We start from the raw sequence: 62675 nt of genomic DNA on the forward strand, positions 1-62675 counted from the left end.
TCTTCGCCTCTCCCTTTTTTTTTTGGCTCCGATTCTCTCGCCTCCTCTGCGCTTGACATTTGGCTGTGTGTGGGTGCCTTTGGTCCCTGTAGGGAGTCACGCTCTCCGGCTCCGCCGGGGCCCCAGATGCACACAACTGGAGGCCACGGCCAAAGATTTGCCCTTTTTGTCCCGTGTGGTTCCGAGGGAGCCTTCTTTGCTGAAAAGAAGCCATTCTGGATTGTTTCCCCATCTTTTGAAATCCTAAATGTCGCCAGTCGGAAACTGTTTCTGGCGATTCCGCTTTGGGGCAAAGAGGACACTTTAAAAGACTTCGCTGACTCCTTCGGAATCCTCTTCGCCTCGTTGATGCCACAAATCAAGCAAATTCTTTTAATAGATTTATTTTGATTTTACTACTTTGCAAGACAGAACTCTAGAACTTTAAGAATACAAAAGAAAGGGGGAAATAGAAAAAAATCAACAACCACAGCAAATATTAACACATTCGCATTCTTAACAAATCCCTCGACATTGTCATGGAGGGTGTGGAAGAGCCTTTATACCAATCGTCCGTAGAAGGGGTATCTTTAGAAATCCAGAATTTAAGAATGGTCTTTATACAGAAGTATTCCAATCAGTTTAGTATTTTGCTGCTACTCCTTGACCGCTCACTTTAGCTGCCTAAACACACGGAGGAGGTGAAAGCTCAGGTCATAGCCCATCAAAGGAACCACTTCGTCAAGCGGATTTTAAGAGATTCTTGAAATGCAGATTGGCCGCGTTCCCATCAACTGTTTTGGAGCGAATAAACGGCTAGTTAGAAGTTGGCGCTATAGGCTACGCATGGCTGTAGTCCGCCGTTTTTTTTGCTGTTTCCATACAGCTTTTCTAATATAATGTTTCTATGCTCTTTCCTTTACTAGTCGAGAGTTATTTTTCTGAATTTCAGACTCTGAATAGAGCCATTGACTCTTTGAACCGCACAAAATATCACTCTGCATGTTTGGTTTAATAACACACAACAAATAGAAGAGCTTGCGTAGTTAGAATAATTCGCCTATTTTCATGTTTGTGATGATTCAGTCTTGTGCGTGATGCGATGCCCCAGGACACGTGACGCAACATCTTACACAGTGCGCTCACACAACGGGCATCTCAGCCAAACGTCGTCAGAACAGCTGTGGAAAACCAACATCTGGGCGTCCGAGTTGAGTGTGTGACGTCATGTCCTTTTGCTCTCTCAGGAAGAGAAACCGTGCTCATGTTCCACATGGACGTGCAGATGTTCTCTCTCTTGATGCTTGTCAACCTCAACTGCTCATTGTTTTTTCTGCTTCCCACCCCAAACTTTCTGCTGAGTGCTGGTTTAGGAGGACCTGGTGGACTAGAGGGAGGTGGGGGATGAGAAGGAAGTGGAGGTAACCCCACCTCCATCTCATCAAGTCCTGGTTGGAGTTCCTGGTTTGGCTGCTGGTTTGTAGATGAGAAGGCGCGTGTGTGTGTGCGTGTGTGTGCGTGTGTGCGTGTGTGTGTGTGTGTGTGTGTGTGTGTGTGTGTGTGTGTGCAAGCTAAGAAAACAATGGAGGCTTTGTGAGAGGGTCCCGCCGTGACAGGAGGGTGCTGGGGGTGGGTGGGGAGTCCAGGGCTTAGCGGAGCGAAGCCACTTCATTAGTCAGGGCTCTCTGTTTGCACCTCCTCCTCTCCCATCCATCCTCCCTCCCTGTCATTCTCTCGCTGCCTCTCCTTCGCCGCTCAGAGGAGAGCGACTCTCTGGCAGGACAGCACTGAGCGCAGTTTTCTTTTTTGACTGCATCGACGAGGATGTGCTTTTGAGGCTGGTCGCAGTTGTTCGCCGCAGCTCGACAACCGTACAGCTTTTTCTTTTTTGTCCCGAGGTAAGTTGTCTTGCGTCGTCATCCCGGCCCGTCCTCGGCCGCTGACTTGCATCTTTCTCTGCCCAGAGCTGCAGCTTTGGTGTCGGATGACGGCACGCAGCACTCTCAGGCCGGATGAACGGAGGGGATCTTAACGGTTCTCAAGGTGTTTGTATGCAGGCGTTTAGTTTTTTAAATATCATCACTCTGCACGTGATGACATGAGTGGAAAACCCCATGTGGATAGAAGTTTCTCACACCCGTCTTGGTGGACATTGACGGGTTTATGTGAGGTGATGTTGGTGTGTCTGCAGAGAATGGGGGGGGGGTGTTGGGAGACTACTGCCTCAGCTGTGTTTGCCAAATTATCAGTGTTATTAGGATCTACTTGCATGTGATTGCTTTCTCCCCCACCCACCGCCTCTCTTTGTCAAACGCACCCCCTTGGGGATAGTTGAGCTCCGGGGTAATCCTTCATATCCTGTGTGGGGAAAGGGCAGAGACGAGCACTCGGACTAACCTCATCACTTCCTCGTGAGAAAGTCCGATCCTCTAAAGCTCACATTCATTAAAAAAACAACAACAACAACATCCCGGCTGGTTTTTACCCAGAGGGACATTCGCAGCATCCCGAGTGCTCGTTTGCAGCTTCTATCAACGTCCAACTGTCCGTTCTCATGTTCTTTATTACACTCCTCGGGCCATGACGGCTACATGGTATTACACTTCTCCATCAGATTCACCAGGACGGCTTGCAAATTTAAAATGTTCTGTCTCGTAAATTAGATGACACACTCATTATGACACAGTGAATACAGGAAGACTCTAATGTCTGGCTTCTTTTCCAATGCTGAGGCTTTTTGCAGAGGAATCACTACGACAGTGGAGGTGTACTGTGTGTCTGAAGAAAGATGGGATGATCAGAGTATGTCCCGTATGGAGCTTAAAGGTCATTGGGCCTCCTGCAAGAACCCCTTAAGCGGCTTGTACGAGTGATTTAGGATAACTTGCAGCATTTGCGAATTTTCACGTATTTTGAATTTTCCCTTGGGTACAAACACAAGTCACAAGACCTGTTGCCGGAGTCGTGTACAAGTTTCCCCCTGACTAGATTGTATATTTGATTACGTTGAAGCAGTTTTGAGATTGAAATTATAGGCCATTAAACTTTAAATGTATTTGTATAACGACATCACCATTCATTGATGCTGTTGTGAAACACTTTAATGTCACTATGTACATCTTAAATTATTATACAGTCACCGATGGTTGACGTTTTTCACAATGAGCCGTATATGGTAGTATTGAGGGGTTAATTATGCAAATTCTTCCTTCTAATGACCGCTTGCTCATTCATGCACAGGCGCCATTCGCCATGTTTATTGCTAGTCATTGACAGTTATCTGAATTTAGGAGCTCGAGGTTGCTGTTCACCAATAAATGGTTCCAGTATGTAGTAAATCCCTTGTTTCCCCCTGTGTTCAGCCTTCAGAATAAGATCAGCAGCTCCACTTGACACAGACACGATGGTGGTATCAGTCTTCTCATCGAACTCTCTAAGATGTTTCTAAAACCTACTGAACTGTTTCTGTGCGACCATCTGAACCTCCTCGTTCATTGATGGATGTACAGCATACCTTTTTTTTGATATGATCTCTTTTTGACCCAAGTTTCTGTCTTGTCTCTCCACAGAATGAAGAAGTGAATCATCCGTGATCGGTCATGGCTGTCCAGACTGGCATCCAGGTAGGCTCAGATTGGATTTGGTGCACTTTGATTGGCCAAGTGTGGACATGTAGTCCTTTTTAAGTCCCTTGTGGTCCAGGTTTGAGATGAGTAAAAGAATGTCACCTAGTTAAAGTTTCAAGTAAGTTAGTTTAAAATCTCTACTGCAGTAGGGCTGAACTCTTAGTGTCCAGGCAGTGAGTCACCAGTCTGTGGGCCACATTTGGGCAAAAGCTCTGTGCTGTAGTTATTCCGGTTAAATAAAGAAGTGCGGACATCTGTCTCCCACTCAACAACTGCGGCGAGCCCACCTGTGTCGCCGTCTTGCCGCTCCACTGCTCGGCCCCCGAGGAGTTTCTCCGCACATTTTTTTCGGGGGAGTGTGTGTGGAATGTTCAACCCTATTTTTATTTTTTATTTTCCCCACTTTCACTCCCAGCAACGAAATGTCAGCCATCCCAAAACCTCAAAACAACAAACGTATCGTGTTACAGAGTTGTCACATGACAAGCACCTCATTGAGAAAGACTTCTCGCTCTCTCTCTCTCGCTCTCTTTGTGTCTGTGTGTCTCTCTCTCGCTCGCTCGCTCTCTCTCTTTCTCTCTCTCTCTCTCTCTCTCTCTCTCTCTCTCTCTCTCTCTGTCATCTGGTTTGGAATAGTTCTGGCGCTCCCCGCCCGTCTTGGACCGTGGATCTGTAAAAATATGTATCCCAGTTGTGCGCACACATGTGGCAGGAAGCGTCTCAGCCGACGTGTTGACGAGGCTGTGAAGCCGTTGATGCTCGAGCTTCAGCAGCACCAAAATAGTTTTGGTGTTAGTTAGTTAGAGGCTTTGATTGGTCGTACGCTGCATTTCATTTCCCCAAAATGATTTTTAGTCTGTCGAAAACGTGGGTCAGAATAGTTTTAACATGCAAACGAATGAATCAAGGACAGTTCTTGGTGGTTTTTATGCCTTGGAGACATGCTATGTTTTCATGTCTTGACTCAAGGATGAGCTGATTTAAACGTCCAATAGGATACAGTTATGACATTTTGTACAGGCGTGGATGTAAACTGCAACTAGACATGTTACAGTGATTCCTATTCCATACCAAAGAGCAGAGGAAACGACAGTAGGTGGTTTATAATGCTCTATAAAAGCTACAGAGCAAAAACGATAAAATAGTCTCTTGATTGTCCGTCGTGGTGCCGACATGTTTCGTATATGCGTGCGTGGTTGCTGAAAACGGGAGACTGAATCTAGCACACAGTGGCCGGTATCGGGTGTAATGGAAGGCACCCTGTGAGGGTATCGATCATCCCCGGCTGCCTTTGGGTGACCGTGACTGGTCCCAAAGCTCAGCTCGCAGCTTCACTGCCCATGTAGAGCACCGTCACATCGGATAGCTGGTCACACTCTTGACTGCTCCGTCCAGCCGTGCTGAAAATGCACGCGCTCGTGGAAGTATAAGTAGCATACGCACTCATCTATTAATGCAACAGTACACCGTTACAAGCGATAATGTCTGCAGGTTTTGGTGTCGTGCCTCGGATGTCTGAACAAACATCAGAAATTATTTGTGACGTCTACAAATGCTCACTGAGCGGCTAAACACTTGCTTTTGAGTTTACTTGATGGGGTTTGGAATTTCTCAACATATACCCCTTTATTTTATATTATGAGCAGGGATAGGTGTCTCCTTGTAGCATCTTTGTCAGCTGGCTGTAGAAACTCTCACACACACTGGATCTGAATGACCAAACAGATCGCCTGAGGAGCTCCAAGTGTTTGAAAAGAGCAGCGTGACCCCGTTAGTTCAGCCGGCCAAACCAAACAGCCCTGGGTTTAGTTGTGATCCTGCGAGGTCAAAAGTCAACATCCAGGCCATGGGAAGTTTATGAAGTGAAAAAAGGATGGAGGAACGGCATTATTTGATTAAAGTGTAACCCCTAGTTCAAGTTGTCGCTGAACATCTGACAAAGCTACAGTGAGAAAAGAACTGAGGTTTTTCATTATCTCCCCGCTTGCTTACAGGCTTCCTATACATGGATCATTGATGCACAATGTGGAGGAAAGGTTTTTGTAATGATATGAACAGATGATGCATTCATGAGAGCAGCTTATGCAATGGGAAAGGATCTCTGGATAACCAGAGAAGATCATAATCTTGAGAAAAGATCATGAACATTTACATTTTTATCTTTCAATTCACATCCAGATTATTATTTTTGGAGTTCATAGTTACTTTTCCCTTTGACCTTGCTGCTATTGGCCATTATTTCGGCGAGCTCAGTCGTCCTTGGTGGCTCAGGTTAAGAGCATCAGATAAACCCCTCCCACGTAAATAGTAACAAACAGGCCTTTCTGTCCGCGGCGTTTCGTAGCAGGATTACAGATCCACATTCCAGAAGTGATGAAGGAGGCACAGCTTAACCTCCTCTGTACGGCGCGATGCCGACTGTAGTTCACAACTCTGGGCTGCTGTGAAAGCCCAACGCTCTCTGTGAACCGGCAGTCAGGTGACGCCGCGTATTACTTTCGCCTTTTACGTAACTCTAAACGCTACACTACCCTGCTTTATCTTCTAATTAGCGTAATATGGAGAAAGGCGCATATGTTGTTGTGAACCTCGAGTGCGCCGCAGGGGAGCTTGCCCTTCTGAACCGCGTGTGTGTGTGTGTGTGTGTGTGTGTGTGTAGGTGTGTAGGTGTGTGTGTGTGTGTGTGTGTGGGGGGGCTCATCCCTTTTTGAAGTCTGGAACATCAGGTATTTTTCTCGCCTTTTTTTTATCGGTGTTCGCCACAGTCTCCTCCCCCACCCACCCTTTTGGGTTCAAAGGTCACCCTAATGAGGACGAGAAAAAACTAAACAACCTTTCTCAGGGCAATGACGTCGCTTTTGACAAGCATTCGTTTGCATGTCCCCAATTGTAACAGTGACTAGAGGGCCTTGATGGCTAAATGTCTCTCCAGACAATCAAATTACTCATTGAATTGATCAAATTGGTGAACTGGGTCAAAGCTGGATGTTAAAGTGGCATGAAGTTCAGTTTACAAAGAGGACTATGTGTAGGAAAACAGTTGTCTTCTTTACAAAGTAAACAAACCCTGATGATGTCACCAGGGTTATGTCTGCATCATAAACAGGAATAATAATAATGGTTTGGAAGGAGCGGTCATTTAGGATTCGGAGGATGTAAGAAAGATGCCGTTGAGTTGCATCATGGGAATTGTAGGGGTGACCCACACTAGGGTGTAAAGGTCAGCATATCTTGACTTCTGCTGCCTGTACTTGAGATTTCCCCCAATTATACGGCAGTGTAATACTAAATCATGGTCCGTTGAGGTTAAAATGTTTTCACAGTTAATCTACATGAAAGATTTGAGTTTTCCTTTCTTTTAGAATAAAAGATCCCCTCATTAAAACCGCGGACAAGTTTAGGTTCAAAGTTGAGCGTTTTGGCCAAATCTTAACCCGTCCTGATGAATTGAGACTCATTGTTGCTCTAATTAGTCCTAATCTTTTCTACTTAGCATGTGAGATTTACATTGTTCCAGTAAGCAAAGGTTTTAAACGTTCTTTAACCTTTTAAAAACCGAGGTATTTTTTTAGGATTCTGCTCGAAATAACATACCCAAACTAAAAAGGGTGTATCTCTGCAACCACAAGGGCTATTTGAATAATGTTGGTGTTATAATAAAGGCAACCCTTGTGAGCTTTTGTTCAGATGTGTAAATATTAGTATATATATGTTACTGGTTAAGAGTAAATAAAGATTGAAACACAGCAAAAATAGAAGTTTCAGGTTGGCCTCCTCCTATATAGGGACCATGGTGCTTAAACCTTTGCTTACGGGAACTATGTAAAGGGGGAAAGCTGGGCCAACGCTTCATTTAAAGCTACATCACACTCAGTCAGAGTATCCCAAGCAGTGCTCTCGGGGCATCAGCAGCACATCCCTGTATAATAGCCTCTCTGTTTGACTTGCCAGAAGGTTTCCGGTTTCTAAGCCGAACAAAACACGATGAACTCAAGGCCTCTTCAACGTCAGGGCCTCGCTTTAATCAGAACAACCCGCTCACTGCTGCTCGTTATTGCTCGACGACATGTGACGGACATGAAGATTACAGGCTGTATCTCAAACAGATGTCAACAGAATGGAGGGCGTGGTCCAGCAGTGAGTTATGTAATGTCTGCACAAGTCGTCATCTGCACATCTGCCGCTGGTTTCTAGATTGCCTGGGAACACTTAAAAGGTTGAGAGAAAACAACGTAGATGTTTTTGTTGATGTCAATAACGTCATGCTGTTTCTGAGGGAAAGAAGCTTTGTCGTTCTTTATCTCTTTAAGTCATTTCAACAATTTGGTTTCCAAATTGTGCACAATATGTCCTCTGCATATTTCCCCTAAAAATAAGTCTAATTCATAACCGGGTTCTTATGCTCATGGAAAACCTGGAAAAATCATGGAACTTTAAAATGGTTATTTCCAGGCCTGGAAAAGTCCTTGAAAAAAATAAAATCCCAAAAGTTCAGTAAAAGTCATGTAAATGTGTTATATTCATGTGTTCATGACGTTCATTTACGCTGAGTTTGAAATAATTAATATGCTTTTAAAAGAAAGACGCTCAAAATATAAGCAGGCATACATACAGGCATCTATATAAATGTTTATTCTTTTAATCAAACTATTGTCTCATTCATTTGAGTCATGTAAGGTTTACTGTATGCTTTGTATTCTCATTGTTAGTTTAAATACTACATTTACTCACTTTGTCATGTTTACACCCAGATTTCACTAAATGTTTGGTCATGGACATTTGGTTTAAAGTCTTGGAAACCCATTGGTCAAAATGTGTTTGAACCCTGATATTAATTATTTTCGCTAAACAACCCAGTGCCACAGAGGCTTGTTTTCCGTCTCCCCTTCACATCGAAGACGTCGTGAAGTCTTGTCGTTGCAAAAGACGGAGCAGAGTGGAAGTACGAGAGAGAGAGAGAGAAGGAAACGTAACGGAGGGATGTGACGGTAGAGATGGATCTGATGGGACATCCGTGACCAGCGGCCCGGGACTGTGAACCAGTGGCAGACACCATTTAATCAGTCGAGTGCAACGGCGTTATATCCATCGTCTCTGTTCTGCAGCAAAATAAAAGAGCTGGGTTGATCGGGGCGCGATGAAGGACGTTTATACAAATATTAACGTGGTTGGAGCTGAGGTTGTAGTTTTTACTCTGAGCGTGCTGCAAACAAAAAGTGTTTGCTGCATCATGCCGCGTCCTCTCTGCACGGACGGGTCACTAGCGGTCCTCAGTGGCTGCGTGGTAACTAGAGTAGGATAATGCGTTGGCCGTGGAGAAACGGCTAACCTATATCCAGGGTTAAAACGGCATCCATGATGATGCGTTTCTGTTGTTGAGGACATGCCCAGACCATCTCTTTAAAATGTAAGATCACAAAACCAGAACTAACTGACTGGATCAGAAGAGTGAGACGTTATTCGGTTTGTGTTTTAATCCTTTAAGTCGTACAAGGAGGCGATGCGGATCGTATTAATTTGATCATTTCCAAGGTCTTCGTTGGCTGCTGCCTCTTTTCCAAGAACCCATAGATTGTTTTCTTCTTCTTTGCGTCCCTAAATGGTCGGTAACCCCCCGTCCTCTGCTCCCTCCTCTCGTCTCCAGGTTTGGTTCGGCGAGAAGTTCGACGCCCCGCTGCTGAGCCCCCGGAGCCCCCGGAGCCCTCGCAGCCCGTTGGCGCAGCGGCACGGCCCCGGCCTCACAGACGTCTTCCAGTATGACCAGTGGCTGGCGGTGCGACACGAAGCCACCCTGGTGCCCATGCAGGAGGACCTGGCCATCTGGCTCAGCGGCATGCTGGGTAAGAGCTGCGTGCCGACTCCAGCTTTGAGTGGGTTTATTTCTCTCGTTGTGTTTGACCCCCGGACCGTCTGGTATGTTGTTTTGACATCTTTCATGGGAAACAGATGTTCATTTCTTTGTGATTTAGACTTAACTACAGTGTAGTGTTATGGATACATACAGCTGAGTAGATTTGTCCAAACCTGTGCACATGCAGGACACTAACCTTTAGCAATGGTTGCCATTTCTTCTCACCTTTTTAATATTTTGAGTGATTAAGAGCCTGTACATGTCGTGTGTATGTTGTACAGCTCAAAGATGGCGTTCACCTTTTTTATTTTGTCAGTTTAGTACATTTTTACATTTGTTCCTGAGTCTTAACTTTTCACCCCTAGTCAAAGAACTTAATATGCTTTTCCATTGTCTCTAAACAGATGTGACATACAGCAATGTCTTGTTCCAATTCTTAAATATCACAGATGCAACAAATATTATGTATTTTTATTTTGGTGCACGTTTGGTCGTTCCCAATGTTTCATATTTTTTAAAAGTCAAAGCCGTGTTTTCTCCAAGTCAATCAGAATCAACACATGCTGACAGTTTCCCCCTCCTGGCTAGGAAAAGTACCGACGCACAGTCGACTCCCATGTAATTGGATTTAGACGCTGACGTGCGGGGAGGGGAACAAACTCCCTGATTTCATCCGTCGCTACTATTCTACTGACGTCTATTGTCCGCTACGACACAATGGAGCAGGGAGGAAACTGAAGCTGACTGGAAACTGACTCCATTGTTGACTGGTAGCTGTTGGTTCTCCTGAGGAATGTGGGCAGGTACCGAGTGATTTGGTACCGTGACCGCGAGGGCCTGCATCCCACATTTCTTTTTAGACTTTTTAAAACCCAATCTGACCGTGGATCCCGTGGGGCCGGATGCTGCGGGAGCAGGTGGCGTGCAGCGGATCTAGGGTTTCAGGCCTCGAGGCGGAGAAATACACTTTTGTTGAGCAATCTTTTGTCACTTAGCGTTTTTCTTTTTGGGGATTTTGTTCCCAATGCGAATTCAGTTCACACGGCCTTTTGTTGAGCTTCCTAGGGCGGTGATTTACAGGGAGGGGTCGTGGGAGCGCCATAAAAGGAGCCGACATTGTCTGTTTGTGACGTCGAAAACAAACGACACCGTAAAGGGGAGGGGGAAAAGAGTAAAGAAGATTTTTGTAATAAATCCAGGCTGTAATTATTTTGTACATCTTTTTTTTTTAAGTGCTCTTGCAGATGACAAAAGTGAAGATGTAACTTTTTTTTAATCGCCCCTTTCTCCACTTTTCCAGGCGAGGAGGTGCGAGCAGAGTTCTTCATGGACGAGCTGAACAACGGCGTGAAGCTGTGCCAGCTCATCGGCGTGCTGCAGGCAAAGATCGCCCAGAGCTGCCCCGCCGAGCTCTGCAAGGTGAGCGGGAAACCTCTCGATTAGTTAGCGGCGCAGTTAGCGGTGCAGTTAGCGGCGCACGTGAGAATCCTGATGTTGTTGAACCTAAACGTCTCATGGTGATCTCTTCCCCCCGCAGCTGTTCTCCACGAGGAAGATCGCGTGCAAGCGGGACGCCTCTCCAGGTTCCTTCTTCGCTCGCGACAACACCGCCAACTTCCTGGCCTGGTGCCGCCACGTCGGCGTGGAGGAGACCTACCTGTTTGAGTCGGAGGGCCTCGGTAAGAGCGGCAGCAGATCGACTTCCTTCGTTCCTTCTCCGTATTTCTGTTTCACCTCACATGCCTCCTTCTTTGTCATTAAACAAATGAAGCAGATGTTTTGGCTGAATAACATAACACAAAAACATCTATAGTTATGTAAAATTAGCCTGCCATCTGTTTTTTTTCTTCTTCAAATTAACTTTTTCTAGTGAAACTCCTTTGTTGTCCTCCTTCTTTCTCTCCTTCATGTACAGCAGGCTTCACTTTGTTAAAATCCAGCCAACTAAAATAAAGCCGCGTGTCAAAGGTCAATGTGAGCTTTCAGAAACAAGGACTTTGTTTGTTTGATACGGCCTGACGACTGTTCCTGGTTATGTAGATGCAAATCTCGCTCGTTGCAGGAACCCACAGTAACTTATGAAAGAGCTACTTCTGGTGCTCTGCCATTGATTATCACAACCCTACCTCTTGAATAAATAACCAGATTAAAAAAGAGTTAAGGGTTCAAAGTCCAAGCAACAGAAGAATCAGTCATGGACTGGTACATCTCCAAAACTCCAAAAAGACTCCATGTGCAGACGAGTTCTTTTAATGATTTACTCGGATGATGACTTGATCCGATCAATGAGAACACCAGCTAACGTGAATATAGTTAACTCCTATTAAGAGTTGACACGCTATCGTGGAGGATGTTATCAGCGTGAAACGGACTAGACTGCGGCTGTAAGCTCCTTTTGCAGAGCTCTGTTGTTTAAGCCTCACTTCTTAATGGTTTAATAGGATCTGTTGTGGAGACCAATCGCCTGAGGAATCTGCAGGGGGCATCGCTTCATTACAAGTAATGGCTCTCCAAAAAAAAAAAAAGGATCGGGGCGATTTTTAAGAAAGAAGGCCATACGTCTGCTGTGATTATACGAAAACTTTAGTTTAAAGACTTGTCCTTGTGCGACTTTTCCAGTTGCGGCCCCAAAGCTGTGTCCTCTTCCGCATGAATCACCCGACGGCCCTCAGGGAATAACTAACTTTATCTCAGTGTCACGTTATGTGGCACGTGAATCCTTTTCATCACCAACACCTCACCTCCCCCCGTTTTACATTTTTAAATTTGTTTGCGAGTGTATTACTGAAGAACAGCCGAGCCGGCAGCTGCTTCTTCACATCATCTGACCGTAAACTGTTCTTCTGCCTCAGTGCTGCACAAGGAGCCTCGCCAAGTCTGCCTCTGCCTCCTGGAGATCGGCCGCATCGTCTCCAAGTGAGTGTTTGAACGCAGGAGGAGGGAGAAGGAGCGCAGGTGCCGACGGCCGAGGCTGTGAACTCTGCTGTGTGTGTGTGTGTGTGTGTGTGTGTGTGTGTGTGTGTCTCAGGTACGGCGTGGAGCCTCCTGTGCTGGTGAAGCTGGAGAAAGAGATCGAGCTGGAGGAGACTCTGCTGATGACGCAGGAGCCGCCTGCGGCCGTCAAAACCTTCAGCGTGTGCTGCCAGCACGCCGGCCTCTACCAGCCCGGGGTGAGTCCTGACACGTGACCGGAAGCTAATCCCCGTACGGTTTTCTTTTTTCAAACTATAAATGTTTCCAACCGACTTCCTCGTCTCTCATTGCCACCAAACGCTTGCAATACTGGCGAGCCGTCTGTCTGCACGCCGGCGTTCACAGCCGGCCGAGCGCCGAACGGCCCCGCAGCTGATCCCGTTAGCGTGACGTCGGCGGCCCATGTGCGACCCATTTGAGGGCCGCCTCACTGGCGCCCCGCGGGGTATGACGCATCGCAGCTCGACCACGTGACGCTCAGACCGGCCAGCCGCCGTGACTCAGTCGCACGAGTACGCTTAAGGGAGGAAGTGTTCATGTGCCGCTCTCTCTCTCTCTCTGAGCGGAGCCTCCTCCATCAACACGTTCTAAAACAAAGCTGATGGAAGTTGTGATCGTCACACCGTCGTTGTTGCGTGTTTATTCCCCTCAGAGGCTCTAATGCCGTCAGTGTTTGGGGGGAGGTGGTTATTCAAGAGGAGACAGCTGGGATGAAAATAGTTGCAGTCATTCGAAGGCGGTTTGGATAAAAGTAATAAACTATTATCTTTGTTCCCAGATGCATATTTCATTTTACACATTCAAATATCAGTCTGTGAGCTGCAGCTTGGAGCAAATGCTGCCAGTTATTTTGGTCCAGTGTGTCTTCATGCTCCCGTTTTTACATTTATGTATTTTTTATTAGACGTGTCACTAATCGGTGTGTAACTGCATGGTTGCTAGCTGATGCATGCTGTAAAAAAACGGGAGAACCTGAAACGTTTGCTTTGTTTTCCAGCCATCCGTTGGGTTTAAACACATAATCCTATCATACGTTTACAAAGAGATATTAGTATCAGCCAACATGGCCGCCTTATGAGCCTCTTGTGTCCCTTGCAGGAGCACGGCATGGACGACCCACCCTGCAACTGTGCCAACCGAGTCTCCATCGAGTACCTGTCTGAGGGACGCTACAGACTGGGAGACAAGACCCTCTTCATCCGGGTGAGTGCATCCACTCTTCGGCACATTTAGTCAGTTCTTTTGAAATACATATGACGGTTTATTATTGTGTTCCTCTAAGATAGAAGTTATATTAATATCTATTTGAGTAGTACATTCAGAATCCAGTTCCATCCAGAAAATACAAGAAAGGGAGATAAACATTGCAGCCAAAAGTTGCAACGGTCAACTTGTGTAATACAAAAAGCAGAAGCACATGTGTATGTGTGTGTGATTGTGAGAGTGTGTGTGATTGTGAGTGTGTGTGTGTGCAGAGATGCAGGAGTCTTCACCACATCACTGGAGGCCGTGATTAGACACATGTAAACTCTTTAGTGACGCATTGCATTAGACGATTACATCATAATTACTCTATTTTGGGAAGGAATGCGTCACTGTAGATTGTTTTTGACAAAGATCAACAAAACGTGTTTACCAGCTGATTTATTTCCCTGTGCAGATGCTTCATGGGAAACACGTGATGGTGCGCGTCGGCGGCGGCTGGGACACCCTGCGGGGCTTCCTGATGAAGTACGACCCGCTGCGGGTGCTGCAGTTCACCACTCTGGAGCAGAAGATCCTGGCCTTCCAGAAAGGCCCCCCCGGCCTGGGCGGTCACCGCGGCAACGCGGCTCCACCCCCTCCTCCCGACATGGACCCCCTCGCCGCGGTCGACGACCTCATCTCCTCGTCCTCCTCTTCCTCCTCCTCCACCTCCTCGTCGTCTTCCTCCGCGGGTCAGGCGTGCCGCTCGTACGCCGCCTCCCCGGCCTGCACGCCCACACTGCCCAGGAGGGGCGTGGCCTCGGCGCCCAAGAAGAACCTGCAGGCGACGCCCTCATCTCCCAGGAAGCCCACCCAGCTGCCCCTGTCCACCACCACCACCAAAGCGTGCTCCTCTCTGCCCTCCACGCCGGTGGGAAGCTCCAAACAGACCCCCAGCCCGGGGGGTCAGGGCGCTCCGTTCCATCGCAGAGCTCTGACTCCGTCCTCGGCGCCGTCGCATGCCCGTGCAGATCCAAGCCCCGCCTCCAAGTTGAGGCTCCGACCGTCACCGCGTGGCCCCGCCTCTCATCCCAGGAGCCCCGTCTGCCCCGAGCCGTCTTCCAAATTCCCCAAGCCCTCCTCCAGCCCCTGCGCCTCTCCCGTCGCCGACTCTGCGCCTCGCCCCGTCACCGCACCGGCATGGGGCCCCGCCTCAAGGGATGCCCGGCCCCCGTCGGGCGCCAGCCAGCGCTCACGCCTCCTTGCTCAGCGGCGTCCAGGCTCCCCGGCCTCGCGCCTCCGTCTAGAGGCCGTCAGGCGGGTGCGGACGACCACAAGGGGTGCAGCGACGCCAGCGCCCCTAACACGGACCCCCACCCCCAGTTCACGGGCGGCCTCCCCGGTGCCGCCAAAGCCGACCCGCTCCCTGCCGAAGAGCAAAGAGGTCGCAGCCAAAGCCAAGGGGCCGGTCCAGAACAAGATGGCTGCTGTTCCTCTACGTAGCGCTCCGGCCCCTCTACGTAGCGCTCCGGCCCCTCTACGTAGCGCTCCGGCCCCTCTACGCGCCGCAGCTGCCCCTCCAAGCGGAGCCGCTGCTGTCCCCGGGCGGGTCCCAGGGGGCAACACGAGCCCGTCTCCCGCCAGCAAAGCCAATCAGAAAACAGCAGCCCCAGCACAGAGGGTGGGGCGAAAGCCAGCGGCCACCACCAACCCCACCAACGGGAGGTCCACGGTCACGCCCGACGCGGCTCCGGCCCCGAAGAAAACCATCCCCAACATCAAAGCTGCAAAGACCGAGCCCAGCGTCCTCAAGAAGATGCAGCAACACAAGGGCAAAAGCGAGGACGCCTATTTTGAAATGAACAGTCGGAGGAGGCCGAGGACGTGACTCCTCAAAGCCGCCAGCAGGCTTCTTGTCACAAACTCTGACTCATCATCAAAAAGCTTCTCATTTTTGACCATTTTGTTTTTGTCTTCAAATGTTTTTTTGTATGTTATTTAACAGCCTTTTATTTTTTTTATCTTTTATTTTTTAATCCAGGATCAAAGGTGTCATGCTCTGTATGTCTCGTCTCTGTGACTGAATGGTCTTTCTGGTTGAGCGGTCAGGTGACCTGGTCAACACTCAAACTTGCACAACGTTTACATTCTCATTGTTACACGTGAAGCCGTTACAAAGGATATCATTTGATAGAAAACATTCTACTATTAACCTCAAAGCTTATTTTTTTAGCTTATTACATCATCGCAGGATACAGCCATGGTTTAGTAAAAGGAACTTAGGTGAATATCTGCAGGTAAACGGATCAGTTTTTATTCATGGGAAAGCCAACAAGCTACCAAAGTTATGAACTGTCTGGAGTTCAGTGACAAAACTGGAACGCAAATCATGGTTTGTGGTGATTTATTTGTTTTGCTCCCCAGTGAGAACATGCTTTCCGCTGGTGGGTGTTACGTAATACTTGTGTCTGATGTTTGTATAAGTGATATCTAGGTGGGAGGTTCGTCTCCATGGCGCCGGACAAGGCGTCATCAGGGACGGCCCTTCCTGTCGTGTGCCTTCATCAGAAATGTCTCGTTTCTGAGCGGCATTAGAATGTATTACATGACGCGGGGGTTTAATGGTTTTTACTGATGAATATTGCACAGTGTGTACGAGCACTCATGACTTTGGTTTCTCAGAGAAAAGCCGGAGTCGCAGATGAACTACTGATCAAACGCCTCTTTTCTTTGTCACAGAAAACACTCCAGCAGCTGCTCGGCACAGTGTTTTTATATGGTTTCTAATGTTTGTGTGTACAGATCTAGTTTTCTATGTGGTGTTTGTTTATGCGAGTGTGTGTGTGTATATGTATTATCAGTGAGGCTTTTCTTTTTTCTTGTTTGGCACTTTACAGGAACCGCCATGTTTGTCAGAATTTGAATGTTGATTCTGTCGATCGTGTCTCTTGTTCCGGCTACCTTTCTGTCGTTTTGATTAATAAATGGACAAGTGTTTTAAAGACTATCTAAATATGTCACATGTGTCTTATTTAACACGTTATCGCGCCAAGTGTTTGTTTCCCCTCTAAAGCCTTAAAACGGTCTTAGCCTGGATAACAAAGTCCTGAGTATTCAGACTGTGGACTGTCTAAACGCCTGGACATATTGTAATTATCAGAGTAGTAAAAGAATTGAAGGAGCATCAATTAACTCAACCCTTTATTTCTGGTTCCACCGAACCAAGCGAGCGGCGGATAGACTAAAGCTACTCTTAAAATTAATCATGTTAAGAGTGATACTTAGTTGCTCATTTCGTTTATGAAACGTTTAAATAAAAGTTCTTATAAAACCAAAAGTTGTTATAAAATGTAAGTGGATGATGTACAGAGAAAGTTAACAGAAATATAAATATATATATATATATTTTTTTTTTTTTGTATTATATTTATTTTATATATATATATATAAAATAAAGAATATATATATATATAAATATTTATTTTTGTATTTATAAAAAATATATTAAAATAAAAAAATATATTATATATGTATATTATATATTTATTTTGTATTAGATTTTTTATTCTCTCTCTATATATATATATATAATGTATGTGGTCTGGTTTAAGTCACTTTGGATAAAAGCGTCAGCTAAATGTAATATAAAATAAATATAAATGAAAAAATATATAAACAAAAAATATTTGTATAAAAAAAAATATTTATGTATATATATATATATATAAAAACATTTTTTTGTTTATATTTTTTCATTTATATTTATTTTATATAATAAATATAACGCTTTTAAATATGACGCTTTTATCCAAAGCGACTTAAATAACCACTTAAAAAAACTTAGACCACTTAAAAAAAAAATCCCGCTGAGCCGCTCGCACGACTCAGCTCGTCTCTCCCCTGGAACCCGTCTGCCATGGTTGACCCTACCAGGAGCGTTGTAGGCGACGTCGCATCGCGTACAGCGGCTCCAGGCAGCGTGGCTCCCAGGATCGCTGAGCTTGCTTCCACACCCGGTTGGAGGTATTCTTCTAACCAGGTGCTGCTTCGTAGCTTAGAGCTCCTAGCCGCTACAATCATATAACATAGCTACCTGCTTTTTAAAGCACTTCATTGGAACAACATGCACAGTCAAGGTTCAAGATTATTTTTATTTTTTTCTTCTTTCGGCCTGTTTCAAATCGAAACATGTTTGATATATTCTACAGCTCAAGGTGACTTCAGAGTGACTGTTGTCACATTTCAAAACGCTGTATTTTTAAACCTATTGCCTTTAATATGGCTGAGGCAGGTGCCCCAGGGAATTGTGGGAAATATTAATGACCAATCAGGTTAGGGCTTTGTAAATATGGACGTATGAAGAATTATCATAACATATTCATAAACAAGTAACTTCAATCCAGAGATTCATGAGATGGGCCACACACTAAATCAACCACAGCTGCCACTACAGTGCTGTTCTAGCTTAGCGTTTAGCGCTAAATGAATGGAGATGGATTACTTCTGGGTTAGCGTTAGCTAACTTCCGCTAGCTTAGCGGTTAGGAGTGAGTATCTTGGGTTGTTGTCTTGGCCAAAGCTGTAAGGGCTGCTGTTAATATTTGAGTTGTGAAAAGTGTGTTACGAAATAAAATGCATTATTATTAGAGGTGATTTATTGTAATTATTTTCATATGGACTATTTTCACTGAACATGACATTACATTTCATTTAGCAGACACTTTTTATCCAAAGCCAGACCACTTATATAACTAGGGTTGGGTACCGAGAACTGCGGTCAAGTGAGCCCACATCCGCCGAGTGAGCCGCAGTTGCAATTCTAAATGCACCTCTATTCAAGGTGTTACGGTACTGGGGCCAGCTCAATGTCACAATATTCAAACAGCTATAAAAACAGTTCCATAGACTTCTACATAAATATTCCACTGCAGTCTTGTTCAAGGGGACCTCTGCTATGCCCATGTGCATGGCCTCAAAATATTACTGTATAGTTTTGGAGAAAATTGAATTCAAAGTCTGCTTGAATTTCATAATAATATTCACAATTTCACAATATCGCAATATTCAAACAGCTATAAAAACAGATCCATAGACTTGTATATACATATTCCACTGCAGGCTTGTTCAGGATGACCTATGCTATGTCCATGTACATGGCCTCAAAATATTACTGTATAGTTTTTGAGAAAATTGCATTCAAAGTCAGCTTAAATTTCATAATGATATTCACAATTTCACAATATTCGAACAGCTATAAAAACAGATCCATAGACTTGTACATACATATTCCACTGCAGTCTTGTTCCGGATGACCTAAGCTATGCCCATGTGCATGGCCTCAAAATATTACTGTACAGTTTTTGAGAAAATTGAATTCAAAGTCTGCTTGAATTTCATAATGATATTCATAATTTCACAATATTCAAACAGCTATAAAATCAGATCCATAGACTTGTACATAAATATTCCACTGCAGGCTTGTTCAGGATGACCTCTGCTATGCCCATGTGCATGGCCTCAAAATGTTACTGTACAGTTTTTGAGAAAATTGAATTCAAAGTCAGCTTAAATTTCATAATGATATTCATAATTTCACAATATCGCAATATTCAAACAGCTATAAAAACAGATCCATGTACTTGTACATCAAAATTCCACTGCAGTCTTGTTCAGGGTGACCTTTGCTATCCCCATGTGCATGGCCTCCAAATATTACTGTGCAGTTTTTGAGAAAAGTGAATTCAAAGTCTGCCTAAATTTCATAATGATATTCATAATTTCACAATATTCAAACAGCTATAAAAACAGATCCTAAGGTTTGTATATCGATATTCCACTACAGTCTTGTTCAGAGGGACCTCTGCTATGTCCATGTGCATGGCCTTTAGATATTACTGTACAGTTTTGGAGAAAGGTGAATTCAAAGTCTGCTTAAATTCCATAATGATATTCAAAATTTCACAATATTCAAACAGCGAGAGAAACAGATCCTTGGCTTTGTATATTGAAATTCTACTGCAGTCTTGTTCAGAGGGACCTCTGCTATGTCCATGTGCATGGCCTTTGGGACACAATTGGACAACATTGTTGAGGAACGACAAAACATGGCACTTGAATTACTCCGCGCATCAGGTGTGTGACAGCTTTTCTTCATATTAATTTATATTGTGATATTGTACTACAAAAGATGCAACATTTCTATAATTATTTTCATTAGTTTTTGACATGGAAACACAGTGTGCCATGTGTTCGGCAAAAAAGCCACCCACTCCGAGGCCTCCAGTCACTGAATGGGTAATGTGTTGTTTTAATTCATTTGATTTGTGGACCTAAGTTTTAGTTTTGGCATTTTGAAGATTTAATTGACAGTGGACAGGAAATGAGGGGGTAGAGAGAGAATTGGAACGTTATGTAACAAAAGTCACCATCCAGAGCCATATCAAAAATCGCGGTTCACCCCTCCGCCATTGGGACACCCCTTGTTTTAATCTTGGAAATGCAAACAAAATGGTTTATTTTGTTAAAAAATTCGAGGAATGTGTGTATTAAAAAAATTAAAAAAAACATTGGACAAATAGACTTTATTGTCCATCCGAGCCACTCGGATATGTCCATGTACTCTGCCTTGCTATTTTATTTGCATTTGTACCATGGCAGCTGTAAAATTAAAATAGTACCTGTGCTATAGTTGATTGTCAGTCAATCAAAATAACATTTTACAAGCAATGAACATGACAATAAAATTAAATATTTGTTTAGAAAATGAAAAATTGCAAATAGATGCTATTTGCGTTTGGGGTGAATTCATGTTTTAATGAAATTCTCAAATTCAATTGTTTCATTTTTTCTTTTTCAGATTCAGTGTGATGCATGTAACAGGTGGTTTCATGCCGACTGCCTGCAGATAAACAAAACAAAACTGAACTGATCAACAAATGTTATTGGAAATGCATTTTGTGCAAATAAATCAACAAACATTGTTTCTTGTGGTTTTGGGGCTCTTTTTAGATATAGTCCGGTCCTTTTTTTTTTTTTTTTATGTGTCTCGTGTCTCCTGTTGGTCTCTGTTACGTGTGTGTGTTTGTGCGTGCCGTGGGCGTGGCTTACAGCACCTGGGCTCATCTCCACACCTGCACATCATCTTCAGCACCTGTCATCTCATCAAGTCCTTCCTGTTAAATACCCCTGGCTCCATCTCTCCAGTTGCCAGATTATTTCACCATTTCAATGAGTATGTTGACGCTGGGCCTCTTTTAGTCCTTGCAATGATTTAGACTACTCTTATGCTTTACATTGTTTTTGACTGTTACTAACTCCTGTTCCCTGTGCCCAGGATTCCTTGCCTGCATTCCTGCCCAGCCGCCCCGTCACTTCACCGCTCAACATGCATTCAACTCCTGCTATACCCAAATCACCTGTGTTTAGTAAATAAAGTCCATTCCGTCACCCTACCTTGACGTCCCTGTGTCTGCGCTTGGGCCCAGCCAAAGCCGAACCCTAACAATATAACTTAATATTAATGTATCTTTATACAAAATGACTAAAAAGACAAACGCTTCCATTAAGTGTCGATTCTCAAATATTTATATATATATATTTTCTGTTTATATATTTTTTCATTTATATTTATTTTATATATTTAGCTGACGCTTTTATCCAAAGCGACTTAAAAAAAAATCCCGCTGAGCCGCTCGCACGACTCAGCTCGTCTCTCCCCTGGAACCCGTCTGCCATGGTTGACCCTACCAGGAGCGTTGTAGGCGACGTCGCATCGCGTACAGCGGCTCCAGGCAGCGTGGCTCCCAGGATCGCTGAGCTTGCTTCCACACCCGGTTGGAGGTATTCTTCTAACCAGGCGCTGCTTCGTAGCTTAGAGCTCCTCGCCGCTACAATCATATAACATAGCTACCTGCTTTTTAAAGCACTACATTGGAACAACATGCACAGTCAGGGTTCCAGATTATTTTTATTTTTTTCTTCTTTCGGCCTGTTTCAAATCGAAACATGTTTGATATATTCTACAGCTCAAGGCGACTTCAGAGTGACTGTTGTCACATTTCAAAACGCTGTATTTTTAAACCTATTGCCTTTAATATGGCTGAGGCAGGTGCCCCAGGGAATTGTGGGAAAGATTAATGACCAATCAGGTTAGGGCTTTGTAAATATGGACGTATGAAGAATTATCATAACATATTCATAAACAAGTAACTTCAATCCAGAGATTCATGAGATGGGCCACACACTAAATCAACCACAGCTGCCACTACAGTGCTGTTCTAGCTTAGCGTTTAGCGCTAAATGAATGGAGATGGATTACTTCTGGGTTAGCGTTAGCTAACTTCCGCTAGCTTAGCGGTTAGGAGTGAGTATCTTGGGTTGTTGTCTTGGCCAAAGCTGTAAGGGCTGCTGTTAATATTTGAGTTGTGAAAAGTGTGTTACGAAATAAAATGCCTTATTATTAGAGGTGATTTATTGTAATTATTTTCATATGGACTATTTTCACTAAACAGAACATTACATTTCATTTAGCGGACGCTTTTTATCCAAAGCCAGACCACTTATTTAACCACACACTAAATCACCTTTCTTCCCACGACAGATGCCGCTGTTTTGGTGTTTTTTAGGGCCAATTTTGTCAGTTTGTTTATATTCGAGTAGCAAAGAGCACAAACAAATGAGATGCAGTACAGCGCTAGCTTAGCGGTTAGCGCTAATGAATGGCATGTTGTGGAGATGGATTACTGCTTGGTTAGTGTTGGCTAGCTCCCGCTAGCTTAGCGTTAGCATATCTGGTAAGTGAATGGGGGGGGCTGAATCCCATTTAGCTGCTTTGATTTCAGGGTCCTGGGCTCTGGTCGAATGCTGTTGAGTTTCTCTTCTAAATGGCCAGGAGAGGAAAGAACTATAGATCTTGTTTTTCATAAACATGTCCCCATATTGTTTTAGATTTTTATTTTAGAAACTCCACAGACAAAAAAAAAAAAAGAGACAAAAAGCTAAATATAAAACTTACAGGCTTGAAGACCGAGTCTGGTCTCGGTGCGTTGTGGTCTGAAAGCCGAGTGTGAAACCCTGAGACAAGTCACGGCACACAGTTTAAAGACACACAATCAGTCCGCACCGTCACAGCCAGTACATTAAGATCCAGTGTGCAAATAACAACAAGACTGACGGACCGCAGAGCTCCAGTCCAAAGACACGCATGAGAGCAAGAGGGTTAAAACTATGCTGACACCGTGAACGCAGATAATTATTATAATTTTTCTCTTATTCTGTGTAAAGGCAAAGGTGTAAAAAAACATTTTACATTCATTCACTTTGTCAGTTTTCTTTTGCGGCCTCAGTTTACTGACTTTCAGAGCTAGACGTCACATTTAGAGTTGAGTCCAAAACATCAAATCATCTCAAACACTTAAACGTAAAGTTTAAAATCAACTTTACGGTACACAGTATTCTTCATTAAAACGTGGCTTGTGGTTGTAGTTTAAAACCAAACTACAACAAAGTTCTGAATGGACATTTAGATGCTAGCTGAGCTACAAAAAGTTAATTAAATATTGTGTTGCATTGAGAAACAACATTGTTGTATCGATCCAACTGCCCACAGATAAAATGCCTCGCTTTGCTCATTGTTAGTCGTTTGTAACTTTAGTGCAGGAAGTCAGTAACAGACACCAAAAAGCATCTACAGCTACATTTTACACATTCAAAGACAATATTCATCTTTTCAGTTTCAGCGATTCGTTCAAATGTCATTTAATCGTTAAATAAAAATGGCGTTGAGGGACAAAAGGTCAGTCTTTGTACAAAAACCTTTTTGGGAGATTTAAAAAAGTGGTGCAACCCCTCTGCGTCATTTATGGTGCATTCCTACTGGGACCGTCCTCCAGTCAGCTGATCTGGGGTCCCAGCACCAGTTGTGAGGGACAATGTCTCTCCAGGGAAAAATGCAGCACAGGGATCTTTTCCCTCTCCGGTTCAGACCCCGACTGCCTTCGGGACGGCGAGGGCGTCCGAGGTTTACAGGAGCAGAGGCGTGTGCTCTCCGGCCGGCTCCATCCTCTTAGTGAGCTGCCGCACTCGGGCCAGGAGGCGGTTGGGCAGCGGGGGGAAGTGGTGGCTCGGGTCCAGGACGTTGGTCTTGCGCCGCTCGCGTTCCTGCAGCCACATGAGGTACGGGCTGGGCGGGAAGAACGGGCGGGTGCGCTCGCGGTACAGCTGCAGGACGATGCCGCTGACGCCGAGCACCACCCACACCGTGATCATGGAGTAGTCTGGGTCGACGGGAAGACAAAGATGGCGTCAAGACGAGACCGAGCCAGTTAGGATGGACTTTGACTCGAGGTGTGAACTCACCGATGGCTTGGAAGGGCACGTCGGTGAACACGGCACTGAAGTTGTTGTTGAGGAAGCGTTTGAGGATGTTCAGTGTGATGAAGGACAGGCTGGTGTAGACGTAGGCGTTGACGGCCAGAATCACGGCGTAAGCACCGACGGCGCCGCACGTGACGATGTTTCCCTGGCAACACAAAAACCCATCACTGGATCAAGATAAATGAGTAATATTGTTCTTTCATTCTTACTTTTTATATTTAGAATGAGGTATTTGGTTGGCTGTAAAAGCATCGGAACTGAAACACAATTACATTTTCTAAGTAATCGTGCGTAAGAGTGATCCTCTTATTTTAAATTACGTGTCTTTTTTCTCTTTAAAGTTACCATGTGTAGAATCTCTGATTTAATGAAGCGCTGCCTCCCACTGTGTAATCCTTCCATACTACCACTAGATGGCGCCAAAGCAAAGCGCTTAAATCCTACTAATACATAGGAAGTCCCAGAAATGTTTACATCCTGTTTGATTCCATCTGTTCGTCTGCCACTTATTTATATTTGTTTGAAATTATACACATACGTGTGAATCTGGCATTGTATTCTTTCCTTTGTTCTTTTCATGTCTGCCTCGTAAAACCCTGTGCTGCTTGTTTTGACGTGTGCGATATAAATAACATTATAAACCACACAAGATGTTTTTTAGATTAAACCTTTGCACAACACGAGACAAACAATGTAGCGTAAAATATTAAGGTCACACAGAAATGTGGTGTTTGTTGTCAAAACGGAGAGCCAATCAGCTCTCTGATCTGGCGACAAAGGCGTTTCCCATCATGCTCTGGGTCTTGCAGTTGGTGGAGAACAACTGCTGTCGCCTCGCTCTCGTGAGGTTATTGTTGCCCGCGTGTGGACAAATCTAACTCGCATGCATTGTGCAGCGATCTATTCTGCATAAAGGGGCGGGGCAAAGGTGAGGAAACCGACTTAGAGGGTCTCCTTTGTGAGCTGTTGGTAAATCTGTTACCTCTCTGGGCCAACGCACGAAGAACAGCGCAACGATGATCATGATGCTGCAGAAGGTCACCCAGAACACGGCGTCCGAGCGTCTGAGCACATCGAGGTCACCTGGACGAAGAACACACTCAGTATCTATGAGACATATGAAGTCATGGTGGGGGAGCAGGCAGACTCGTCTTCCTACCGAGAGGAGTGAAGAGGACCGTGGAGGCGACGAGGAAGCCGAGCATCAGTCCAATCACGATGATGCAGGCCATGACTGAACCCCAGCGCCACCAGCTCATCACCAGGAGGACGCCGCCCACCACGCCGATCACCGCCGACAGGGCCAGACAGACTGCAGAGAGACGGACACACACATGCGGTGGAGAGGACTCTTACTGTGGGATAGTCTCGCATCCATACAGTCTTGCGTGGTAGCTTTAAATCGTGTGAACCGGTGATCAAAAGTGCGGGTGAAAAAAAGGAAACTCACTGTCATAGTGCAGGTCTGTGGTCCTTGTGATCAGCACGAAGAAGAAAAAGGTTCCAAAGCTGAATCCCATGCAAAACAACTCTGCATGACGAAGAGGCAGAAACAGAGACAGAGGGTAAATAACACAAAGCGCCTTCACACGTCAGTGACTCAAACGGACAGACAGATCTCTGATCAGTCTTCAGACATCCTCCTGAGAATTCAGCTGAAGTGGATGAAAGCACACGCTACGGGATGAACCCTCCGTCTTTTACGCTCTGACTTCACATCACTCACAGCGGCAGACCATAGTCACGGGTTCACAGAACAAAATGCATTTCTGCATCACATGCGAGGGCGACCACATGAGCGGGACCAGCACCGAGTTCCTGATATTCATGCTATCTACACACCCAGCTAGACGGGATTAAATAAAGTATCCATGCCATAGCTTTGCTTCCGTTTGAGTCATTTATTTTTACGTCCCTCTGGGGAAGTTCAAGACTCTCAAACATGACATCTGACCCCCACTAATCTATTCCGTTGACCCTGAAGTGAACTGTGCCTGCAAAAAGCCAAGACATAACCGCTCCAGTCTGAGTAAAAAATAGGGAGCCCTGTTTTAAAGAACCGTGTGTTCTCAGACTTCAGACTGCAGTGTTTGATTCTGAGGTCTTGAATCACACAGACAATGCTTTGTGAGATGAAAACCTACAACTCATACAGTGAGTACAGCTAAAATCACCAAGATTTGAAGTCCCTATTGTCCGTCTGCGATGCCAACAATGCACCTGATCCACAAGCTTATATCTGGGCTATACAGGGCGGCGGTCCATGTAGATTTTTCGGGCAAAGGGTCTGTGAGTCGCTCTGTGAAACAGCCCCTCCTCCCCTGGGACCCCTCTGCCTTGGGAGACCCTACCACGAGCTTATTGCACCCGAAAATACCCGCCGCTGTGTTGGAGTTATCCCTGGGGAATGAGAGGGTCGCCTCTATGCGTCAATCTACATTCCCATCCCTCAGCTCTGGTCACGAGCTCTGGGTCGTGACCTAAAGAATGAGATCGAGGATACGAGCGGCCCAAATGAGCTTCCGGGTGAGAGGAAGAGGTGCTAAGCCCACAACCCGGATAATGGATGTATGAATGGCTATGAAGTCATAATAGATGTATAACATATGATAACTAATCCTATAAAGCAATACTACTCACCACATTTAAAGAAGCGATGCCCAAAGAAGCAGACAAACAGGCCCGCCAGGCCAACGATGGTGAAGAACATCTTTGTAGAGATCTTTCCTGAAAAGGAAATGATAATATTAATCATTAACTGTGTTCAAAGCAGAGTAGCTGAAGGTCAAACCTTCTCTGCCAGCATTCCTTAACCTCGAATAATAATCCAAAGGAAAAATCCCTTTGTTTTTTTGGGAAGCGATGATGCATTTTTTGCCTGACAAAAATGCATCATCCCTGCAGCACTATTGTTGTAACCCAAGAAAATGATCTGAAAATGCCAGATTACCATCTTTGGAACCATAAACCCGTGACGGGTCCAGACAGCAACGCATTCAGGAGACGCAGCAGCTCACCGAGTGTTTGGCAGCCGTCCAGCGTGGAAGCGAAGCTGCAGGCGTAGGTGTGGACGGGGACGTAGGAGGCCGAGCCGTTCGTCAGCGGGTCTCTGACGATGACCGAGTAGATGACGCCCTGACCGGGGATGGAGTTGAACAGCGCCACGCTCATGTCTGATGACAGCAGCGTCATGACCTGCGGCGAGACGGCGGGTGAAAAGTCAGCGGGCGGCACGTCGGCTGATGTACTTTGGTTATTTGTCATTATTTGTGTTACACGTGTTCTTATGAGAGCTGGTGTTGTTGGCGTCCCACCCGCTTGCCGTTCTTCATCATGCCCTGGATGTCCGCTACGGCCTGAACGCCACTGAACAGGCTGCGCTCCGATAGGTCGTTCTCAGGCAGGAAGTACTGGTAGACGTCATACTGCAGCCGCCAGCGCGTGTTGGCTTCTGTCGATTGGTCGCAGGCCGGAGGAGCTTCTCCTCTGATGGAGAGACAGAACAAATAGTCTCTGTGAGAATGGCTTCAGTTATTAGAATATACATACTAGATCTATAAAGCTGCGGATGGCCCCTCACCTCCATGCTTACACAATGCTGTTGTTCCAAATAAGGCTGGGAACGTGCCGTGTATCTCATCTCTGTAAACCCAGAAGCTAGACAACTTTTTAGTCTCATGTGCTGGCGAGAAAATGTTATTTAAGTGAATTGGCGCCATTTTGGAGTCGACTGTCCAGTTACTTATAGTACATCCAGTGTCAGAGCACCTATTGCATCATTTCCTGTTCGCAGGGCCGTACCGAATAGTTCAAAGCTTTATTCATTAAGTTGACAATCGACTTCTAAATCAACACAGCTTTTCTTTTTGCACGTCTATCGTGTTGAAACCGTGTATTACTGCACAGCTGCAGATACAGATCAGGCTGCACTAACCAGCATTACACTGTTTGTAGAATAAGATGCCAGTGCTGGTTATGTAGGATTGTTTCCAACAAATGTTATCCAAACATTTTCCATAACTCCAGAGCGTTGTACAGGCTCAAAGTCCAAATTTATTGAAAAAAAGATTACAAAATTCCCAAAATATTCTGCTTCAATACATATTTGTTGGCGGTTAGACTTTCATCTCATGCTGCAGACAAAGAGAGGCAGCACTGATAAGTCATATCCATTAAAGAAATGTAATTTCATGAAAAAAACTATTTTATTTAATGACTTTGACTAGAAGCTTCTCAACGTAAAACAAAAAAGGTAATTTGGTACAGCCCTATTTGGTATACACGCGTATATCAGTACGCTTCCTTTTTTCAGCGTGAACCTCTGACCGATTCTAAAAACCTAATGAAGCTTTGCATCGATTATGCAAGTGTAACAGCGCGGGTTGGGAAATCACAAAGCGTAGTGGGTGTTGTCATCATGTGGACTCCTCACCTGACATAAAAATACATTTCACCCGTCAGACACGTCCAACAAGTCCAGCTTTAACTGAAGTGAACCCACTTCTGACCGAAGCCAGTCCACAAAGAGAGCCTTGTGTTTACCCAAACCGCTGTTGGTAATGAGCTGAAAACTACATTTGACATATCTACGCATGAGGTTTGGCATTTCCAAATCGTCCCACAACATGATAAACCACAACAGCAGCCGCAATAAAGACGTGCAGAAGCCGTTTTTCTCCTCGGACGCATCATCCGTTCAGAGAACCGAAACCTGATGTGCCAGGCTGTGGCAGGTAAATGACACAACAGGAAATGTTTCAGCGTCTGTTCATCGGCCCCAGGACGGCTTGGTGACAGACATTCTTGAGAAAATTAAGCGAGCACTATCAGCCGCGGAGGAGGAGGAGGAGGAGGGGGGAGGAGGGGGGAGGGGAGCATGAGATCATTTCAAAGCAAATAAACAGAGAGGCAGTTTGGCTACAGGTCCTGGCAAATGGGATTTATGCCCATCACTCTATTGTTACCTCTCGTATCCCAAGTTTGCCGGTGCAAACCGGATGGTGGTCTCGTAGAGGTTGTAGCGGATATAGACGTTTGGGTCAATGTCCAGGGTGAACTCTGTGTTACAAGCTCCAGGGACTGGATCTAAAAAAAAAAAAAAAACAGAACAAATGAATGATGAGTTGCCGTGTCGGGCATGTTAGGCCAAGAGAAGAACAAAAGCCGTTCCCCTGAGGGTTTCGTGGCATCCTGCCACATCAGGATGACTTGCTGTTCGGGTGTTTCAACACACTAGGAAGGCTCATGAGCAACCGCGCTCAATCGATGCCAGCGCTCACTCATGGTCTGCACGAGCTTCCTCCAGTCAGAATCCCCATCAACTGAGTTTCTTTCAGCTTTTTCGCGCTGCAACTTCCTCGTTCTTCTGACTTCTGTCATAAGACTCACGAGAGAGTGGCACAAGTCAGAAGAGAAGCAGAACAAGAAGAGTGTTTTAAGAAGAAGTACCGGTGAAAATCACCAGGTCCAGATGGGTTCCCAGCAGAGAGGTTTAAAGCCTTTAAAGACAAGCTCACTCCTCATCTAGTCAGAACCTATAATCACATCTTTAATACAACTCACCATTTACCTGAAACAATGTCGCTAGCCAACATTAGCCTGATCCTGAAAAAAAACAAGGACTCCGAAGACCCGGCATCTTACAGGCCCATATCGCTCATTAATGTAGATGCAAAGATTTTAGCCAAGGTATTGACTGAGGCTTGAAACATTAATATCGATATTAATAAATCCTGATCAAACAGGCTTTATCAAAGGGAGGAATTCCTCCAATAATATCAGAAGGCTTCTAAACATAATACAGTTCGCCAGAGATAATAATGTACAAGGCTTGGCAGTGTCTCTGGACTCATTAAAAGCTTTTGATAGGGTTGAATGGCCCTTTCTTTTTTACGCTTTGGAAAAATTTAAAATGGGTACAGAATTCACTGACTGGGTGAAACTACTGTATTTTTCCCCAAGAGCGGCCGTTATTACTAACTCCTACTGCTCAGCTCCGTTCCCATTAGAGCGAGGCACCCGCCAGGGATGCCCACTGAGCCCTCTTTTGTTTGCTTTGGCTATTGAGCCTTTAGCTGAGCTCATCAGAACCACACCAGCGATAAGAGGTTTTAATGTCAATGGTACAGTACAAAAAAATTCTCTCTATGCAGATGATGTCCTGCTGTACCTGGTTGAGATAGACACTACCATCCCATGTCTACTTGAATGTCTACAACAGTTTGGGCACATATCATATATGTACCCTATATATGTATCATATATCATCATATATGTATCATATATGGTACCTACATATATGTAGGTACCATATACCTAGTGGATTCCCTTTTCACTGGTCACTCAGAGAGATAACATACCTTGAAAAACTGGTTAAACTCAACCTTAAACCAATCACAACACGCATTAAGGAAGACCTAAATAGGTGGGGAACGTTACCAGCTTCCTGGTTGGGCAGGATAAGCGTGCTCAAAATGAATATACTGCCCAGGTTGCTGTACCCTCTACAGATGCTGCCAAACTCAATTCCCAACAGCTTCTTCATTGACTTGGATAAAACGTTCACACAATTCCTCTGGCAGGGCAAAAAGGTTAGAATGAAAATGAGTAAACTACAGAAAAGCAAGCAACAGGGAGGACTGGGAGTCCCTAACATAAAGTTTTACTACTGGGCAGCACAAATGCGGTACATATACGAGTGGGTGAATCCAGAGACTACAAACGTATGGATTGACATGGAGTCGACAAATTGTGGCTTACTCGCTTTAAAAAACTGCCCCTTCGTAAACTACAAAAGGGCAAAGCTGGAGGTCCAAAATAACTTTATTGTACGGAACACATTGAACACCTGGAATAAGATCATGGTCTACTTTAGATTTAAGAGTCATTTTTCACTTTTGGCTCCCATATGGAGAAACCCGGATTTCCCCCCCTCATGCCAAGACCCTGTGTTTAGGCTCTGGCAGGAGAAGGGTCTGGACCAGCTGGTCAAACTCTACGAAGGAGGAACAATGCAGTCGTTTGAGGGCCTGAAGAGCAAATACTCTCTCCAACAGTCTCATTTCTTCCGCTATCTACAAATAAGACATTATATACCCCATGCTCCAAAACATATGCTTTTTGGAAGAAAACCTCACACAACCCATACCAAAAAGATTCACTTCCCATGTCTATAAAACCTTTGTCCTGAATCTTAATTACTCCACTGACCACATTCGTAAACAGTGGCAGATGGACATGGAGTGTCAGAGGAAAATGTCTGGACATCAATTATGGAAAACACACTTAACATTCTGAGCTGTAGCACAGATAAAGAAAGACAATTTAAAATACTACATAGACTGCATTGCACGCCACTGCTGAGGGGCAGGCTTGGCCTCGGTTCCCCTACATGTAGTAAATGTAACTCTGAAGTTGGTACATATATACACATGTTTTGGAAATGTGCAAAGATACAAACATTTTGGAGAGAAGTGATGGACGAAGTGGTTTCTTTGATGGGATATGACCTGGAGCTTCCACCTCCTCAATGTGTTCTGGCAGCTAAAGTGAGCAGTGCAAGGAGCAGCAGCAACGCTAAACTGATTGGACTACTTCTGTATATAGCACGAAAGACTATTCTTCAATTCTGGATTTCTAAAGATTCTACCTCTACGGACGACTGGTATGAGGGGATTTTGGAAGTCCTTCCTCTGGAAAAGTTGACCCACACCCTCCATGACAATGTCAAGGGATTTGTCAAGACATGGAAACCGGTCTTAGACATGGTGGATCCTTCCGGACTGGACTCTGCTCTGCCGGATTAAAAATACTGGCACCGATGCTGACTTAAACCGACCAAGATGTGCTTATCTCAGACTGATGATGTGCAAATGTGTTTATTATTTGTTGTGGCTGTCTATGTATTCTTATTTTATTTTACAAATTATTATTTAATTTTTTTCCCTTTTTGTGCTGTTTTCTATTTCCATCTTTCGTTTGTATTGTATCCTTAAAGTTATTTCTTGTAAAGTTGTAAAATCAAAATAAATCTTAAAAAAAAAAAAAAAGAAGAAGTACCGGTGCTGGAGTATGGGAGGATGACCCCGGTGCCCGCCACAGTGTCCTCATCGGGGGAAGACAGAAACAAGGAGAGGGACGCCTGGCTCGGCTGGAGAGCCGACAGGAGCCCTGAGTCCACGGCCGTCAGAGAGGTTCCCTGGCCCGGCATCTGAACCAAACAGACATATCACCACTTTGTAAGGGCCAATAAACAGTACGAGCAAAATCACTTTACAGTATTTGGTCAGAACCCGACCAAATTCTGACCGGACGACATTTCAATTCATCCTGATGGGAGACATGAACGTATGTAACAGATTTCATCTCATCCATCCAATGACATTTGACTAGAAAGCACCAAGGTCGGGCTCAAGGTGGCGCTAGAGGAGAGGTCAGGGGATCACCAGTAGGCAGGCCTCTTTATCTGGGGACCACATGTGTACTAAAGTTCATGGCAGGTGGTTGAGACAATCTCCCGCCAGCCAGCATTAGTTAGAAAGACAACACACTTGGGTCTTTGTTGAATGGGTTACTGTGTAATTCACCTGTAGTGAATGTCTCTCACTACACTACTCAGACTGTGACATTTTCATAATGGCCGACCTTATGATGAGACTGTGGCGGCCAAAAAGTCAACAACATGCTTTTGACTGTTTGTGTCCTTAACAATCCCAAAATAAATGGAATCTTATCAAAACAAAATTGCATTAGTTGCTATGACCTCATGAAACTGAATTAATTAATTAAATTAAGAAGTTTAAATGAGTCCAAGGGTTGAGCTCACAGATAAGTGTCCAATACTGTTGTCAACAAATCCCATGAGTGTTGTGTGTGCGTGTCGAAGCTCTGCGACACAAAGCTCCATTATTCTTCAAAAACTATGAAAACACATCTATGAGCCACACTGTTGCATTAGCTGACTTGTTCCTTTTTATCATGATAAACATATTTTTTTGCGAGTAACCTCAGGTGTATTAACCCGTAGCTTTATAAAAAAAAAAGACAAAAAAAAAAAAAAAAAAAAAAAAAAACTCGACAAAACAAGAATCGCCATTTATTCATTTTAACAGATTTGCTGACAATAAGGAAACGACTGCATAACTCCAGCCTCATCTGGCTTTATTAGCCTAAATACTGATGCCTGGTGTTTGTGTATTGGCTGATACAATACTGGTGTTTAATCAATAAGCTGTCTGCCTCAGTGTGCAAGGGACTGGGATCATTATATTTGTAGAGCAACATCAGGCCTAACATAAATATAGATATATAAATGTGCTGAAGGTTTATTTTGATTTTTTAATAATGGCATCCGATACAGATCCCTAAAATCAGATATTCAGTCATTATCGGACTGATATCAGATGCAGTGCAGCTCTATAAATAACTGTAATGTGCTAATAAATTGGGTTAGGAAAACTTCCAAAATAAAAATTTGATGTTTCAATTTATAAATATAAATTGTTTTAAACGTTTAGCAAATTACAGTGCTTACTAAAGTAATTTAAAGCTATACCTAAACAATATTCAGCCTGTCACAGTCCACCACATCCTGAACTGGTAAACTCTCAGTTCACACAAACCAGTTCCCAAACAACAAGAGGATGAGCGTTACCAAACGTAAAGATATTGGCCGTGGCACAGAAAAAACTAAATATCCAACGTGTCTCAGCACAAGGTCAACAGACCCCAATGAAAACCAAGTGGGTTGTACTTCGGTGCTACTTTTGTTGACATTACATAGGCAGCTTTTTTGTGTTAAACTTGTGTGCCTGACAATGCATCAACACTTCGGTTCGGCAGATGGGGACTTATTCTGGGGCAAAGATCTGAGCCGGATACCAAACCGGGTCATTGTGGCAACGCGGTGTGTGCAACGGATCAACTGTTGCATTGAAATGATTGACAGCGGAGCCAGAGCCGGGATATTGTGACAGACAGCAGAGGGAAATCCCTTTCGGGGGAACATCCCATTATATTTTTGCCATACGTTTTCTAGCGAGAAGCTGAATTACTGTTGTGTGCCATTGAAGGCCCTGTGTGCTCACAGTGAGACTCTTATACAATAACTCCATTGTCTGAAGCTTGTCTTGTGGTCGTCAGTGCTGGAGTGGCTAGTGATTCTCCATTTGGTGCGGTTTGTTGATGATTCTTTTCAACGACACAGAGGTAGAGCAACTGCCAGCCATTATAATCATTCTTATCACGTGTAATGGATTTACAGCAATATGAGAAAAGCCCATATATAACAGCGGCAACCTTTTCAAGACGGTGATTGAAGGACCGAAAGAGGAAGGTGAAACAAGTCCACCATCGGTTAATCACGGCTGCATGTCAACAGGAATATTAGTGGAATATTTATTTTCATTAGCCATGTACACTGTGTAGTAGGAATATTGCATTTTTTGTTGTCATAAGGGCAAAAGTAAAGTAAAGTAAAATATTTTCAGCATGTGATCAGCATTCTGAATGTCCAGTTATATGTAGTATGAAACTATGTGCAATTTCCTTCTAAAACATACTGAAGTTTATCTGGGAGAGTTTTATACATCTGGTTTGTTACCCGGGAGTAGATATTGAGCAGCAATAGCAACACTGGCTGATAAAACAAATAACAAACATAAAAAAGGATCTTGTGGTTTACCACATGCAGTGAGTGAGAACGATACAAAATATAAAGGAAATGAGTGAACTAGAGATAATAATATGAAAGGAAAGTGAGTTGGGTGCATGTTCACTCCTCATTAAACCCAGTCTGTTTGTTCTGAAAACCCACTTCCTCTTTTTTTCTGAATTTCCTTCAGCAGTTTTGGTCGTTTTGGCTCCATCTCAAGTGTTGACGTCTATTTGCGTCAACGGGAGACATTTTCTGCCCCCGAGAAACTCGTGGATTTGTTTTTCAACATTGACATTACCAGAGGGGAAAAAAAATTAATAAAGCTAAACTAAATTAGGCAATACGCACGCGCACGCGCACGCGCACACACACACACACAGAGCGTGGACCCAAACCGAGCTGTCCCCAGAGACTCGTGGGACCGACGCCAGAAGGTTTTTCCCTCAGTCTGCCGCTCATGACCAGTGGACTGCACATCAGCTGACTGCCACTTCTCTCAGTGGGCCAGACGGCCTCGCTCACAAAGCCTCATTCATCCATCATGGGGAGAAATAACTGCCTGCTACTACATGAACATGAAGCATACCTCCAATTTCACAGCTTGGTTTGCGTTTTTCTTCTTTTTATTTACTGCTACCACTAAAAGACTCACCCGATTAAGGATGTGAAGAAACTCTAGATAAATGATTCGGTGTTTGATTTGCTGATTTACCAGAACATTTTAAACTCATAACCCCACTTTGAGAGCAATGTCATGCTCCGTGATAGCTCTGCACCATCAAGAACATGCCAGCAAGCAGTGTGTGCTCTCAGACCAGTGGCGCTAAAGCTGGTGGGGACAGGACTGAAAAGGTGTGGCTCTTTAAAAACAACCTGCTGCATGCTCCAGATGACAGAACTCTATCTGTCATCGATCAGTTCACCACTACGATGCATTCGCCTCCAGATGAACTAATATTTACCGACGGCAGCGAACACAAATAAATGGAAGGAATTATCATATCATCAATTATCAAGAAAAGAACCGACTCAAACAATGTTGCGTTTTTTTATTGCATCTATGCAGGGGCCTTATGATTTATGATGATTTCTTCACTAAAGAAAATGTGTGTCCTATCTGTGATGAAATACAAATTATTTGTTAAAAGGGATAGTCTACCCCACAATCAAAAACACATGTTTTTCCTCTTACCTGCTATTTATCAATCTAGCTGGTTTTGGTGTGCGTTGCCTCGTGTTGGAGATCTCTGCCTTCTCTTGATTATAATAAGACTATGTGGCACTCGCCTTTTGAAAAACTCAACAGCAATATATCTTCCCAGAAATCATGAGGCGAGCCGTCTCCCTCTAATTAGAGGCCTAATGCTAAGCTAAGCTAACCAGCTGCTGGCTGTCGCTTCATATGTTGTGTACAGAGAGTGGTATCAATCTTCTCCCATAACTCCTCGCAAGAAAGCACATGATATTTCAGATGATGAGGGGAGAGATGTCTCAGTTGTGTTTGTCAGCACTTTCTCACCCTGGCGTAGGAGAGCGTGGCGTTGCGGTGCTGCGTGTGGAACTGCAGAGTGACGTAAGCGACGTCCGAGGTGATCCGGGACACCACGGCCTGCACCGTCTCGTTCCGGGAGACGCTCACGTTCTGGAAAGTTCCCGGCAGGAAAATGACCCGGTCTGCGACAGAGAGGGGAAAGTCTGATTAATCCCATGGCTTTATTGGAGTCGATTGGTTGGAGCGTGCTGCCTATAAACCTGCTTCAGTGACTCCAAGTGAAAGTCACCGGCAACATTCAATCAACCGCTTATCCCCTGACATCGCAGACAGCAGAGTGGCAGTTGGTGCTTTGCCAAGGAGGTGACCTGAAAGCAGGTCGGCAGCCCATCAGAGAAAGAACTTATTGGGTAAAAAAAGCTGAATGGAGAAGTACGCTCTGTGTTGAGTAATGAGGTATTTGTTTAACAGCTTGACAGAAATCTAACAATGCTGTATAAACTTCTTCAACGTCCAGATTCACAGTGGGTTACAATTATTTTCACAAACTGCTTGCCTTTAGAGAACATGTCAGCCGTTCATTGAGGAGGTTTATTGTTGGCTAAAAAAAAATCAATTACAATTGAAACATTCATTAAAATTATTTGTCAGTCCTTCTTGATTTCCAACGTTATCTGAAAGCCTTTGGACAGTATTAGTGGAGCGTATCTTCCTCTGATCCCGTGCTTACGCCAATGCTTTTTTTCATAATTAATCCACTATGGATGTACAACTTCTTAAGTAACCATTAACTGTGCATCTGAGGGGAATGTGCAGAAAAGCACCGACGCTTGATTTGCTGTGTAATACTGTAGCATGACCGCTTCAGATGATCATGCCTCAACAGCAACCATCCATCTCACTACATCTGAGAAGCAAATGTAAAGTTGTTCAACAACTATTAAACTGCCAATGTCGTTCTAAAACATCTGTCAAGCAAACATCACACTTCACCAAAGCAACTTCTTCAAATTCATCTAATCACTGCGGCACTTCCTCAACACTCACCTCTTTCACAGATCACTCTGAAAATGAGTTGCAGAAAGTGACATAAATCACTGGTCATCACTGATCTTCAACCTACAGCAGACATTAGAGCGTCCGGCCTGCCTCTTGTTGTGTCTCACCTTGTTACGTCTGGCATTCTGCAGTCTAACAACATCTCGATTTATTTACCGATCAGGGGAAACACCCTGACTCACTCAACCTGGTTTCATTACCTCGTTTCCTCACAACACCCTCCACTTGTTTGGATTTAAAGAAATCAAAAAGTTTTACAGCTGTTAGCCAAACTGTGATTTTTCTATTGAACTTGTGTCTGACAAATCGAACCTCTTTACTCGTAGATGCTGGATTGCACATAAACTGTCAACAGCTCATGTGGTGCTACTGTTGTTATACTGTAACACAGCACAACAATCAGTAGGACATGGACTGGGATATACTACTAACATCCCAATATGAATATCACAGGAACACACATTTTATTTATTTATTTATGTGTGTGTGTGTGTGTGTGTGTGTGTGTGTGTGTGTGTGTGTGTGTGTGTGTGTGTGTAAGCTATATACCCTGTCAAAACATGTCAAAACCATGAATAACTGAATTAAATTCACTTTGAGGTTTTTGGGGGGTCAAACTGGACTAAATAAACACGTGACCATGAGCACTTTGTGAGAAAACATGACATTTAAGTGCTAGCTAACGTGAGCTAAAGCTACACAGCAACAACAAGTTCCCCCAGTGACACTTCAGTGACTTAAGGTGTCACACAACGCGTCACCTGCTACGTACACAACGTTAACGTCTGCTAATATAGTCACGCGAAACGTATCGGCTTTTTAAGACTGAGAAAGATACATAGCTTTGCTAAAAGTGACAGTAGTGTTACATTAAAATGTCTGTAACTCACTTTCCACTTGCGCTTGAACTACACGAGCCAGCAGCAGCAGCAGCAGCAGCGGGCAGAAACCCGCACGAGACATGTTCCCTTCTTCCACGAGGCGTGTATCTGCCGCTCGGTAGACTCATTGGTGCCCTCGCAGCCTCCGGGGTTTGGGTAGCAGGAGTCCCCGCAAGAGCGACATGCTTGACTGGACTGAGAGGTTTCGCGGGACAGCCTTCTCTCTCTCTCTCTCTCTCTCTCTCTGCCGCTCTAACGGCTGAAATGATGCCCCCGCGAGAATCTCGCACTCGGTCTCGCGAGAGCTGCCCCTCCCCTGTCCAAACAGCTTTTATCCAGCAATGACTAAATAAATCTTGGAGCATCTTACTTTGTGAATGTATATGTGTGTCTATTCATACACGTTGAGTTGTGCTTTGTACTGGCATTTATATTATTGTTATGTTTGTCTGTGCACTTTATTTTATATTCTATTGTAAATGGACCCGTACTTGTATAGCGCTTTTCTAGTCTTCCGACCACTCAAAGCACTTTAACACTACATGACATCATTCACCCATTCACACACTGATGAGAGGAGCTACCATGCAAGATGCCACATCAGGATTATCAACCATTCATACAGCGTTCGCGCAGCTACGGGAGACATTCGTACATTTAATATGTTTCTATTTCTTGCACTGTGTTGATTGTTGTTGTTTGTATATGGTATGCACCATCCGCCAAGACAAATTCCTCGTATGTGTAACATACCTGGCAAATAAATGGTTCTGATTCTGAAAAGGACGTTTGTTGATCTTGGAAAACGTGGCAGAGTGGGAGCTCTTTGATTTCATTATTAGTGCACAGCTGATCACAATAAAGTAATTTATGCTAACAACAAGCACAACTGTGTGCAAAACATTAATGTAAAGCAGTACAAATAAAACATAACAAAGGCTGCTGTTCTTGATTTACAGAAATTCAGCTCTTGAAATAAACACTGTAATGTTGGAGGAATGCTTTCCAACATTACTCTGCTGCCTTGTTGCAGTTCTGCAGCAGAAGGGGAAGTTGGATGTTACAACAGATCTTGTGTGTTGGATAATGATTCTATTCCTGCTTTTAAGCTGCTGATGACAATATACTACAACAACGTATATAATGAAAGCAAGACGCTACCACACAGAACTAAAAACAGAGACAATTTACATGTTTATAGTTTTATTCCACTCAAGCCCTTCTTTTACCCATTCATACATTAAAACCTTGCAGGCACCCAAGACTCATGCATGCTGGCAAAATGATTAAACATAACAGTACGAACAAAAAATTAAATGAAACTGATCTTTTTCACTGCTTGTGTCTGAATCACCAGACGAGGATGCAGCTCTGCAGAATCATGCTGTAAATGCTCCAGGAGAAGGGAGAGTATACAGAATCTGTAGGGTGAAGGATGAAGTGGTATGTGGCAAGAGACTGTACACAATAGTGGCAGCGGCAGGGGGGCGGGCACCAACGGGCTCTCTAATTCTTTCGTAAGCTGACGTCGCCGCTGGTCAGCAACGGCGACAGCGACGTGTTCTCTGATGAGTCTTCTCTCTTCAGAACCAGGAAAGCCTCGCGACTGATTCCCAGCAGCTCTCGGAGGCCGCTGTTCTCCAGCTAAGACGCACAAACAGAAATGTACAGCCGTGCATTCAGATGAAATAATACCAGCACTGCTACTTCTATTACGACTAATGTGAACCTGGCTTTTTTTATTTGATGCGGCATCAATCAATGCATATTCACACGTTCACATGTACCATCAACTCTGCAAATATTTGAAAGACAGCGTGGCTTAGGATTTTTCTCAAGTTTCGATTTGAGTCCCAACCTTGAACCATCATTTTATTCGGACAACTGTTGGAAGTTTACGTGGAACAGATTTGGGCATTTTCTTTTACCTCTAGCCGTTTAATCCTCTCCTCGTCTTCACATATTCTTCCCTCGTCCACCTCTATCGCCTTCCTCATCACAGAGGCCATCTCGTTGATCTTGTCTATGTGTGCTTGCATTTCCTACAAAAGATAAAACAAATAATAATAAAAATACAGAAATGAATAAAAAGGGCAGTGGAAGTTGGGAAAATGGGTCTTTAGTAATCAGCTGTCACGTTGTTTCACAAGTAATCCCACAAATAACAAGGCACTTAAAGAAGGATTAAGTGGGCCTCACTGACCGTGGTGTGCTGCTCTTTCAGCTGTGTCAGGATGGCGGGGTCGTCTCTCTTGCTGGCCATGAGCAGCCTGAACACCTGCTCCCTGTATTTGGTCATGATGAGCTCCAACGCAGACTGGTGTTCATCTAACGACGTCCGTAGCTCTGCAGGAAGAGTAAACACAGGCTTGTTGTCGGAGACATCGCTGCAGAAAACCTCTACAAGAACATCTGTCAACTCCCTGTTATCTGTTGTGATTAGCCATCTCTGTGTTTTTGACAATCAGGAGTCCACTCCGAAACGGTCAGAAAGCAGCCATCCCACATAAAGAATAGCATTACAAATGAAATGCCGACCTTTGTTCTCCTGTTGGAGGTCTCTGATCTGACGGTTTTCCTGTTGGATTCCTAGGACCAGACTAGAACGAGGACGATGTCGCGCTACCTGGTTCAACGAGTCAATCTCCTCCTGGTACTGCCAACAAGAAACCACCTCCCATTAGACAACTGGAAGATTACAGACTAAATGGTTTTACAGCCCATAGTTTGCAGTGATTTACGTCACCGCCTTACACTTACTGTCATCAGTAGATCAATGTTAGTTTTGAATAATTATGCATTGAAGCATCTATGAAAAGAACATTCATATTTAATTGCCACCAACACAATACCATACCTGTTGCATGGCCTCCACTCGCTTGTTAAGCGATGTCGTCTGTTCGATTAACAGCTCGGCCGCGTTGTCATGGTTACGAAGCCTCTCCACTAACGACTTGGCATCTGCCAGGACCTTTTCTAAGGTGCAGTTCATGCCTGAGGAAATACAAGTCATCATTACCAGGCTTAATGACCACTGCATTCTGGTGGAAAAGAGTGGATTCCTGTTACGTTATAACAGGGTGATGTTGCCATTAAGAGATGGTATATATTTCAGTGTTAGAAATACAAGGTAATGTCAATAACTAATCCATTTTGTAATTAATAAAATCATTGTGTCTTCTGGGCTAGTGTGTTCTCTTTCCTCCGGTCTCAATGAATTAAAATACCTGATGATTGACTCAAAATTCTTGCATATAAATATATATCGAATATGACTTGCCTATCCCTCACTATTGGCATTTAAAAGTCTACTTTGTATTTTAATCAGGCTTTTATCGGCAATACATTGAGGCAGATAAAGCACATTATGCCTCACCAAGCTGTTCATTATATCACTTACTGACCAGGGGAAGAGTCACACGAACAGAAACTGAAGCTCTCCACTTGTAAATCTTCAGACTATGATCAATTAGAGTCATTAAAGTTAATACAACTACACTGTATTGCTCAGAACAATGTCCAGAGTGAAGTAGAAAGACATAACCTATCAAATAACTTAACCTACCCTCCTCCTCCGCGGATGTCAGCTGCTGTGTCCGCTAATGCGCTCAAGCTAACGTTACCTTGCTACAAGTAATATTTAGTTACTGGTACGCCATATTTATCTGAGCTGGAGTGAATTACGCAAGGTGTTTCTGCTTCAGTTAACTGACTGAGTAACGTTAACATTTTACCAGCAGCACAAACATGAAGTATTTGCTAATTCATTAGCCGACGTACAACCCTCACTTCAGCTGTCACACACATCCACTTCGGTTTCATATTATAAACATGTTCCAGCTGGTCGACTGACATCACAAATAGGTCTTCCTGATTAACTCTAGAAATAAAATTGAAGAAAACACTGTCATACCTGGGGAACTCAAAGTGCAAGACATTGGAGTTTAGCTAGTCCGTCGTTACTTCCTGTTGATGTTTGGTAGCTAATGTTAGCTACAGGCTAACATTCGTCCCCATCAAGGGGCAAAGAGTCGGGTTAGATGTTGTGATGCAGCGCTATTCCTTTTTAAAACACGAGGATGTGTCAGCAGACATGAACTATGGACTTGTTTCAACACTCGACTCGCTGTAAAGTCAGTCTTGCTGTGACTTGAGTGGCTACAACTAACCTAAACGATAATATGCTAAAGCTTCCCAAATCCCGTCAAAGAAATCCCGCGAGGTTTTTGATATCATCACATTCTCGCGACAGTTGCAGCGGGACTTTGTTAAATTACAGAAAATATGGCGGACAGGCTAACGCAACTCCAAGACGCTGTCAATTCGGTAGGACACATTTTGTAGTATTTAAACATTAGCTGACGACAAATAACTATTTTGTTTGACTGTATGTGTAATTTGAAGGTGGTAGGTAGTGTCTAGTTGCCCCATTATGTTCAGTTACTTTGTAAACATCGCTAGCTTTACATCCCTGGGCAGCTAACGACCAGGGGCCTGTAACGTTACCACGAACAAGTTGAGCTAGCTTCAGGTTACATTGCACACAGTCAGAAACATGTTGTACAGTGTTGGAGTCCTAAGACATTCGGACCTCAAAAGGGACTAAAAAGCTAACGGGCAGCGTCGATAACGAGGTTTATGAACGTTTAATGGTATCGCTTCCTGCATGAAATAAAGTCTCATCCAAACGATGTTGTTTTATGTGTCCAGCTTGCAGATCAGTTTTGTAATGCCATCGGAGTCCTGCAGCAATGTGCGCCTCCTGCCTCCTTCAATAACATCCAGACAGCTATCAACAAAGATCAGCCAGCAAACCCAACCGAAGGTGAAATAATACATATCTGCTTCACATTGATATAGTCACTCATATCAAATTGATGTGATCAACGTTAATCCATAACACATAAACAATTGTATTTCACTATTACTGAACATTGTTTTCTTCCCCACTTAATGGTATCTGTCTTATCTGTTTGCTAACGACATACAGTATAGAGACACATGCTTTGTTTAACATTGAGCCTACATTATTCCTATTCTCTCTACCCAGAATATGCCCAGCTATTTGCAGCCCTGATCGCCAGAACAGCCAAAGATGTGGATGTACTAATCGACTCCCTGCCCAGTGAGGAGTCCACGGCAGCTCTGCAGGTCAGCACATGCTCCATTAACTTTTACAGGATCAGTTACAGATCTCATGATGAACGCATTGAAAAGCCCAGCTTTTATTTCTAGCTTTCAGTCAGCAGAGGGAGCCAAATGAACGCTTCTACATCTGATTTCTACAATTTGACAAGGACAATTATCTCTGTTCATAGGTATAACATAAATAATAAAATGATTGCAATCAATTTTCAGGCATAATATTTTCCTGGATGACTTGTTTTAATTACTTACACCTACACACTAATCAATCGGTATTTGTTCACATATACTTTACCACATTGTAACACAAAATGTGTATCTTCGATAGTTTAATGGTTTGATCAATTCAAGTGGCTATTCTCAGAGCACCCTCTAGTGGGCCGCAAAGGTACCGCTAAATGATTTTGCATAAATAAAAAAACATAGTAATTCAAACACAAAAAACATTTGAATGACCAGTTACGTTTGAATATAACCACAGATATCACAACACATCATCAGGTTGAGTACAACGTGCTTTGCCACTGCTAGCTAGCTAAAGTTTTCTAGGATGCATTGTTTTTTTTAAGGAAAAAGTCACGCGGGAGACAACCCTGCTCCACTTAAAGCGCCTAAGCACATGGGGAAGGAATATGACCCTGAACACATACATTTGTATTCATAATCTCAGGCAGTGATGGGTGAGAGTAAGCAGAATATTTATCTTGGTCATTACACCGCAAAGTGGCAGAACACGTTATGATATCCCAGTTTTATTTTTATTTTATTCGGAAAGGTGGCCCTCGGAACATTATTAAATATAAAAGTGGGCCTCAAATGAGAAAACGTTTGAAACCCCTGATTTATGGAGACTCTGATCAGAGCCTCCTGCAATACATTTTCCGATCGTACACTGATCAGTGTACGATCGGAAAATATGTTGCAGTTGATGAAATGCAACAACAATTCAGAAGAATATTTAATGTATTTTTCAGGGTCACTGAGTATTTGTGAGGTGCCTCTTTAAGTTAATTTCTTATTTGCCCTACAAAGGAAATGGAGAGGAAAGGCTGCTGCTGTGTCTGTGTTGATTCCTGTCCTAAAGATAGGAGGTTATATTGGATGAGGAGGATCCAATGATCCTTACAGGTTAAAAGTAATGCAAGTGATACGAGCGAGTGCCCAATGTATATCTGGAAGGACTGTTAGGATCGGCTCACGACTTCCTCTGTATTTTGGAGCACTGAGGTTTTTCGCCATAGAACAGCTGAACTACACAGATGATGTAATGTGTCATTTTAAGTATCAGTTCATACAATGATGAGGATGACCCTCATTCTTTAATTACTTATAGTTCCTGTGCAACATAGAGATGCTAACTTGGCTTTTTTTTTACTTTTCAGAAGAAGAAAAAAAGAATTTTCTTGTGTGTAGACAAACAATTTAGATTCTTGCACAGGAGAACGCAAAGAGCAACACCATCACTGCTGGACTCCTCTCATGAAATGAGAGGACATGTGAGGACACTTCCCGTGGACTTCCTGAATTTAGTCTTGTTCTAAATAAGCACATGGTGTTTGAAGCTCTTTCCAACATAAAGATGGAGTACTTTGTTAGAAGACTGTAGCATGAATTCCAAAACAAACGAAATATGAATGAATTGATTCTAAACTAAACTTAAAGATACAACCATGCAATAACTGTAAATGCATACAATGGTAGTGCCGGGTAACATTCTTACCATACTGAGTGCAAGTGTTGTTGGTACTGCATATTGTCTTGTATTGCATTAGAAAGGCGCTTAATTGAGTTGTTGCATGCATGCTGGAAATGACTGTACAATGAACCTATATTTATACAAACAATTGTCGGGCTTGACTTGAAAGTGTGACACAATATGCAGTTTGGTGACAAGACTTCATATACCATCCAATACAAAAGAAAACTACAAGTACCTCAAAACTGTACTTGAGTAGCCTAAATGTACAAGAGTACAACGTTCTTCATCGATCCAGCCGCTTCATTATGGTCCTAAACTGCACCAGATTGAGGCATTTATTAATAAAAAATGTAGCATGTCCCCGGACTCCCAGGTAGAGGGGTTGGAAGTTCACCCAGCATTGTCTCTCAAAATTCTTTGGGAACCACTGTTCCTCTCTCTGTCTCTAACTTCCCTGTATAAAGGCACAGATTAACTCATCAATAACTGTCAATACAATATTTAAGGAGGGAAATCATCCGCTTCAGATCCCAAGCGACTTAGATTTTATTTTCTCCGAAAAGTAATGCTTTTTTCATCTTGAGCAGTCAGTCTGTGTTCAATCAATTACAACTAACTGGCAGCAACAAACCTGCAACTATTGATCAGTAAAACAGAGTGTGATGCCGTAAGGGACAGTTCCTCGTGTAAGGGCTCGCTGTTTGTACGGTTTGCTTGTGCTCAGGTCATTTTTAAGATGGACAGACAACAGCGCCCCCTCTCATTGTAAACGATGTGTTCCCTCTCGTCAGGCGGCCAGTCTGCGGCAGCTGGAGGAGGAGAACCATGACGCAGCAGCTCGTCTGGAGGAGGTGGTGTACCGCGGTGACATGCTGCTGGACAAGATCCAGAGCGCCCTGGCTGACATCGCACAGTCTCAGCTCCGCACGCGCAACGGAGCAGCGAGCCAGCCCTCGCCGGCCGAATCCTGACCCACTGTGTGCATAACGGAGTTCTGGACAATTCTGGGTCATTGCCCTCCTCACTCTGACCCCTCAGACATCAGCTGCAAGCCTCAAAACACTCATCATTTGGTTGCTTAGCGGCGTTATTGTCGCACGGCAGCCACTGTTCTCAAGGCAAACGCACGCGGAAACCGTGTCTTCACGTACACATGGTTTTGTATATATGAACCTTTCTGCTGATACAAAAATATGTCTCCAAAAGGCTGGTCTGAATGTGTGACTGGTCACCATGTCCTGTTTTCTTTTTAATGTCTATGTTGGATGTTGATCAAGTCTGTTTTTGTAGATATTTATGAATGAAATGATTGAAATTCTCGTTTTGGAGTATGTCCACTTAACCTCTCAGCACTCTTCAGAGCAGATAACTAACCCACTCAGCTCAATGAAGACTTTTTCTTCTTCTTTTTTTTAATAAAGCCTGAAAAAACACTTTAAAGGTGTCATTTGTTCAACGTTTTTTGTATCTTTAAAAGACATTTGCTGTGGGGAAGTATGTTTACCTCCAGAACACGGAGGATGTTTATGTTTAGAGAGACCAGCTGCTGATGACTCAGATACATATATGGGAACCATAACAAATTTAGGATTCAGGATGAGGCATCAGAAAATTTCGGAAAGACCAAAAAATGCATTTAGGACGGGGTGTATTTTGGAGTTTTGTTTCGAAAACCCTGACACTTAGATTGCATAATTCCTTTTAAATTAGATAAAATAGCCGTTTTGCCTCCTCAGACAGTCCTAAAAAAATGCCAGTATAAGAGGGGAAAAAAAAACATACTTGGTTGAACTGTTCATTTTTAGAAATCCAGCTATAATTATGTTTACACACAACTGTGGTGGTGTGGCGTGTGGCCTTAATTTCACTCAAATCAAAAAGGATCTCAGTGGTCGTAGTCCAGGCTCCCAGAGAGAGTTTATAGCCCAGATCTAAATGTAGGTGCTGTGTCACAGCTCAGTGGACCCTGCTGATGTGAGAAATATAAAAACAGCCTTGTCTGCTGGACACCACACCCAACACACACACACATCTGTGCATGTTGACATCATGGCTCTGACAGTAAAAACACTTGACACGTCCAAATAAGGAGATGTATGGCCTGGACAACACAAGTCTGTTGGTGTCTTGTTTTCATTTTTTTACTACTGTAATTAGTTTCAATTTGATTTACCGCATACACCTCTGATTTATTAATAGGAAATTAAAGATTACGGTAACTGCACGGCGAAGCATCCTTTGCTGGGATGATTGGAGGAAACAAACCAGTTTCCTGTGGAATTTCTAGATTGCAAGATTGTTGAAGTATAAAAAAAACATAAGCTGCAGTGTAACAATGAACAAGGGTTTTACTATTACTCATACTCTATTTTCATCCAAACCAGCTGCAGTCGTCCCAGAATATAGTTGGTCTTGGTATTTGTGGCACTCTATCGTGACTTATGAGCCAAACCTATAAAATGTTTATGGGTAATGATTACAGTTTTTTATTTGTACAGTAGTAATACTGTATTGTTAATCATTCATATACGTTTGTTTTCTTCTGTAAAAATATCTGCAATAAAGCTATTGCAATTAAAAAACAGCAAATTGTTGTCTGATCACAGTGTGACCTTTTATTGACCTTAGATAGCCTCTTGTAGTTCACATGGCATTTGCTATTTATGTGTGAAGAATCTAATACATTTCTAATGTTTGTGTCATTTCTAATGTTTTGTGTCACGTGATGAAATAGTATCACAATAATATTAGTTAATGTTTCTGAGCATAAGCAATACTATTATGTAACAACGCTTACAATTACTGGAGCCACAGACCACTCTTTCATAGCCGCAGATGCTTGCTAGCCAAATGAACCTGCGTCCTGGAACGCAACTCTCGCGGGGCGGTTCAGATCTTCTCATTGGCTGATGCGCATGTCATCTACATGAATTTTGCATATATGATTGGCCAGTGGAAACCACGGGCCCCTTTCCCCATCGCTGATTGGTTCTTGCCGACGTCAATCAAACGCTACGCCGTTACGTGGGCGGAGCGTCGGATGAGCCTGACGGTCCCAGGAAGCCCCGCTGCTTATTTCATATATTTCTTTTTAGCGATAAAGGCGGTTGAACCGCTGATATTCGAGGTCAGGGAGTACAAATGAAAAAAGCTAAATAATTTAACATGATTTCAGGTTAGCTTGCTGTCAACGCCAGGGCACATTTGTTTTGATTTGGCGTTGATATCGACGATGTTTACTGTGCAGCCTGATAAGTTCCTCTAAAGGGTGGCCAATATCTGGAGCCTCGAGCCGACTGCTGCCTAAATATTAGGCAGAATAAAGACTATTTCTCTTATATCGTGGGGTGGCGGCAAGCCAATCATTTACTCTGGAGCCGGACACGGAGGTAAGTGGAACACATTTTCCACATCTTTCTTTATTTGCTCTTTTTTTGAATGCTGTCGGATTTTTCATGGGACCTGCCAGACAGAGCAAAGGGAACATAGCGTGCAGTTAGCTAGCTAACACACAACACCGCGTCTCAATGGAGTAACCTGGTATTATTAAAAACGAATTAGTTTAATAAAAAAGAGAGAATATTAAATAGTGACCGCCGTTGTGTGCCAGGCAGCGGTGGAGGTTTCGGCAGGATGGCACAAAAAGTATAAATGTAGGTGAGTGGTGAACAGGATCTGACCGTGTGTACGGAGCTCGGTTAACGGTTAACGGTTAACGGTCCGCCAGGTGCACGCGCAGGCTGCAGGTCCACGCGCAGTCTGCGCAGGTGGATGGAGGACGTGTAATTCAGCACATTGCGTTAAAAGCATTACCGTGACCACACACAATAAACGTACAAAAGTCAGACATTTACATTTATTTTGCCCCCTTTAGCTTTGGGATAACCTTTGCGAAACGCACCTGTCAATATGTTTGAAATTCATCTATTTTTGGGCATTTCTTTCCAATTTTGAAACTCATTCCGAAGTGTATGTTAAGACTGGAAAAAACAAACACTGCGAATAAGGATATATAACGAACATATTTCCTTATTATGTGTAAAATGATACTGCACAATGTAAGGGATATTTCTGAATAATTAATGCGTACCATTAAGTTCCCATTAAAATAATGTTAGTGTGTGTGTGTGTGTGTGTGTGTGTGTGTGTGTGTGTGTGTGTGTGTGTGTGTGTGTGTGTGTGTGTGTGTGTGTCATTCTTTTCCCTGGCGTCATGACTGAGTTCTTTCATTCAGGACGGAAAGGGTTTCCTGTCCAGTCACTTACAGTACTTGTAGGCTGGAGTGTGTCTGTGTGAGTGTGTCTGTGTGAGTGTGAGAGAGTGTGTGCACAGACACTCGCACACACTCCTGAGTTCTAAACCTGTTTTTTCTTAATTGTGACCAAATCCTTTACTTTTATTTGTAGATTGACAGATGTGTGCATGCTTTGGTCTCCAAATAGTGTGCTTGCTTTTTTAGTGCCTTCCTTATAAGTGCCTGAGCGTTGTAGCCTTGTTTGTTTAGCTAGGGGAGAAGTTCAGACTGAGCTAAAGGCGTTTTCCACCGAGTTGGGGAAACAAGCACGAAACACATCCAAATGTTCACAAGTGTGAACATTAAAGGGGAGCCACTCGCATTTTCAATATTCATACATGTCATTCCTATGGTCTAAAATAATCCCAATAATCCCAGTAAACATGGACAGGTCCAAATGTTTGAGACTCTTCTCTCAGTTTTAGTTTTTTCTTAATCTAAATTGAAGTCCCAGTCGATAGCCGTTAAATGTCGTTAGATTTTTCACAGACCAGGAAAAGCGTTCTGTGAAACATTATTTAATAGCTTCTATTAATAGTAGCAAACGACAGACAACGGTGAATCTAGTGGAGCATTTAACAACTAAAGAGATTAGGTGGAGACCAAAAACAGAGCAAAACGGTGAGTCAATATTGAACTCCTCAAACGGCCATAAACACAACGCCAAGCATTTTAAATATTTGCTTTAGACAAAGTGTAATCCAGAATACAAACACAGAGCTAATAGAATTAGGCGCTGGCTAAATGTCTGATTAGCGCTGCTGTTTATGACCAAAGTGTATGAATGTAATACTGCTGACGATGCATCTGTCAAATGTTCTACCATACACGTTGACCAAAAATAACACCAGTGATTGAAGACCTCAGGAACCGCTTGGTTTTCCAGTGTCCCCGAAACAAAAACCTCCCGCACCAGGCAAGTTTTGCAGCAGTGAGTAAGAATGTTCTCAGAAGTCAGGAAGCATCTTGTTGTTGCGGCCCGGACGGGAAAAGGACCGGCGACGAGACAAAACATGGGTCGTCTGTCTGAGCTGCAGGGCTGTTTTTATCTCTGTGAGCTAATCAAGTCCGTTCTGTCTGATGGAGTTCTGCTGAAATCTTTTGATGATGCACACACTTGTCCACCCTCCTCCTCTTTCCCTCTATCACATACGTATGTTCAAATGTACTCATGTTGAGAATAAGAGAAAGTAGTTCCCATGAATAGGGACTTAAGTGCCGTTCTTATGTGAACCAGAAAGAATGTCAGTCCTCCTCAGGTGACTTTTAATCTAGAATCGTTCTTCGTCAGTTTGATATGACCAGAGATTAGTAAAGATGCAAAGAAATGCGTACCGAGAGAGATCAGTGCAGATTTCACTGATTAGTTCCTGGAATGCAACATTGCAGACCGCGAGCCGCCCAGCACATGATCGATGGTACTTACAGTGACACTCAACCGATTTCACACGTTAAGATCAAACAATAATTGATCTACTCAGCCTGTAAAAACAGTTGGATGGCATTTTAAACTGAAAAATCATCTTTGAGAGACATAGGTATTTGCATGGAGTGGAAGATCTCGTGAAAGATGCTATGAAATTGCATTATGGGAAGTGTAGGATTCAGTGTTTTTGGAGCTTGGCACGCACACACAAGGTAATATTATGTCAGAATATCTTGGCCTTTGCTGCTTTGTTTTTTGCATGTACAGTATTTGCCATATGAAAATAAATCCAGAAACGTTCACCAGGTAACTTGAATAGCTCTTTATTTTGAAATAATGAATCATTCTATAATTATTGGGGTGATTCGTTGGAGATTGCCTCTAAAAGCTGAAAAATTACTTACTTTCTTGAAGTTTAACACAGAAGCTGCTGAAAACTTTGACTACTCTTGATCCAAGAGGTAATTAGGTAGTTTTATATCATCTCTTGATAAACATCATCCGTTCTGTAGCAGAAAAAGGAAGACTTATTTCCAAAAAGCTGTTTTTCCTCCTATCCGGGTTGTTGTCGTGCTTTAGTTGTTTGAGAAATTGATGGAGTGATTGTGATGGTGGTTCGCTGTGCATGCAGAGCCTGCGTCTCTCTCACCAAGGACCCTTAAATCGATGCTAATCTTGTTCTATCAGACGGACTTCTCTTGTAGATTAGTCATGGAAAATGAGACCCATCCAAGTTTTCCTTTTGTATCCTTTTGGAGCAAAAAAAGTGGTTGAGTTAATTTGCTTTCCTTGACTAATGCACATGCGCACATCACAATATTGAAGCTGAAACGATGCGTCATGCAGCCGATACTGTAGAGGACAGAAACACGGGTCACCCAGGGACTCTCTGACAGGTGAGAATATATTTTTTATAGAGACTGAATTGATTTGATATTGTCTTTCAGGAGAGTGTGGCCATGACGGGAGAGACTGCAGCCACCCTTCCCATGAGCAACCACACCCGAGAGAGGGTGACCGTGGCCAAGCTGACGCTGGAGAACTTCTACAGCACTCTGCTCACGCAGCACGAGGAGCGCGAGATGAGGTGAAGCATCCGCCTGGACTCGGGGAAGAAGTGATTCCATTTTGCTGGGCAAGGGTCACGGGGCCTCGCGCACAAACATGTTGTTTGGCCATAACTTAAGAAGTTATATGCCAGTTATGACAATATCATGCAAATGTCTGAAGCGGTGACAAATGTAAACTGCAACACAGGACGGTAATTCTAGCTTTTCGCACACCAACATTGTGGCTCATATTTAAAACAGCTTGTTTGAAAACAGCGAAGACACCTGTCAGAGTTTTGTCAAGAGCTGGATTTTCTCCACACAAATGTACAGAAACACATCCGACCACTTGCATCTGTTGAATATCACTGTCGCTCAGTAACATTCCAGTCCATGTTGTACGTGTCTATTCATCAAAAAGACTTCCTGGACGCCACACTCGTATTAGTAATCTCACGCGTGCCCCGAACAACCTTTATCCTCAGTCCCCTCAGTCGCGTGTAAATGAAGCTGTAGCAACAAATGACATCCCATAATCTGCCTCTTGTGTTCTCACTTTAGATGTAGAACTGATCTGTAGTCCAGGTAACATGGTAAAACTGTTTACCTCCCTTGTACGAACATTTTCAAGATCTGCTTTAAGTAACGTGCGGTGTTTTTGCGGTGTAGCCCTCATCCCGATTTCCATTGTGTGTAATGCGTTGTATTGTTCACAGGCAGAAGAAGCTGGAGAAGGCCATGGACGATGAGGGTTTGCCAGATGAGGAGGTGCGGTACGCTTTGTGAAAAGATAACTATTTTCTTTCCTTTTAAATTTTTTTTCACTTCCTCAGTTGACTCCCTGTTTTTCCGCCTGTGTTTTGCAGAAAGTAATGCGCCGCTCGCAGCATGCCCGTAAGGAGACCGAGTTCTTGCGACTCAAGCGGACGCGACTTGGCCTGGATGACTTTGAGTCTCTGAAAGTGATCGGACGGGGGGCTTTTGGAGAGGTACGGTGGAAGAAAAGCATGGCAAAGCTCTTGTAGATCTTTATTAGAAATAAAATAACACCATTTTGTTGCTCTTTTATCACAGCTATATCCCATTTGCATTCCTTATGAACAAAACTGTGATGTCGTCTCCCTCAGGTCCGTTTGGTGCAGAAGAAAGACACGGGGCACATTTACGCCATGAAGATCTTGAGGAAGGCCGACATGCTGGAGAAAGAACAGGTCGGCACCGCAGTTCTGGAGAATGTTAAAGACGCGCCGTGGAAGCTGCACGCTCTCGTATCGGAGGCGTCTTACTCTGTCTTCTGTCTCTCTTCAGGTCGCACATATCCGGGCGGAGAGGGATATTCTGGTGGAGGCGGACGGCGCCTGGGTGGTCAAGATGTTCTACAGCTTCCAGGACAAGAGGAACCTCTACCTCATCATGGAGTTCTTGCCTGGAGGTCAGCACGGATCCATTTGTGTGACTCTAGCATTTAAGGGTTATTAGTATGTTGAGTGTTTTTAAAACGGGATGAATCGCTGTGACGCGAGCCGGACAGACAAACATTTTGTGCCGACCTCTGCCCTTTGTTGCCAGGCGACATGATGACCCTGCTGATGAAGAAGGACACCCTGTCCGAAGAGGCCACCCAGTTCTACATCGCGGAGACGGTCCTGGCCATCGACTCCATCCACCAGCTGGGCTTCATCCACAGAGACATCAAACCAGACAACCTGCTGCTGGACTCCAGGGTGAGACACAAGGACAGACGCACACACGCTTCACGGCCCGTCGGTAAGAACACACGCCGTGGTTCACGTGGAGACTCATTACATGTTAATGTGCCCACAGGGACACGTGAAGCTGTCCGATTTTGGCCTCTGTACGGGACTGAAGAAGGCTCATCGCACAGAATTCTACAGGAACCTGACGCACAACCCACCCAGTGATTTCTGTGAGTGCACAAGAAATAACAAGACTAGATGCATATTAATGTGCACTATAATGGATGGTAACCTAGAAACACGGCTTAGTCTTTTACAAAAAACATCTATTACATGATCACTTGCTTTACTCTCCCGCCTCTTGCAGCCTTTCAAAATATGAACTCCAAGAGGAAAGCAGAAACCTGGAAGAAGAACCGGAGGCAGCTGGTAAGCAATTACTAAAGAAAATAATTGCATATGAAGTATTGTGCTCATACTGGAAGGAACAGGGGGAAAAAACACAAAGTTGGCTTCCTGGTTTCTGCAAATATCGACACAGCAGGCTCTAAATCCTGGTTAACTTTCTGTGACTTTCTGTGACTTTCAGGCGTACTCTACTGTGGGAACGCCGGACTACATTGCTCCTGAAGTCTTCCTGCAGACGGGCTACAACAAGCTGTGTGACTGGTGGTCTCTGGGCGTCATCATGTACGAAATGCTCATCGGTAAGCATGCATTTGTCTGGATGTAAAGCACAGAGAGGTTGAATTAAATAGATCTGGAACATGGAAAACACAGATATTTGGCATAATTGTTTGAGTGTGTTATCGATTTGCAAGTATTTGAAACATTGCAGATGCCACAAATGAAATCATGTGGGAAATGTCTTAAAGGGATAGTTTGATTTATTTAAAGTTTGGGTTGTACAAGGTAGTCGTACGGTGTACTTCAGTAGATGGAGTTGGAGAAACAGACAGGAGTACTGGCACAGGATCAAAGCAACGTACTGCTGTGGACGGGTGCAGCAGCAAAAGGTTTTTTGCCACCTATAAAAAAAAAAGAGTACGCTATATTTAGAATATTTTTACCACTGAACGTTATCTCCGCTCTCTTCAAAGCCACAGCACTCCTTTGACCCAAATAAAAGTAGTTTTACCTGGCAGAACCCAGAAGTTGCTGGTCTCCCACTGCCTCGATCATTTGGTTATTTAGAGTTATTATCTGACTTTGGTGATTTTAAAGAGTTAGTTTAGATTCAATTGGAGTCTTGTGGCTCTAAAGAGAGTACGGATGGATGAAACTGCTTCAGTCTCTACGTTCGAAAGAGCTGTTTGACATCAAGGTAAAGCGGTGAGAATATTCTAAATTTACCGTACACATAAACTGATTTTTTCTTTAGGTGTCTAAACTGTTTTGTCACACCAGTACATCGCTGTACTGGTTCACATCAGAACTCCCCTTTAATATTGACTGTACACAGGAACAGTTACAGCAGATAATTTGCCGTCTTCCATGTTGAATGGCTGATTGACACCGGAATTAACCGGCTGCTGTCAGTGGACTTCTGCAGGTTGAATTGCTGTTTTTTTTAATGCTTGTTGGCTGTGTTCAGGTTACCCGCCCTTCTGCTCTGAGACGCCACAGGAGACATACAGGAAGGTGATGAACTGGAAGGAAACCCTCGTCTTCCCACCCGAAGTCCCCATCTCAGAGAGGGCCAAAGACTTGATATTAAAGTATGTAAAGATGCATTTTATTTCACGTGACGACCGAGTGCTAAACATGTTGGTGTGGACAGTGAATTATTGTCCAATTACCGTATGAATGTTTGTTGTTGACGGTTATATTATCAGTCTGCTGTTTGTGTGTTACAGGTATTGCACTGATGCCGAGAACAGGGTTGGAGCTGTGAGCGTGGAGGAGATCAAGAGTCATCAGTTCTTTGAGTCGGTGGACTGGGAGCACATCAGGTACATACATGTGGTGGCAATTTAACATGTCTGATTAACCGCTGAGTTTTACTTAATTTCACACAGACTTGCTCTCTTTCTCTAAATAAATCGTGATGTATATCTTTTAAATTTAATTATCAGCCTACTTATTCTACTGTTCTAAAGTGTATTATCTATTTGAGTATACACACAGTATTATTACCTTTTTAGTTACAAGATATCCAAAGACCTGTGATAATTACATATATTCAGAACAACCAAAATAAACATTTAGCTAAACATAACAGCAATACAGCAGGAAACGCTGTGAGAGAAAAGTTCCTCAATCCCTGATTTATGCGAACGTATTCATATTCATATGAAACTCATTCTAGCATATATTCCATCCAAGTTTTTTTTAAACATCTGGACAGGATGTACTTTTCTACATAATATTACTAATAATAAAAATGTTTGTTCATTTTAAATATGAAGCCTCAGAAAGGCTGAATAACAACAATATGTGACTACTGCTTAAAAATCACATGTGTTAATCGGAGCCCTCGCATAGCAACGTAGCACTATCCAAGCGCTAAATATTATGATTTACACAATGAACAGGTGCATTTGACTATGCAAACTCTTAGCCGAGGACGTTTACATACAGACAAGCCAACAATGTACTCGGTGTCTGGAGAAAGCCACACTTGCATGAAAGCTAACCCTGCTTATGATTCTCCCCGTCTTGCCTCCATAGGGAGCGTCCCGCAGCCATCTCCATCGAAATCAAGAGCATCGACGACACCTCAAACTTTGACGACTTCCCCGAGTCGGACATCCTTCAGCCAGGTTCGTCTTATGAAATGATTACTCTCTTTCTACTCTATCGGCTCGAGGGGGCCCTTTTCATGTACGTGATGCAGTGCCCTTCAAGTGGCACAATAATAACACCCCCTCTTGTTGTGTGTCCTTCAACAGCCAATGCGACAGAGCCGGACTTTAAATCGAAGGATTGGGTGTTCCTCAACTACACGTACAAACGCTTTGAGGGTCTGACTCAGCGAGGCACCATCCCCACATACATGAAGGCAGGGAAGGCCTGACACGGAGACGGCGTCATGGAGAGAAAGAAAAGAAGAGAAAAAAAAGAAAGACAGACGTTTACGGACACAGGGTCGGGCCGCCGAGCCCCGCTGGTGCTGAAAGGCCGCGCCGCCGGGCCTTTCAGTATAAATTTAACCCTCATCATAAGTCATTTAGGTCTGCTCAGCCGCCGCAAGAACGCCAAGAGCTCTGACATGAAGGAGCGTTTACCGCATTACCTCGGTTGTTTATATCGTATACACGTGCCGTCTTTAGATACAGCTCTCAGGCCAGCTCACTAACTAGGACACTAAATCAGCATATCTGCATGTACAGTCTGGAGAGGATGTTTCACGGCCCAGAGGCGGCAGCGGGAATGAGGATTAACCGCTCGGACATCTTCACAGCCGTAGTTTCTACTCTGGCGGCTAATTTAGCTCTGATGCAAGCACTAACACTCCAGACGGGCTTTATTCACTGTAGTACGAACAGGTACACCGCTCACTTGTTCCCGCCCATAATGTTATCGTCAGCTCGTGGATTTTAAAGGAAAGTTCCAGCATGATTTCAAGGGTTTTGGCTCACTCTACTAATACTCCCACTAATGAAGGTAGCCTCCATTTTAAAAGTCTCTTTGTGGTGGCGGTAGTTAGCAAAATGCTTGTGGATCCCAATGGATGCTCAGTTAGCATACCAATTGTCTGGGGCAAATAGGAATGTGGAGAGGAAGGGGAACAGCATTGTTTTTATACGATGCCTTAGGTTTACAGGCTTGTTTGCCCGGCTAGCGGCGTAGATATTACTATTCAATAAAGTGTAATAACTTCTGGGATCCCTTAACTCTTCCTCGAGCGCCATCTTCAGGTCAAAAGTATTTTATTTTTTTACTTTATTATTTTATGACCACAAATATCTTTAAAGCTAACAACTGACTTTCCCATCAGCACTAGCCGCTCTAGTGCTAATAAGCTAACATTAGCATGCTAAGATGGTGGACATGGGAAACCTGGTTGGCGGTGTCTGTGGATGTTAGTATGCTAATGTTAGCATTTAGCTAAAATGTGACAATCTATTTTTAGAAGAAAATTCTTTAAAAACGTAAATGTTTTTATCGTAACAATAGTACTGTTTTTGCCTGTAATGGGGAGATTGAATTGAAGGTTTCAAACAATTAACATGAAAGGGAGAGAAAATAAAACTCAACTCAAGTAATGCTGGAACCCTCCTTTAACCCCTCAGTGCCGTGTGTGTGTGTGTGTGTGTGTGTGTGTGTGTGTGTGTGTGTGTGTGTGTGTGCGTGTGCGTGTGCGTGTGCGCGGGTCAGCGCTGCAGTAGTTGATATTTCCCCCCGATTTTATTTCTAACGAGCCAGAGGGCCGATCTGTTCCTTCTTAGATGGACAAAACATGCAAAGTGCCTTGAAAATAGCCGATAAATATTTAACCAGATGTGTTAGCAACGTTATCAGAGATTAATCAGAAGGTGTCAATTACTTTTAGAAATGATAAAGCGCTTTGAAGGAGGGAAAGGTGAAAATAAAAAGGGAAACCTTCTCAGCTCCATGAGTCGACTTGTGAGAAAGCAACACTTTTTCTCTTAAAGCAACAGAAAGCTCTGATGTGTCTGCAGAGTGATCAGACATCTGTGAAGTGATAGCGGTGATGAAACGAAGGCCGTATAGGTTAGATAGTTAAGCAAGGGGCTCATAGAAACCATGCCTCAAAAGATTAAAGATTAAACACAAATAAGAATAGATCAACATTGTGGATATCTTAGACACGTGTACATTTAAAGGTATTTAATGTTTCACCCTGAAAAGCTAACGTCGGGCCTGTTTTACTCAACAAAACTTAACCATCATGTCTGCTCAGAGTTGTGACCGGACTCAGCGCTAAAAATAGTAACCAAAGAACTCTGATCATCACACGTCGTCGATCTGTACGCAGGTTCAGAAGTAGCTGTCGCTTACTGCACTTAACGTAAACTACCTTTTTAAATAAAACACCATTCCACGGGAGCTGAACTTGGCTACGGAACCATTCGCCATTTCCACTTCTACGCCTGTCGGGAATTGAGTGAGCAGAGGCAGATGTTTCATGGGTTAGCACATCTGTAAAGTGTGTCAAAATGCAAGTAAAGCTACAAGTGTACATACGGGGACCGGACACAATACTGAGGACTTTACCATATTGGACTAAGTTCAGCTGCAGCCATCACAGGAATCCCATATTCAACCGTTTGTGATGCTATTTCTGTGAAAATGAGACGGGAAGCGGTCGTGCAGTTTGATAGATTAGAGCGGTGTATATAATTGAATACATCTGTAGTCTTTCTCCTTTTATATTTTATCTGTTTAAACAGGTAGTCCTGTTTCAATTGACCAAGAACGCTCCATAAGGACAACAAAATGCATTTTTTTATTGTTTTTAATGTTTGTTGATAGATGAGATGTTGTCCTAATATTAAGTGCATTTAAATTGGATGATTTTCATATTGAATTTAAAGGGACACTCTGGCTAGAGAATTTTTTTTTTTTTAATGAATGGTCAAAATTGTTTGAAATCTTGACTTTTAGTCTCTAGTGTGGCCCAAGTTCCAGAAACAGTGAATCCTCCACTTCCCACAATGCAACTTGATGGCGCCTTTCACACCCTTTCTGTATTGCAAATGCCGATGTCTTTCAATCTCGCCCATGTTTTAACGCAGGCTTTCTGTTAGAAATTGGTCGGCTCTCAACACCAGATGAGATAGCCTTGATGACATCACAGGTTATTTCTGGACTCTGGAGGGAGTGCTCAAAAAATTAAAATATTTTGAGCACTCCCTCCAGAGTCCCAGAAGAAGTCATTGAACTGACTTAAGTGTGACAAAAGCACGGAGTGTCCCTTTAAATACAAAGACAAAACGTCTGGAAACACATCAGATAGACAAATACAAATCAAACCTAAGAGGATTGTGGTCCTACTGGAGCGGGACAGATGCATGATGGGGGATTTTGTTGATGGCTGCAGCTGCAGATCCCCCGGTGGTGTCTAATCGCTGGAACACACAGACGCGTCCTGGGAGAGGCCAAACCGCCGTATTCATAGCGTCCTGTTTCACAGCCAAACGGTTTACGAGTGTTCGTGAGAAACGAGTGAGTGAGGGACGAGAAGGACATTTTCACAAAGTAGATACTTGGTGCTTCTTTTTTGTTGTGGTCGTGAGGCGATGTGTGACCTTGTTCGGTGTCAAACTGGTGTTCCGTGTTGTGGAGAACTTTTTATTTCCCCCTTCAAAAGGAGATGAAAACAGGAGGGTAAATACTGCATTTGGCATCTATACGATTCAACACGTGTACGAGATCCGTTACTGTGGCACTTTATCTAGAGGAGATGATTTATTGGGACTTCATTTGACTTCACGAAGGGTTTCACTTTCGAGTTAAGCAAGACAGTTCATTTCTGACGGACCAAACAAGCTTTTTAACTCGCCCTGTGTTGTGATTCATGTTGAGAAGCCCCTCTGATAGCAGGGGAAGGTGTATGTTCCTCTGTAGGAAAGCAGGTCAGTCAAACTGAAAGGATGAAAGCAGATTAAAGGCCCACTCACGTCTATGGAGTCTAACCTCCGCGCCCAGGGATTCAGCTAACATGTCACCCCCCTTGTTAAAGCAAGACTTCAGTCTCAAGATGAAGGAAAAGGTGGAAAATGGAAAAGAAACTCCACAGGACCGTGTCGTGAGGTATTTAGTGTAACGCTGTGTACATACTGTTGTAGACACTCAATGGAAACTGTCTGTGGAGTGACGGAGGAAATGCTCATTAATATATTCATTCTCTTTGATGAGTTTTCATGTTGATAAAATGCTTAAAACTATAAAAAAAAATTAACACAAAGTCTTTCAGGTTTCTTTTTTTGGTTGTGGGGTGTGGGGAGCAGGTCTTGAGGAGCGGTTCTCTAAAATAATAGCTGTTGACAGCATTAAAGTATTACTTTATCTTTCTGAATTTTAAATGACTACCCTTGTAACTAATTGCAATATCTAAGGTTTGTCCTGAGTAAAAACGGAACAGAAAAAGTAAACCGACACTACGACATACAGTCACAGTAATCATTTGACCTTGAACGAATGTAGGATTTACTGTTAAGTAATATAGTGCATTCAATACTCATTTATGTTGCTAATATTGTGTAACTTTAAAAAAATATTATTTTGAAGTGCAAAAACAACAAATGTTGTGTTAAACATCTCTGTTGTGGTGGTGGTCTGATCAACCTAATGCAGTGTATTTTCATGCAAGTGTTTCCTGTTTGTCTCCACACGGCTGACTGTCAAATAAAGAGGCAAACATGGAAGAAGAAAAACAAATATGACTAAAATTAACTTCTGTTTGGGAAAGGCATTCCACAAAAAGTACGAATTTCCAAAACAGAGCTTTGATTGAGCAAATAAATGAAGAAATACAAATAGTTTTTTAAAAGCAGAACAGTTGCTGTGATCTGCTGAGGCCACTAGGGGGAGCTCCTGTACGGCTGACTGAGTCACAGCTGTTCCCAAGTGTGTTGAGAAAACCTTTTAACTTTTTTATCCTGAGGTCGGCTGATGGTTTTAGGATCAAGGATGAACCGCTCCCCGTGGACAGAGGTGCTGCCGCAGTGAAAAACATTACTGTTTTTATTCATTCCTATGAATTTGACAGCAATCACAACACATCGCTTTATATTTATCGATGTGTATTGTCACACACTCTTTTACTAATATAATTCTGATGTATACATAAGCTAATGTCTTGAATTTATCATATTTGTAATTATTTGACCCCTGTCGGAGCGTTTGACCTTCTGTGTTGAAGTAAGTTTGATGTTCGGCCGGTTTAAACTATTTATTTACTTCAGTTTCAGTGTATTCAATTTAGTTTTGTTTGTTTTAGAAACCAGGCAGGACGCACTAACATGTCGAGGCGTCTCCACTCATCCCGCACGGTTTTCCCCGACCAAAGTCCTGCACGTTTTCACGTGACTGATCGCAGTTTATGGCTTCTTCTTTTTCCAGCAAAAAAAAATGGTTCCCTTACTTACACCGATTAAGGAAACCAGGTTTCTGCAGAAAGCCAGGAAAAAAACAGGTTCCATAAACGCACACAAGTTCGTTTGTTTGTTTTTTGTTTGTATTCTATATTTCATACATTTACGCCATTTGAAAGTTTACAGTAGAAATATAAGTTTATTATCTGGCACCTTGTGATTTTTCCCGCTCATAATGAACCTGCTATTTGCAATAGTATGTGTAACTACACGCGTGGCCTGCTGTGTGTTTGCAGAGCGTGAGGTCGGATCAGTCCACGCTTTTTATTTAAATATTAACATTAAGAAGACACGACCTTTAGTGTCCGTATAGATATCTCATTATTTGCTGTGAGTGCAGCCCTCTATTCACCTCAGGAGAGCCTGGGTGCAGCTTAATGAAGCAAGAGGTCACAGGCAAGACCCGAGGTCACATACCTGCTACACCTGCAGGTGGAGTCGGGCCTACCTTCCAAACCACCACCCTTAAAACAAACAGGCCTGCGGGAAAAAAAACGGTCTAACTATACATCGTTTTGTTTTGAATGTGTAAAGGCAGTAAAGGAGAGTACACAAGATACACTGTGATATTGGAGGGTTTGTTTTACAAGTGATTTGTCATATTTTTTATCTAAATTAGTTGTAAAACCTTTAACAAAATTAACATAAACCATTGTGTGTAGGGAACTCGAGAGAAGCAAGGAAGAGAGCTGAATTCAGTATAAGGAAAAATTAATAATAACAGCATGAGCTATGTAATCATGGTTGCACAGTTAATTCATATATAGCTACAGGTCTGCAGGTATCCATGTTGGGATGTTTTATTTACTTTTACTAGCTTCTCTCAAATTTCCCACACACAAGTAAGAGGGTTTATCTTATCTTATCTTATCTTATCTCAAATAGTTGTAAAACCCCTGAACGTTTCTCAGAGCGTTACTATCGACGTGTTTCCGGGTTGGTGAAACAGGGACGCGGCGCTTCCTCTGCTTTAAAATGGGTCAAATGTCACCACGTGACCGTCACGTTATATAATATATAGATCAACCCGTTTCTCGTTGGCACGTGCAGCCTTCTGCTTTACGCAGAATCTCGTGCGAAGTTCTGAAATTAAACGATGTAGGTGACGGCCAAAGATCGTCCATATTAGACAAGACGTATAACTTAGATTATTATTATTTTTACGGGGAAATGAGGAACCATTTAAATACTTTCCAACTACATTGAGTAGCCTACTTTTTACTTCTGTC

At 43.5% G+C, this 62675-nt stretch overlaps 5 protein-coding genes across 6 annotated transcripts; 3 read left to right on the top strand and 2 right to left on the bottom strand.

Annotated features, from left to right (window-relative positions):
• The first annotated feature begins 1745 nt into the window (after positions 1-1745).
• Positions 1746-16621, top strand: gas2l3 (growth arrest-specific 2 like 3). Its single transcript, XM_079236315.1, has 9 exons — positions 1746-1877; positions 3549-3602; positions 9250-9445; positions 10757-10875; positions 10994-11135; positions 12309-12372; positions 12485-12626; positions 13528-13632; positions 14090-16621. Exons 2-9 carry the CDS (start codon positions 3579-3581, stop codon positions 15500-15502), a joined length of 2205 nt encoding a protein of 734 aa, XP_079092441.1. The 5' UTR covers positions 1746-1877; positions 3549-3578; the 3' UTR covers positions 15503-16621.
• A 5983-nt stretch (positions 16622-22604) lies between these two features.
• tm7sf3 (transmembrane 7 superfamily member 3) lies at positions 22605-38155 on the bottom strand (the record flags this gene model as incomplete). The annotated part of the gene is made up of 12 exons (XM_079235772.1): positions 22605-23887; positions 23970-24132; positions 24970-25070; positions 25147-25299; positions 25438-25518; positions 26628-26714; positions 27005-27182; positions 27302-27473; positions 28952-29072; positions 32046-32196; positions 36161-36315; positions 38083-38155. 12 exons carry the CDS (start codon positions 38153-38155, stop codon positions 23634-23636), a joined length of 1689 nt encoding a protein of 562 aa, XP_079091898.1. The 3' UTR covers positions 22605-23633.
• A 1114-nt stretch (positions 38156-39269) lies between these two features.
• fgfr1op2 (FGFR1 oncogene partner 2) lies at positions 39270-42246 on the bottom strand. Its single transcript, XM_079235852.1, has 6 exons — positions 41987-42246; positions 40931-41067; positions 40612-40729; positions 40277-40419; positions 40002-40115; positions 39270-39717 (listed from the first exon to the last, which is right to left on the bottom strand). Exons 1-6 carry the CDS (start codon positions 42009-42011, stop codon positions 39580-39582), a joined length of 675 nt encoding a protein of 224 aa, XP_079091978.1. The 5' UTR covers positions 42012-42246; the 3' UTR covers positions 39270-39579.
• Positions 42247-42321: 75 nt separating this feature from the next.
• Positions 42322-46350, top strand: med21 (mediator complex subunit 21). Its single transcript, XM_079236359.1, has 4 exons — positions 42322-42399; positions 42784-42898; positions 43124-43224; positions 45709-46350. The coding sequence occupies exons 1-4, from the start codon at positions 42358-42360 to the stop codon at positions 45886-45888; spliced, it is 438 nt and encodes a 145-aa protein (XP_079092485.1). The 5' UTR covers positions 42322-42357; the 3' UTR covers positions 45889-46350.
• A 5246-nt stretch (positions 46351-51596) lies between these two features.
• On the top strand, positions 51597-56579 carry LOC306752469 (serine/threonine-protein kinase 38-like; the record flags this gene model as incomplete). Of its 2 annotated transcripts, none has more annotated exons than XM_079236231.1 (13): positions 51597-51724; positions 52403-52454; positions 52553-52675; positions 52814-52897; positions 52995-53118; positions 53256-53410; positions 53511-53613; positions 53751-53812; positions 53973-54090; positions 54978-55101; positions 55240-55335; positions 56054-56154; positions 56275-56579. In XM_079236231.1, the coding sequence occupies 13 exons, from the start codon at positions 51597-51599 to the stop codon at positions 56397-56399; spliced, it is 1395 nt and encodes a 464-aa protein (XP_079092357.1). In that variant the 3' UTR covers positions 56400-56579. The 2 variants fall into 2 exon arrangements, with proteins under 2 accessions (XP_079092357.1, XP_079092356.1); XM_079236230.1 differs by having other exon boundaries at positions 56054-56145.
• Between the last annotated feature and the right edge of the window lie 6096 nt (positions 56580-62675).

Source organism: Taurulus bubalis (assembly GCF_910589615.1).
Source record: "Taurulus bubalis genome assembly, chromosome: 20".
Lineage (NCBI taxonomy): Eukaryota > Metazoa > Chordata > Actinopteri > Perciformes > Cottidae > Taurulus > Taurulus bubalis.

Coding starts and splice junctions, on each gene's coding strand:
- gas2l3 (XM_079236315.1), top strand. CDS start 3,579: ATGGCTGTCCAGACTGGCATCCAG. Junction 10,876..10,993: donor GCCCCGCCGAGCTCTGCAAG/GTGAGCGGGAAA, acceptor TTCCCCCCGCAG/CTGTTCTCCACGAGGAAGAT. Junction 12,373..12,484: donor ATCGGCCGCATCGTCTCCAA/GTGAGTGTTTGA, acceptor TGTGTGTCTCAG/GTACGGCGTGGAGCCTCCTG.
- fgfr1op2 (XM_079235852.1), bottom strand. CDS start 42,011: ATGTCTTGCACTTTGAGTTCCCCAG. Junction 40,420..40,611: donor CCTCCAACAGGAGAACAAAG/GTCGGCATTTCA, acceptor CTCTTCCTGCAG/AGCTACGGACGTCGTTAGAT. Junction 40,116..40,276: donor TGAAAGAGCAGCACACCACG/GTCAGTGAGGCC, acceptor TATCTTTTGTAG/GAAATGCAAGCACACATAGA.
- med21 (XM_079236359.1), top strand. CDS start 42,358: ATGGCGGACAGGCTAACGCAACTCCAAGACGCTGTCAATTCG. Junction 42,400..42,783: donor TCCAAGACGCTGTCAATTCG/GTAGGACACATT, acceptor TTATGTGTCCAG/CTTGCAGATCAGTTTTGTAA. Junction 43,225..45,708: donor AGTCCACGGCAGCTCTGCAG/GTCAGCACATGC, acceptor CCCTCTCGTCAG/GCGGCCAGTCTGCGGCAGCT.